Source organism: Monodon monoceros, unplaced genomic scaffold (genome assembly GCF_005190385.1).
Source record: "Monodon monoceros isolate NGI ecotype Baffin Bay Population unplaced genomic scaffold, NGI_Narwhal_1 Super_Scaffold_18, whole genome shotgun sequence".
NCBI lineage: Eukaryota > Metazoa > Chordata > Mammalia > Artiodactyla > Monodontidae > Monodon > Monodon monoceros.
The window spans coordinates 34,739,541-34,811,629 of NW_021703774.1; the positions used below are offsets into that span (position 1 = coordinate 34,739,541).

The 72,089-nt window shown below is 36.6% G+C and overlaps 1 protein-coding gene and 1 pseudogene across 1 annotated transcript; one reads left to right on the forward strand and one right to left on the reverse strand.

Annotated features, from left to right (window-relative positions):
* Positions 1 to 10,090: 10,090 nt before the first annotated feature.
* Positions 10,091 to 49,759, forward strand: LOC114897830 (membrane cofactor protein-like). The gene is made up of 8 exons (XM_029226900.1): positions 10,091 to 10,211; positions 19,267 to 19,455; positions 19,791 to 19,893; positions 32,526 to 32,611; positions 33,435 to 33,629; positions 39,479 to 39,655; positions 40,046 to 40,090; positions 49,671 to 49,759. Exons 1-8 carry the CDS (start codon positions 10,091 to 10,093, stop codon positions 49,757 to 49,759), a joined length of 1,005 nt encoding a protein of 334 aa, XP_029082733.1.
* LOC114898797 lies at positions 29,434 to 29,866 on the reverse strand (annotated as a pseudogene).
* Positions 49,760 to 72,089: the final 22,330 nt, after the last annotated feature.

The window sequence follows — 72,089 nt, forward strand, 5'->3', positions numbered from 1 at the left end:
TCAACTCTGGTATTCTAAAACTTAGTAATTCTTGACAATATAGTAACCTAGAGTGAACAATTTTGCATACTAAAAATCTATATATTTGTACTCAAGAACAGGATTTAACATAGCTTATTGACTTTCAGAAGCAATGCAAAATTGAGTAAGTGTACACAGATTTTTTTTTTTTCTAAGCTGCATTGCTTTCATCATTTCTGGGCTCATCCAGAAAAGGTTACCCTAGAATGAAGTGGTCAGCCTTTATAATCATAGCACTCCTGCCCTCCTGTGGACTGTTAGGGCATTTGACAACTATTTTCCTTAGTTGTTCAAACTTTGTCATTATTCAGATTTCAGTCATTGCTGATTCCCAGAAGCCATTTTTTAAATTTTATTTTAATTAACTAGCTATTTTCTGCTTGCCTTCTAGGAAATTAACTTTTGAAAAAGGGCTAACCTCAGTGTGGTCAATAAACTATTTTTCCTTCCCTCTGGCTTGTAAACCTGCAGAAAATGACCAAATTGCCTTAAGTATGGATCACATTGAGAAAGTTACCCACACTGATTCATGACTTGCTAGCCCAAAAAAACCTGTTTAGGGTAGTAAAACTCATATTAGCTGGGCAGCCACTTAGGTTTAAAACATGCACCACCCTTGCACAGCTTTTTAAAAATTGGAATATTGCATGTCACAGTGGCAAGCCTTATGTGGAACTATCAGAAAAATAAAACAGGACATCTGGCATCCATCCTGGCGCTTAGGGCTTGTGGCTTCATTGAGAATTCTGCATACTACTAACAATTAGATGAGCACTATTCATGGTGTTCAGGAAAATGATCAGTCTCTGATCATCCACTGCCACCTAAAAAGGGTCCAAAGGAAAATACTTCTTTCATCTGTATTTGATGAGAACTCAATTATTAGAGAATCCTTGGGTAGTATTCCATAGAACCATGCTTCTCAAATTTTTGTGTGCAAGTGAATCACATGATGATCTCGTTAAAGTGCAGATTCTGAATCAATAGGTCTCAGGTGGGGCCCAAGTTTCTGCATTTGTACTGCTGTTTGTGGAGGATGTATAACGGCCTCCAGAGATATCTGAGTCCTAATACCTGCAAACTGTAAATGTTGTCTTATAAGTAAAAGATGTTTGAAGATGAGATCTTGGATGGGGAGTTTATCACACCCCCCACCAGGTGGGGCCCTGAATGTAAGCACATTTAATCCTCACAAGAAGAAGGCAGAGGAAGACTTGACTACAGCAGAAGGCAATATGACCACTGATGCAACATGCTATGGTGTTGGTTTTGAGGAGGTAGGAAGGGGTCGCAGGCCAAAGAAGGCAGCTCTGGAAGCTGGAAAAAGCAAAGAAACTGATTCTCTGCCAGTACATCTGGAGGGAGCGTGGCCCCGCCTGTAATTTGATTTCAGAATCTGACCTCCAAAACTAAAAGAATACAGGTGTGTTGTTTTAGACAGTTATTGTGTGAAGGTTTCTGTCCCACCAAAATTCCTATTAAAATACTACCCCAGAGGTGATGGTATTAGCAGGTGGGCCCACTGGGAAGTGATTAGTTCCTGAGGGTGGAGGCTTCATGAATGGGATTAGTGTCCTTATTAAAAGAGACCCAATAAAATTTCCTCACCCCCTGCCATAGGAAGTTACAACTAGACGGCAATGTCTGCAAAACAGAAAGCTAGCTCTCCCCGACACCAAATCTGCCAGTGCCTTGATCTTGGTATTCCCAGCCTCCAAACTGTGAGAAATAAATCTGTTGTTTACAAACTGCCCTATTGTAGTATTTGTTATTACAGCCCAAAGCCACTAAGACAAACACCAAGTTTGCTGTAATTTGTGAAAGCAGCCACAGAAAAATTAATACAGAAGGGCTCTCAACCCTGACTGCACAGTAGAATCACCTGGGAAACATTCTAACAAAATAAACACACATCCAGACCCCATTCCTACAACAGTATAATGAGAACCTGTAGGCGTGGGTCCTGAAAATCACTATTCTAATGGAACCTTGGGTGAATGTAATCAAAAGGTGGGTGGAGCAGTGTCACATTAGAATAAACACAAAACATAGCTTTCCTTGTGTTCAAGGAAAACTCTTAAAACTGCCCCAAAATGTGGACACACTAGTCTGCTAGGTACTCCCATGAAACTCTACACAAGATTCTCAAAACGCAGGGCTGAGTCAACGTCTTACATGAAAACTTACCAGGTTCGAGATTAACACATTGTTTACCCCAAGCTGGTAAAAGACTTGACTTGTCTCATAGTTATTAAAATTCACCAGCACTTAGTTCCACAGATGGGAATTCTTTGCTGGTACAGCTTGCATGAGGCTAGAAGTGCCTTCAGTCCAACTCGCTCTCCACTAACACGCTTATAGTAAATGTGTGGCAAAACTCAGGGAAGCGGGACCCATGCCTGACAAAGCATTTTCTATCTGTGAGGAAAGTATGACCACGAAAACCTGACTCAAGATGTCTTCAAAAGAAACATTCTGCTTAGCTTGGATTAAAGTTTTACTGAGCTCTGCCCACCAGAGCAACAACCAACTCTACTCACCACCAGTCCCTCCCATCAAGAAGCTAGCACAAGCCTCTTAGATAGCCTCATCCACCAGAGGGCAGACAGCAGAAGGAAGAAGAACTACAACCCTGCAGGCTGTGGAACAAAAACCACATTCACAGAAAGATAGACAAGAGGAAAAGGCAGAGGGCTATGTACCAGATAAAAGAACAAGAAAAAACCCTAGAAAAACAACTACATGAAGTAGAGCTAGGCAACCTTCCAGAAAAATAATTCAGAATAATAATAGTGAACATGGTCCAGGACCTTCGAATAAGGATGGAGGCAAAGATCGAGAAGATGCAAGAAGTGTTTAAGAGAGATCTAGAAAAATTGAAGAACAAACAAACAGAAGTGAACAATACAAAAACTGAAATGAAAAATATACTAGAAAGAATCAATAGGAGAATAACTGAGGCAGAAGAACAAATAAGTGACTTGGAAGACAGAATGGTAGAATTCACTGCTGTGGAACAGAATAAAGAAAAAAGAATGAAAAGAAATGAAGACAGCCTAAGAAATCTCTGGGACAACATTAAATGCAACAACATTCACATTATAGGGGTCCCAGAAAGAGAAGAGAGAGAGAAAGGACCAGAGAAAATATTTGAAGAGATTATAGTCAAAAACTTCCCTAACATGGGAACGGAAATAGCCACTCATGTCTAGGAAGCACAGAGAGCCCAATACAGGATAAACCCAAGGAGAAACACACTGAGACACAGTATAATCAAATTGTTAAAAATTAAAGACAAAGAAAAATTATTTAAAGCAGCAAGGGAAAAATGACAAATAACATACAAGGGAACTCTCATAAGGATAACAGCTGATTTCTCAGCAGAAACTCTACAAGCCAGAAGGGAGTGGCATAACATATTTAATGTGATGAAAGGGAAGAACCTACAACCAAGATTATTCTACCCAGCAAGGATCTCATTCAGATTAGATAGAGAAATCAAAAGTTTTACAGACAAGCAAAAGCTAAGACAATTTAGCACCACCAAACCAACTCTAAAACAAATGTTAAAGGAACTTCTCTAAGTGGAAACACAAGAGAAGAAAAGGACCTACAAAAATAAACCAAAAACAATTGAGAAAATGGTAATAGGAGCATACACATCGATAATAACCTTAAACGAGAATGGATTAAATGCTCCAACCAAAAGACACAGACTCACTGAATGGATGCAAAAGCAAGACCCATACATATGCTGTCTACAAGAGACCTAGGGACACATACAGACTGAAAGTGAGGGGATGGAAAATGATATTCCATGCAAATGGAAATCAAAAGAAAGCTGGAGTAGCAATAATAATATCAGATAAAATAGACTTTAAAATAAAGAATGTTACAAGAGACAAGGAAGGACACTACATAATGATCAAGGCATCAATACAACAAGAAGAAATAACAATTATAAATATATATACACACAACATAGGAGCACCTCAATACATAAGGCAACTCCTAACAGCTATAAAAGAGGAAATCTACAGTAACACAATAATAGTGGGCGACTTTAACACCTCACTTACACCAATGGACAGATCATCTGAGCAGAAAATAAATAAGGAAACACAATCTTTAAATGACACAATAGACCAGAGAGATATAATTGATATTTATAGGACATTCCATCCAAAAACAGCAGATTATACTTTCTTCTCAAGTGTGCATGGAATATTCTCCAGGAAAGATCACATCTTGGGTAACAAATCAAGCCTCAGTAAATTTAAGAAAATTGAAATCATATCAAGCATCTTTTCTGACCACGATGCTATGAGATTAGAAATCAATTATAGGGAAAAAAACGTAAAAAGCACTAACACATGGAGGCTAAACAATACCTTACTAAATAACCAAGAGATCACTGAAGAAATCAAAAGGGAAATCAAAAAATACCTAGAGAGAAATGACAATGAAAATACGACAATCCAAAACCTATGGGATGCAGCAAAAGCAGTTCTAAGAGGGAAGTTTATAGCAATACAATCCTACCTTAAGAAACAGGAAACATATCAAATAAACAACCTAACCTTGCACCTAAAGCAATTAGAGAAAGCAGAACAAAAAAACCCCAAAGTTAGCAGAAGGAAAGAAATCATAAAGATCAGATCAGAAATAAATGAAAATGAAATGAAGGAAACGATAGCAAAGATCAATAAAACTAAAAGCTGGTTCTTTGAGAAGATAAACAAAATTGATAAACCATTAGCCAGACTCACCAAGAAAAAAAGGGAGAAGACTCAAATCAATAGAATTAGAAATGAAAAAGAGAAGTAACAACTGACACTGCAGAAATACAAAAGATCATGAGAGATTACGACAAGCAACTCTATGCCAATAAAATGGACAACCTGGAAGAAATGGACAAATTCTTAGAAAAGCACAACCTCCCAAGACTGAACTGTGAAGAAATAGAAAATATGAACAGACCAATCACAAGCGCTGAAATTGAAACTGTGATTTAAAATCTTCCAACAAACAAAAGCCCAGGACCAGATGGCTTCAAGGCGAATTCTATCAAACATTTAGAGAAGAGCTAACACCTATCGTTCTCAAACTCTTCCAAAATATAGCAGAGGGAGGAACACTCCCAAATTCATTCTACGAGGCCACCATCACCTTGATACGAAAACCAGACAAGGATGTCACAAAGAAAGAAAACTACAGGCCAATATCACTGATGAACATAGATGCAAAACTCCTCAACAAAATACTAGCAAACAGAATCCAACAGCAGATTAAAAGGATCACAAACCATGATCAAGTGGGGTTTATTCCAGGAATGCAAGGATTCTTCAATATACGCAAATCAATCAACATGATACACCATATTAACAAATTGAAGGAAAAAACCATATGATCATAATAGATGCAGAGGAAGCTTTCAACAAAATTCAACATCCATTTATGATAAAAACCCTGCAGAAAGTAGGCATAGAGGGAACTTTCCTCAACATAATAAAGGCCATATATGACAAGCCCACAGCAAACATCATCCTCAATGGTGAAAAACTGAAAGCATTTCCACTAAGATCAGGAACAAGACAAGGTTGCCCACTCTCACCACTCTTATTCAACATAGTTTTGGAAGTTTTAGCCACAGCAATCAGAGAAGAAAAGGAAATAAAAGGAATCCAAATCGGAAAAGAAGAAGTAAAGCTGTCACTGTTTGCAGATGACATGATACTATACATAGAGAATCCTAAAGATGCTACCAGAAAACTACTGGAGCTAATCAATGAATTTGGTAAAGTAGCAGGATACAAAATTAATGCACAGAAATCTCTGGCAATCCTATACACTAATGATAAAATATCTGAAAGTGAAATCAAGAAAACACTCCCATTTACCATTGCAACAAAAAGAATAAATATCTAGGAATAAACCTACCTAAAGAGACAAAAGACCTGTATGCAGAAAATTATAAGACACTGATGAAAGAAATTAAAGGTGATACAAATAGATGGAGAGATATACCATGTTCTTGGATTGGAAGAATCAACGTTGTGAAAATGACTATACTACCCAAAGCAATCTACAGATTCAATGCAATCCCTATCAAACATTTTTCACAGAACTAGAACAAAAAATTTCACAATTTGTATGGAAACACAAAAGACCCCGAGTAGCCAAAGCAATCTTGAGAACGAAAAATGGAGCTGGAGGAATCAGGCTCCATGACTTCAGACTATACTACAAAGCTACAGTAATCAAGACAGTATGGTACTGGCACAAAAACAGAAATATAGATCAATGGAACAGGATAGAAAGCCCAGAGATAAACCCACGCACATGTGGTCACCTTATCTTTGATGAAGGAGTCAGGAATGTACAGTGGAGAAAGGAGAGCCTCTTCAATAAGTGGTGCTAGGAAAACTGGACAGGTACATGTAAAAGAATTACATTAGAACACTCCCTAACACCATATACAAAAATAAACTCAAAATGGATTAAAGACCTAAATGTAAGGCCAGAAACTATCAAACTCTTAGAGGAAAGCATAGGCAGAACACTCTATGACATAAATCATAGCAAGATCCTTTCTGACCCACCTCCTGGAGAAATGGAAATAAAAACAAAAATAAACAAATGGAACCTAATGAAACTTCAAAGCTTTTGCACAGCAACAGAAACCATAAAGAAGACCAAAAGACAGCCCTCAGAATGGGAAAAATATTTGCAAATGAAGCAACTGACAAAGGGTTAATCTCCAATATTTACAAGCAGCTCATGCAGCTCAATAACAAAAAAACAAACAACCCCAATCCACAAATGGGCAGAAGACCTAAATAGACATTTCTCCAAAGAAGATATACAGATTGCTAACAAACACATGAAAGAATGCTCAACATCATTAGTCATTAGAGAAATGAAAATCAAAAATATAATTACTTTTTAAAGCCTTCAAAAGCCAAGAGTAAACAAAATGAATATGTGATCCTTCTGAGAAATGACCTCCTTTCTGTACTTGACTGTGTTCAGAATCCTTGTGTTGGGTGTGGCACCACAGTAATGCTCTTGAGGTAACAGCCAAGTAAGAAGGTTAACTGGCAGGTGCCTGCAGAGGTAGCAGAGCTCCCAGGACCAACATAAAAAAGGTGGTTAACTATCCTCTGTTTAGCCATTCTCTTTCAGGTTTTCACAAACACCTAACCTGTAAAGCACCATGACAGGGGAAAGTCTTTTCTGAGCGCAGTCACAGGCTCCTTCATGCTATTACCCCCACCTCTGAAAAGCAAAATGTAAATATACCAATTTAGGAGGCAAAGGATCTTCTAACATTGTTTTATTTGATGAAGTCCCCCTCAGTTTAATGACATCCACAGACACCTCCCTCCACCTTACCGCCATTCCTAAAGCTTACAGGAGAGCTACTACATAGCTCAAAACCTGGTCTACAAACAGTCATATTCTCCATTCTCTCCTTATTTCTTAATGGCTGTTTGACAAAATTTTTAGGGGCAGTTATAGGAACAACTAGTGTTTAAGCCCCTACTTCACTTAAAGCCTCAACTCTTCAGTTCTATTCCTCTCAGCACCTTAGGAAGTTCAAGGTCAATACTCTCCCTTTGAACTCAGTCACTAAAATGATCTCAAGGCTAAGGGTTAGACAGTAGATCCACTTCATAGGTCAGCTTGCCATGCCTGATTTAGGAAAGTTTTCCCTGCAGACAGTTGTAGCTCATTCTTTTCAGAGACAAATCCTGCTTGTTCCCAGTACCTAAAATTATTAAAATCAAAATATCTCAGAACCTTCCCAGCAATTGGTAAATCCACAATGGGAGAGCATTGGCAGAGACGTTAAATGCACTTGACAGCAACGCCCATTTGTTTCACTCAGTATTTAATGGGTATTTACTATGCACCTAGTATAGGTCTAGAACTGTCTCAGCACTGGAGATACAGCAAGAAAACTATCACTGCTTCCTGGAACTTGTCCAGAAAAATAGGGAACAAGGCTCAAAGCCTTTCAAATGGAGCCTCAGTTGGGTCAAATCAAAAGAAGTTAAAGAAATCTATGTGAAAGTCTTCAATTATACTTAGAATAATTTGCTGAACCTCAGGTGTAGAAATTTCATTGACTGTAATAAAGTTTCAATAAAACCGAACCCTTGAATTTAGCACCTGTAACTAGGAAACCAAAAACTACCGCTTATTTTGTACCTTTTAAATACTCTCATAAGAAAAAGAAAAGAAAAGAAAAAATTACTTTCAAGACTAAAAATAGGTGGGAAACTTTTTTTCAGCCTTATTGATATACAATTTACATAGAATATTGTGTACAGATGGTTGCAGAGAACAATAAATGAAATCTCTCTTTCACAAATAATTACCAACACTGAGCCACAGAACATTTCTATCACTCTTTCACAACTGTAAATATTAAATGACAATTCCCTCTCATTGTGTTTCCTTTCATTGTCTCCTTAATTATATCTCCTATAATTGTGTTATCGTGGAATGTCTGGATTTTATAACCCAAGATACTAAGGTATTCATTTTATACATTGTACCCACACTTTGGGTTTTATATGCTCTGCCAAGAATTCAAAAAACTGTGTTGGTCTGGGAAGAAGAAGAAATTCCATGGTTTGTTCATCCTAGAATATCTTTAGCACTTCTCAGATATAAAATTGTTTAAATGTATATAAAGCTTTGTAATTCCAGCTGATGCATTTGAGGTTTACAGGGAGGATCTCCATTTCCTCATCATCCTCTCATACCTTAACTCTGTGTGATACAGGTTCTGTCCCAGCCATTCTAGGAACAAAGCATTTGAAGCACAGGTTGGTTGTAAATAATTTATTTATTTACCTGATTTGAAATGTAACATAGGGTCAAATATAGAAAGCTGAAAAGCACAAAGAAAATGAAATATCCATACTCCTGTCAACTATTAGTAAATTTTTGCAGCTAATCTCTATTTATGTGTATCAATTACTACTTTTGTGTTCTTCTACAAGTCATACAGGTTTACTTATAGCTTTACAAATAAATCGTGTTCAGTCTTAATTTTCCAGCATTGTTTGCAAGATTGTTTCAACAGAAAAGTTCTCCCCCTTATGCACGTCACCTAACCAATTCTTACTCATCCCAACTCTAATGACATACATCGCTTCCATGAATATGGCAATTAATGCACCCTTGTCCTTACCTTTTATATGTATGTGTATTTCATCTTCAATAAGACACTTAGTTGCTCAAGGGCAAGGGCTCCATAGAGTTGAGGCCCAATAAGCTAATGGTCCGGTGTTAATAATTTACCTTCCCAGGGGTGCCCTCCTGGGAACACGGAAGAGACTAATTGACTTTAGCATTTGGGAGAGCAATAGCCAAACCTTTCCTAATTCTGAAATCTATCAGGCCATGAGAAGCTTCAGTAGCATACACTCAACCACGGAAACCTCAACTATGATCCCGAGTTATGACTGACTAATGCTAAAGACTGAGAAAGGGCCCAGAAGTCCGGACAGTTTGGAGTGCCCCAGGTCCAAACTGGAGTCATGAGGGATGTGGGCCCCACGGTGACCCACCTCCTGGGCTCTAGGTTTCTATTTTCAGGTCGATGCGCTTGATTCTTTAATCCAGCTTTCCGGAAAAGGGACAATGATGACTGCGCCAGCCCTGATTTCTTTCCACCGTTCCTGCGTAGGGTGGTAACAGTTTGTTCACGAGGAGGCGGTGAACCAGCCACTTCCCGCAAGCCGCCAGAGCTCTCCTTTAGGTCTGCAGACGGAGGAGTCAGAGACAGTCAGGGACCGAGCGGGAGTCTCAAAGCTGCCCGCGCACACACTGGTTAGACCCAAGCCAGGGCCACGCCCCGCCTGTCCGGGGGCCCCGCCTTGCATCCCGCCCATTGGCCTCGCCAGGCCTACACTTCCGTCCCTGGTGCAGCTCAGGCCACGCCCACCTGCGTGACCGCGCTTGACGCTTTGTGAGACTGGGGATTGTTGCGTCTGGTAACTGAAGTCAGATCTCTGCTGGGCTGGTCTCACGTTTCCCGCTGATCTCCCCGAAAATGATAGCGGCTTACGTATCGCACACAGCATCTCCCGGCCGCCCCGAGAGTCCCCTTTTTACTTGGTGCTTCGTTGGGATGATTTTCGTGGCCTTAGTTCTCCTGCTACCCATATTCTCCGGTAGGAGCCTGGAGAGAGTGTGCGTCCTGGCTGCGAACTAGAGCGGGTTGGGAAGCAGGCCGACTGGAACCGAGTGTGTGGGGAGCTTTGCTTTTTGTCTCGGGTCGGAGTCGCGGTGCTGGGTCCACCCGGGGTCATAAGGGGTTGGGATAGAAGGCGTGGCCACAGTGTCCCCGGGTCATGCCGTTCGGGGATCTAGGGGAGCGGGGACCACATAGTGCCTGAGGAGTAGGCTTGCTTGGTGGTGCGCACTGTGAAGTGGGGGTTGGTGGGCGCAGCTGGGGCTTACCAAGGGCCAAGCTGGGTCACTAGCAAAAGCTTGCAGGGTGTTTCTGGGACTGACTGCCATTTGGGGACAGGAGTGCTGACCTGGTGCTGCTGGTAACGGCTTGCTCTTGAGCGCCCAGGTGCCTGGGGATGTTACTAGGCTGTTGCTGTGCCTGTGGGGACGATTTCCCCTATGTTCTCTGGGCGGGGAGATACTTTGCAAGTGGGGTGTTTGTGCCCGGCTGGACTGGGCTGGGGGAGCCTGCGCAGGGTGTTCCCTGGTGTGTGCTCTGTAGAACTGGCCACCCAGTGCTGCCAAGTGTGGGACAAGTAAGCTACTGCTTGCTTTGTGTGCGGCTGGGAAGCTCATGTTGTGCATGTAGCAGTCAGGTCAGAGAAGGCGCTGGCCCCACCTTTAGTCCCCCTTTAGTGATGGAGGCTGTGTCTTAGGATCCTGGATGCAGCAGAACCCACCACCCCTGAGCCGCATGTGGTGATGCCAGTGATACTGGCAGCAGCAAGGCACCAACAACCACAGAGGCATAAGAATTGATAAGGTGGCCACTGAGCAACACCTCCGAAAGAGGCAGTGGAGGGTGAAAAGTGCCCACTTAACAACTCTTGCCAGAGGCAGCACAGGTAAGAGAAACCAAAGGCTTGTGCTATAGTGCCACCTGCTGGAAAACAAAAGAAAGACCTCTAATTTCTAACGTTGAATTATTAGAATCAAATAGGTAGGTGTTCACTACTTCAGAGGCACCGGCAGAGGAACCATGAAGCATCATTAAGCACCATCAAGCACCAAGAAGAACCACACTAACACTGTACCACAAAAAGAAAATGACAACTCCTAGAAACCAAACTTAAAGTCCCAGAATATTGTGATCTAACTCATAGAGGATTTAAAATAGCTGTCATGAAGAAACTCAGTGAGCCATAAGAAAACTCAGAAAGGCAGTTCAATGAACTCAGGAATAAAATTGATGAACAGAAGGAATACTTAACCAAACGGATTAAAACTCTAAAAAAGCCGAATTTAAGTTCTGGAGGTGAAGAACTCAATAAATGAGTTGAAGAATGCCTTAGAAAGCATGGAGATAGAGGAGACCATATAGAAGAGAGAATTAGTGAGCTCAAAGATAGAAATCTAAAATGATACAAGTAGGAGAGGAAAGAGAAATAAGATATTTTTAAAAATGAGAAAATTCTACGAAAGCTTTCCAACTTTCTTAGGTACAGCAACATTAGGGTCATGGGTATCCCAGAACAGAGGGATAGTGGGGGCAGAGAATTTACTTAAAGAAACAATAACAGAATTTCCCAAAACTAGGAAGGAACTGGATATAGAATTTCATGAAGCTAAGAGAACACCTAATTACCTCAAGAAAAAGGACCTTCTCCAAGATACATATTAAAATTGTCAAAAGTCAGTGACAAAGAGTTTTAAAAGAAGCCAGGGAAAAAGGATGGTAGCCTATAAAAGAACCCCCATTAGGCTACTAGCAGGTTTCTCAGCAGAAAGTCTTCAGGACAGTAAGGAGTGGAATGGAATTCTCAAAAATACTGAAAGATAAAAACTGTCACCCAAGAATACTCTATCCAGAAAAGTTATCATTCTGATATGAAGGAAAAATAAAAATTTTCCCAGACAAACAAAAGCTGAGGGAGTTCATCAACACTAGACCTACTTACAAGAAATGCTAAAAGGAGCTCTTCTAACAAAACATTTAAAATATTGGTTGGCACAGGGCTTCCCTGGTGGCGCAGTGGTTGAGAGTCCGCCTGCCGATGCAGGGGATGCGAGTTCATGACCCGGTCTGGGAAGATCCCACGTGCCGCGGAGCAGCTGGGCCCGTGAGCCATGGCTGCTGAGCCTGTGCGTCCGGAGCCTGTGCTCTGCAACGGGAGAGGCCACAACAGTGAGAGGCCCGCGTACCGCAAAAAGAAAGAAAGAAAAAATATATATATATCATATATATTATATTATGATATATATTAATATATAATAAATATAATATGTTATATATTATATTAATATATAATAATATATTTATTATATTGATATGCTAATATATTATATTATATGTATAATAATATATTATATGTATAATATATATTAATATTATATAATATATATATGTGGCTGTATACAAAATGGAAAGTTACTCAGCCATAAAAAAAATAATGAAATCTTGCCATTAGCAACATCATGAATGGAACTATAGGATATTATGCTAAGTGAAATAAGTCAAACAGAGAAAGACAATGTATGATTTCACTTCTATGTGCGTCTACAAAAGTAAAACATAAACAAACTTAAATAAACAGAAATAGAGTCATAGAGAACAAACAGTTTGTTTCGGGGGGGCGGGAGGTAGGAGAGAAATAGGTGAGAGAGATTAAGAGGTATAAACTTTCAGTTACAAAATAAATGAGTCACAGGTATAAAATGTGCAGTGTGGGGAATACAGTCAAATTATGTAATATCTTTGTATGGTGACAAATTGTAACTACACTTTGTGATGATCATTTTGAAACGTATGGAAATATCAAATCACTGTGTTGTGTAACAGGAAATAGCATAGTGTTGTAGGTCAATTATACTTTAAAAACAAACCTATAGAAAAAGAGATTAGATTTGTGGTCATCAGAGATGGAGGGTGAGGAAATGGAGAATTAGATGAAGGTAGACATAAAGTACAAGCTTCCAGTTAAAAGATAAATAAGTACTAGGTGTGTAGTGTACAACATGATAAATATAATTAGCAATCTGTCCCTTATATATAACAGCAGTCAAGAGAGTATATCCTGAGTTCTCATCACAAGGAAAACATTTTTTAAATTATTTATTTAATTTTGTATCTGTATAAGGTGATGAGTGTTCACCAAACCTATTGTGGTAATCATTTCATGATGTATGTAAGTCAAATCACTATGCTGTACAACTTAAACTTATACAGTGCTGTATGTCGATTATATCTCAATGAAACTGGATTTTTTTTTTTTTTCTTTTGCGGTACGCGGGCCTCTCACTGTTGTGGCCTCTCCCGTTGCGGAGCACAGGCTCCGGACGCGCAGGCTCAGCGGCCACGGCTCACGGGCGTAGCCGCTCCGCGGCATGTGAGATCCTCCCGGACCGGGGCACGAACCCGTGTTCCCTGCATCGGCAGGTGGACTCTTAACCACTGCGCCACCAGGGAAGCCCTGGAATTTTTTTTAAAAAAGTACCTGCCTAGAGCCTCGGTCGTAAGTATCGTGTCAGTATTCCTCTGGTGGCAATGTGGAAATGAACTGAATGAAAGGTGGAGAGACCGGTAAGGAGACCTACTCAGAAACTTATATATGGCTTATAAATGAGTGGGAATTGAGAAATAAAATTGATAGGTTAGATGCAAGAGTCTGCCTTTGAGAAAGGAAAGAAAGTTTTAAAATAGGTAACACGAATGACCCCTGTCATGGCAGACCCACCTCTGAGCATTCAAACTCCTCGGTATATATTTTTATTGTCTTTCTGCCTCATTTCACCTAGTTACCATCATACTTTTATACATATTAACGTTCCAAGGAAGTAAGTTAACCATGTAGAGGGGTGAATTCAAAGTACCTTATCTGGCATTTTCCGTAAACATGAAGACTTTCTCCCAAGCCTGTGCCTAGGCCTACCTACAAAGAAAGGCAAACTGAGAGAAAGTAAAAAATAATAATGTATTATTTCTGAAGACAATGTATTGCTTGGCATTTAGTATTCTTCCTTTGCAACTGATGTTCCTTTACATCTGCAATCCAGTTTCATCTTCCCCACCAACTAGAACTGTGTTTACGCGGCACATTTTCCAAGTCTGATAAAAAGATGTTCAGTGTTGTAGGATACAGATGTTCTTGCTTACAAGCATTGTACCAGCCTTTTAAAAAGTTAATTTGTACAAGCATGGACATTAGTTTCAATAAATTTTTGTTTTGATATTCATTTAAAAAATAGTTTGTATAGACAGTGAGAGAGGGGGTGGGATGGTCAGGTTTCATTGAGGTTCCACTTTTGGTCAGAGATCATGATTTTCAGAAGGTACCACCTGGTCAAGGATGTGGGTGTGTGCTTGACTCAGAAAGTTACTTTTAATTTTTGCAAGCAGGTAAAGAGTGCTTGCGTAATTTTTGTTAAGTGTACAGAAAGTGAACAGTTCTCTTCGTCCATAGTAGAGACTATTTCATTTTCCTGAAACTCATCTGGAAAATTGGGGAATTTTCTGAATTCAGCCTGTCATATTATATAATGGCATCTATTGTTAAAGTATAGCATTGCAGCCTAATAATAATTATATTGTAAAATATCTAGAAAAAACTTAGTCAAAATACTATTTTTCTGAAGCTGGGAATGTTTAGTTTGAAAATCTTCACAGGAAAAAAGACTTCAGTAATCTGAGTAAGAGAAGAAATTCTATGATTAAAAACATATGATATTGGACCTGATTATTACAGTGTATAGAGCTTGTAATCAACTGGTTGCCAAAGCAAACATTCTAAACTGCACATAGTTGAAAGCATGTCTTTCATGATGCATGCTAGTGGGAAGAAATAATTCAAGTTAGTTGAATGGATTAAACCATTCAATTGACATTTCCATATGGAGCACTGTATGTGAGAGTCATATCAGGAATTCTTTCTTCATGATACCCTTTCGAGATAGTTACTGAAATTGAATGCATAAGACAAAGGACACTTGTATAATTTAATTATGGGCATGCTGTTAACTTGATTATTTTCTTGGTTCCAGGAAATTCTAGAATGATGTTATACATTTGTATGTAGAATGGAGTTATATAGCATTTCTAGCCCAATTTTTTCCTATTGTAAAATGAAAATGTATGGCTCAGAGTGTTCAGTAAATTTAATGTTATTAATAAAATTCAACTCTATAAAAACCTTTAAACAATGTTTTTAATAACTACATCTTTTTGTTTGCCTTTTACTTTTGTTTTGTTGTGGGCAGTTGATTGAGGAGCATTCATATATCAAGATCAGCATAGAGGAAATTTTGAAAACATTTTGCCAGTAGGTGGATATCAGGACATGGTGTAAATGAAATGTTGGACAGAGCATCAAGAGAGTTTAGAATTTAGAATATGATGTAAAAGGGGGGTAACATTTCACTTGTTTAGAGTTCTCTCTCTCTCTCTCTCTCTTTTTGTTTTACAATGTTGTGTTAGTCTCTGCTGTACAGCAAAGTGAAGTAGAGTTCCTTGTGCTATATGGCGGGTTCTCATTAGTTATCTATTTTACACATATTAGTGTATATATGTCAATCCCAATTTCCCAATTCATCCCAGCCCCCACTTCCCCCCTTGGTATCCATACTTTTGTTCTCTACATTGGTGTCTCTATTTCTGCATTGCAAACCGGTTCATCTGTACCATTTTTTTCTAGAATCCACATATATGCGTTAATATATGATATTTGTTTTTCTGTTTCTGACTTACTTCACTCTGTATGACAGTCTCTAGGTCCATCCACGTCTCTACAAATGACCCAATTTCATTCCTTTATATGGCTGAGTAATATTCCATTGTATGTATGTACCACATCTTTTATTTTTTATTTATTTATTTAAAAAAATTTTTTTAACATCTTTCTTAGAGTATAATTGCTTTACAGTGATGTGTCAGTTTCTGCTTTATAACAAAGTGAATCAGTTATACATATACATATGTCTCCATATCTCTTCCCTCTTGTATCTCCCTCCCTCCCACCCTCCCTATCCCACCCCTCTAGGTGGTCACAAAGCACTGAGCTGATCTCCCTGTGCTATGCGGCTGCTTCCCACTAGCTATCTGTTTTACGTTTGGTAGTGTATATATGTCCATGTCACTTTCTCACTTTGTCCCAGCTTACCCTTCCCCCTCCCCGTATCCTCAAGTCCATTCTCTAGTAGGTCTGCATCTTTATTCCCGTCTTGCCCCTAGGTTCTTCTGACCATTTTCTTTTTTTTTTTTTTTAGATTCCATATATATGTGTTAGCATATGGTATTTGTTTTTCTCTTTCTGACTTACTTCAGTCTGTATGAGAGTCTCTAGGTCCATCCACCTCACTACAAATAACTCAGTTTCATTCCCTTTTATGGCTGAGTAATATTCCATTGTATATATGTGCCACATCTTCTTTATCCATTCATCTGTTGATGGACACTTAGGTTACTTCCATGTCCTGGCTATTGTAAATAGAGCTGCAATGAACATTTTGTACCACATCTTCTTTATCCATTTATCTGTCAATGGACAGTTAGGTTGTTTCCATGACCGGGCTATTGAATATAGTGCTGCAATGAACATTGGGGTGCATGTGTCTTCTTGAATTATGGTATTCTCTGGGTATATGCAGTAGTGGGATTGGTGGGTCATATGGTAATTCTATTTTTAGTTTTTTAAGGAACCTCCATACTGTTCTCCATAGTGGCTGTATCAATTTACATTCCCACCAACAGTGCAAGAGGGTTCCCTTTTCTCCACACCCTCTCCAGCATTTATTGTTTGTAGATTTTTTGATGATGGCCATTCTGACTGGTGTGAGGTGATACCTCATTGTAGTTTTGATTTGCATTTCTCTAATGATTAGTGATGTTGAGCATCCTTTCATGTGTTTGTTGACAATCCGTATATCTTCTTTGGAGAAATGCCTATCTAACTCTTCTGACCATTTTTGGATTGGATTGTTTGTTTTTTTGATATTGAGCTGCATGAGCTACTTGTATATTTTGGAGATTAACCCTTTGTCAGTTGCTTTGTTTGCAAATATTTTCTCCCATTCTGAGGGTTGTCTTTTCATCTTGTTTATGGTTTCCTTTGCTGTGCAAAAGATTTTAAGTTTCATTAGGTCCCATTTGTTTATTTTTATTTTTATTTCCATTTCTCTAGGAGGTGGGTCAAAAAGGATCTTGCTGTGATTTATGTCATAGAGTGTTCTGCCTATGTTTTCCTCTAAGAGTTTGGTAGTGTCTGGTCTTACATTTAGGTCTTTAATCCATTTTGAGTTTATTTTTGTGTATGGTGTTAGGGAGTGTTCTAATTTCATTCTTTTACATGTAGCTGTCCAGTTTTCCCAGCATCAGTTATTGAAGAGGCTGTCTTTTCTCCATTGTATATTCTTGCCTCCTTCTTCTCATTGTAGTTTTGATTTGCATTCCTCTAATAATTAGTGATATTGAGCAACTTTTCATGTGCTTCTTGGCCATCTGTATGTCTTCTTTGGAGAATGTCTATTTAGGTCTTCTGCTCATTTTTGGATTCATTTTTTTGTTTTTTTAATATTGAGCTGCATGAGCTGTTTGTATATTTTGGAGATCAATCCTTTGTTGATTGGTTTGCAAATATTTTCTCCCATTCTGAGGGTTGTCTTTTCGTCTTGCTTATGGTTTCCTTTGCTGTGCAAAAGCTTTTAAGTTTCATTAGGTCCCATTTGTTTATTTTTGTTTTTATTTCCATTACTCTAGGAGGTGGGTCAAAAAAGATGTAACTGTGATTTTTGTCAAAGAGTGTTCTTCCTATGTTTTCCTCTAAGAGTTTTATAGTGTCTGGCCTTACATTTAGGTCTTTAATCCATTTTGAGGTTTTTTGTGTGTGTGTGCTGTTAGGGAGCATTCTAATTTTATTATTTTACATGTAGAGTTCTCTCAATGTGAAGACTGAGATCCAGGGAGTAAGAAAGAAAAGATTCCTCAAGTATCAAAATAGGTCTATCTCCCTTCTCCTTAGGTCCTTAACCTTATAGGAGATGCCTCTGCATTATTTTAGCCCTGTAGGACTTTACTTTATTTGTCTCCATTATAGTATTGAATTTTCTATCAGATTTATAAGATTTTCAAGTGCACAGACAATTAAAAGGAAGAGAACTTGCTGAAGCAGGAATGACATTTCCTAGGGAATAACCCCCACAAACAAAGGCCAGAAGTAAAAAATTCTAAAAGCATAACAACATAGCAGCTTTACTGTCAGGATATATTGTATAAACAACCCAACGGCTACTACAGGGAACTTCTAAGGGAATGCATGATCCAGTAATCAGTGAAGGGAGATTAAATTATGTTTACAGTAATGTCCAAGAAACCAATTTTTTATGTAAGCCTATTCAAAGTAATAAAATTTAGTAATTAAAGGGCGTCCATTTATTTATAAAATGCTCAATTCACTAATATGAAACAAATAAAAGGAAGTCATATTTTTAAATATTTTAATCCGTATTTATTTTTATCTATGAAATCCACAATGCTTATTTGATATTTACCTCTTACCATAGCATTTCTTGAGCACCCAGTGTGTAGAGAGTGTAGTACAAAAAGAAGGCATATGATCCCAGCCCTCTATGACCTTGCATTCTGAGAGGAAACTGAGCCTGAAGTGACAAGTGCTTGTGTTTCAAACTGCAGAAGAGTAATCTGAGCAGAGTGCTATATACTATAGAAAAGAGGAGAGGTGAGTTTTGGATTTGGAAAGAAGTGGGGAAGGATACATACATATAAATATATTTTAAAACCAAAAGCACTGTTATCTCTTCAATTTAGTGTTGAATGAAAGTTCACCTTATTTCTCAACAAACCAAAAGCTAATAGATTGTTATTTAAAGTAAGCAAGGAACATCCTTTGCTACTACTACCACTTGGGTAAAAGCATGGGACAGTCATTTAAAATCTTGCCAAGAATCTATTTATTCCGTATTACTTACCTGATGTCAGGCCACAGTCCCTGGCTGATGAAGGAGATAAAGTACTTTATTTTCATGTTCTTATTCTCTCCGACTTAGATGCCTGTGGTGATCCACCGAGATTTGAAACTATGAGGCTCCAGCATGCCCCAAAACCCAATTATAGTCCTGGGGAAACTATACACTATAAATGTCGCCTAGGTTTCCAGCCCATGGCTCCTCCTCTTCCCACCTCTGCTGTTTGTCAGGATGATAATACATGGTCACCTCTCCAGGAGGCCTGTACAAGTAAGTAAACAAAAAAAAATTGTTTTATGTTTCTGGAAATTTTCACACATTTTAGCATGCATATTCCACTAGTGCGATGATGGTTTTCTCATGTGAATATAGGTTTTAGATTGCAATGCATTTTTTCAGGCTTTGAGAAATCCCCAAGGAATCTTTTTCTTGGCAATTGGTTGCCTGGGTAAATATGAATCATATTTGGCCATATAATAAGGAAAAAATAACAAATGAACAATAAGATTCCCATGAATTCTAACAAGAAATGTAGAATTTTGAATTTGATTTAAGTCTATTTTTGAAATTGGTATAAACCAACATATTTGAATATTTTCTTTTAGGAAAATTGTGTCCTAATCTAGGAGATCCTGTAAATGGCCAAGTTAACTATGTAAATGGAAGTACTATGTTTGGTTCACAAGCTCACTATGTTTGTAATGAGGGGTAAGTAAGATACTCCTTAGAGGAAATTAGGTTAAATGTTACTAATTCCATTTTTGTTTTGCTCCTCTTCTTAAGCATTCCTATAAATTTGATTTCATTTTGCTTTCTATGTGACAAGTTGTACTTATAGCCAAGCAACTCTTGTTTTTATGAAGACTTAAAAGATGTATAATTAGAAAGAAGTTTAAATTGAAGCAAAGTAAAACTGTGTAACTTACTATATGTAATAATAAGCCTATTGTATGTATTTAAGATGTAGTAATCATGGTAACTTTATTCTTGAAAATAAAGAGTACCCTGTTTAAAATTGTCAGTTCTCAGAGTTTAAGTAGGGCTTATGGAAATAGGAGGTAGAATTGCCAACCAAAGTTACTCATCTTGAGATAATCTGTAGTTTTACAAGATCCAAATTGATCTGCCTAACCTGGACGATAATGTTGATCATGATCTCTTAGTTAGAAAAACTTATTTTTAAGACTGCTGCAAGGGAGTGAAGCATCTCAAAAAGAGGTACTGAGCCTTTAATAATAACTTTTGTTCTACAGAGCTCCTTTAAAAGTATATATTGGGGATACTGGGCATTTATTTTAAAATATGAATTTATAGGGTAAATATAATACACTGTGGAAATGCAATGGGTTTTCTTAATATTAACTTTAATCATATTTTGCTGAATTCATTTAATAGTTCTAATATTTTTTTGTATGGGTGGAATATTTAGGGTGTTATACATATACAATCGTATCATCTGCAAACAAGGATAAGTTTACTTCTTTCTTTCCAATTTGGATGCCTTTTATTTATTTTTCTTGCTTAATTGCTCTGCCTAGAACTTCCAGTACTATATTGAATTGAAATGGTAAAAGTGAGCCTCCTTGCCTTTTCTCATCTTAGAGGAAAATCTTTCATATTTTCTCCATTGAGTATGATGTTTGCATTGTGTTTTTCATGTATGGCATTTATTATCTTGAGGCAGTTTCCATCCGCTCCTTGTTTGTTGAGTATTTTTTATCATGAAAGATGTTGAATTTTTCAAATGCTTTTTCTTCTCCAATTGAGATGATCATGTGGCTTTTTCCCTTCATTCTGTTGACATGGCATATTACATTGATTGATTTTCATGTGTTGAGCCATCCTAGCATTCTAGGAATAATTTCCATTTGGTCATGGTTTTCAATCCTTTTTATATGCTGATGAATTGTTTGCTAGTATAATGTTGAGGATTTTTGCATCAGTGTTTATAAAGGATATTGTTCTGTAGCTTCCTTTCTTGTAATGTCTTTATCTAGCTTTGGTGTCATGGTTACACTGGTCTCATAGCGTAAGTTCAGAAGACTTCCTTCCTCTTCAATTTTTTGGAAAAGGTTGAGAAGGATTGGTATTACTTCTCTTTTAAATGTTTGGCAGAATTAACAAGTGAAAACATCAGGTCTAGGACTCTCCTTTATTGGGAGATTTTTGACTACTGATTCAATCTCCTTAGTAGTCAGTCAATTCAGATATTCTATATTTTTAATAATTAAGTCTTGGTAGGTTTTGTGTTTATAGGAATTTGTCCATTATATCTAGGCTATCCATTTGTTGGCATAAAATTATTCATAGAACTCTCATAATATTCTTTTTCCTGTAGAACTAAGTGATAATATCCCCACTTTCATTTCTGATTTTAGTAATTTGGATCTTTCTTTTTTCTTAGTCCATCTAGCTAAGGGTTTGTTAATTTTCTTGCTCCTTTTTTTTAAAATTAATTTTTATTGGAGTATAGTTGCTTCACAATGTTGTGTTAGTTTCTGCTATACGCAAAGTGAATCAGCTATACGTATACATATATCCCCTCTTTGCATTTCCTTCCCATTTAGGTCACCATGGAGCATTGAGTAGAGTTCGCTGTTCTATACAGTAGGTCCTCACTAGTTATCTATTTTATACATAGTAGCGTATATATGTCAATCCCAATCTGCAATTCACCACACCCCCTCCCCGGCTCTTGCTCTTTTTGAAAACGAACTTTTGGTTTCATTGATGTTCTCTATGAATTTCTCTTCTCTATTTTTTATCTCTGCTTTAATCTTTATTACTTACTTACTTCTGCTAGTTTTGGGTTTAGTTCTTCTTTCTCTAGATCCTTAAGTTGTAACATTAGGTTGTTTATTTTAGAGCTCTCTTCTAACTTCTAATGGAAGAATAATTTACCTACAAATTAAATTAGTTCCAAGTGCATCACATAGGGATTTGATATTCCCATACATTTCAAGATAATTACCATGGTAAGTCTAGTTACCATCCTCACCATACAAAGTTATTACAATTTATTGACTATTTTCTCCATGCTGTACATTTCATCCTTGTAACATTTCTTTTGTAACTGGAGGTTTGTACCTCTTAATCTCCTTCACCTATTTCACTTCTCCTCCCTCTGGCAACCACCTTTTTGTTCTCTGTAACTGGAGTCTGTTTCTGTTTTGTTATGTTTCTTCATTTGCTTTATGTTTAAATTGCACATATAGGTGAAATCATGCAATATTTGTATTTCTCTGTCTGACTTATCTCACTTAGCATAATACTCTCTAGGCCCATCCACATTGTTGCTAATGGCATGATTTCCCTGTTTTCATGGCTGAATTCTATTCCATTTTTTTGTGTGTGTACATACATACATCTAATTTGACAACTTAAAACTTCATATATACATGAATTCATATATACATGAAATTCATATATTAATTAGGTATATATTTAATACAGTCATTCTATTTAAGGGCAGATAGTTTGCTACCATATCTTGGCTATTTTCAATAATGCTGCAATGAACATAGGGGTGCATATACTTTTTCGAATTAATGATTTTCTTATCTTCATAAAAATACTCAGAAGTGGAATTGATGGATCATATCGTAGTTATATTTTTATCTTCTTGAGGAGCCTCCACACTGTTTTCCAAAATGGCTATACCAATTTACATGACGTTCCTTTTTCTCCACTTCCTCACCAACACTTGTTATTTGTTTTCTTTTGATCACAGCCATTCTGATAAGTGTGGGGTGATTACTCATCATGCTTTTGATTTGCATTTCCTTGATGATTAGATGTTAAGCATCTTTTTATATGTCTAGTGGCCACCTGTATGTCTTCCTTGGAAAAATGTCTGTTCAAGTCCTCTGCCCATTTTTAATTTTTTTAAAATTTTGAGTTGTATGAGTTCTTTGTGTATTTTGAGTATTAACATTCTATCAGATAAAACATTTGCAAATATCTTCTCACATTTCATTTTGTTGATAGTTTTCTTTGCTGTGTGAACAGTGTTTAGTTTGATGTAGTTCCATTTGTTTATTTTTTGTTTTTGTTTCCCTTACAGAGGGGACAGATCTGAAAAAATATTTTTAAGACTGATATCAAAGAGCATACTAGCTATGCTTTCTTCTAGAAGTTTTATGGTTTCAGGTCCTACATTTAAGTCTTTAATCCATTTTTACTTTATTTTTGTATGTGGTTTGAGAAAGTAGTCTAGTTTGATTCTTTTGCATGTATCCATTTTTCCCAACACCATTTATTCAAGAGACTGTCTTTCCCCCATTGCATATTCTTGTCTCCTTTGCCATAGATTAATTGACCATATAAGCATGGGTATATTTCTGGTCAATCTATTCTGTTTCATTAATCCATGTGTCTGTTTATGTATCACATTGTTTTGGTTACCGTAGCTTTGTAGTACACTTTGAAATAAGGGGATGTGATAACTCCAGCTTTGTTGTTCCTCAAGATTGTTTGGTTATATGGGGTCTATTGTGTTTCCATAAAAATTTTAGAATTATTTGTTCTAGTTCTGTGAAAAATGCCTTGGTATTTTGATAGGGATTGCATTGAACCTGAAGATTGTCTTGCGGAATATGGTTGTTTTAACAATATTAACTCTTCCAATCCATGAGCATGGTATATCTTTCCATTTTCTTCTGTCACCTTCAATTTCTTTCATTGCGTCTTACAGTTTTCCAAGTAGAGGTCTTTTACCTCCTTGGTTAAGTTTATTCCTAGGTACTTTATTCTTTTGATGCAGTCACAAATGGGATTGTTTTATTAATTTATCTGACTGCTAGTTTGTTTTTAGTGTATAGAAACACAACAGACTTCTGTACATTAACTTTTTCTTTTTTAATCTATTTTGAATTTCAAATAACATCCTACAGCTTGGCTTGGGTTGTTATTCTTTTTTTTTAATTAATTAATTTATTTATTTATGGCTGTGTTGGGTCTTCGTTTCTGTGCGAGGGCTTTCTCTAGTTGTGGCAAGTGGGGGCCACTCTTTTTTGTGTGTGTGTGTGTGGTATGCGGGCCTCTCACTGTTGCGGCCTCTCCCATTGCGGAGCACAAGCTCCGGACGCGCAGGCTCAGCGGCCATGGCTCACGGGCCCAGCCGCTCTGCGGCATGTGGGATCTTCCCAGACCAGGGCTCAAACCCGTGTCCCCTGCATTGGCAGGCAGATTCTCAACCACTGTGCCACCAGGGAAGCCCTGTACATTAACTTTTTATCCTTCAACTTTACTTAATTGATTATTTAGTTCTAATAGTTTTTGGTGGCATCGTTAGGATTTTCTGTATATAGTAGCAAATCATCAGCAGACAGTAACAGTTTTACTTCCTCCTTTCCAATTTGGATTCCTAACATGTATTTTTCTTGTTTGATGCCTGTGGCTAGGGCTTCCAATACCATGTTGAATAAAAGTGGTGAGAGTGGGCATCCTTGTCCTGTTCCTGATCTCAGAGGAAATGCTTTCTGCTTGTTACCACTGAGTATGTTATTTGTGGGCTTGTCATATATGGCCTATATTATATTGAGGTATGTTCCCTCTATATGCACTATGTTGAGAGGTTTTTTTAATCATAAATGGATGTTAAATTTGTTAAAAAGCTTTCTGCATCTGTGAGATAATCTATGATTTTTATTCTTCAATGTGTTAATGTGTTATATCACACTGATTGATGATATTGAACCATCCATACATCCCTGAGATAAATCCCACTTGATCATGGTGTATGATCCTTTTAAAGTAGTTTTGAATTTGTTTGCTAATATTTTATTAAGCATTTTTGCAGCTATGTTCATCAAGGATATTAGTCTATAATTTTCTTTTGTTGTGGTGTCTTTGTCTAGTTTTAGTATCAGGGTGATCCTGGCCTTTTAGAATGCATTCGAAAGTGTTCCTTCCATTTATATTTTTTGAAATAGCTTGAGAAGGATAGGTGTTAACATTTTTAATGAGGTATAATTGATTTACAATATTATATTAGTTTCAGGTGTACAACGTAGTGATTCAAAACTTTTATAGATTATAATCCATTTATAGTTATCATAAAATATTGGCAATATTCCCTGTGCTATACAATGTATTTTGAGAAAGATAAGTATCAACTCTTCTCTAAATGTTTGCTAGAACTCACCTGTGTGACTTTAGTTTGTTGAGAGTTTTTGTATTAGTGAGTTAATTTCATTACTGGTAATTGGTCAGTTAATATTTTCTATTTCTTCCTTGTTCAGTCTTAGGAGATTGTGCATTTTTAGGAATTTGTGCATTTCTTCTGGGTTGTTCATTTTATTGCCATATAGTTGTTCATAGTAAACTTTTATCATCATTTGTGTTTCTGTGGTGTTGGTTGTATGTTCTTCATTTTGATTTCTGATTTTATTGATTTAGGCCCTCTTTTTTTCTTGATGAGTCTGGTTATAACTTGTTTATCTTTCAAAGTATCAGGTCTTCATTTCACTGATCTTTTCTAATTTTTTTTCTCTCCATTTCATTTATTTCTGCCTTGATCTTTATGATTTCTTTCCTTCTACTAGCTTTGGGTTTTGTTTGTTCTTCTTTTCCTACTTCCTTTAGGTGTAAGGTTAGGTTGTTTAATAGAGATTTTTCTTGTTTCCTGAGGTAAGTTTATATTGTTATAAACTACCCTCTTAGAACTGCTTTTGCTGCATCCCATAGATTTTGGATCATTGTGTTTTCATTTTCATTTGCAGTGTTTTTTTTTTTTAATTCTTCTTTGATTACATCAGTGATCCATTGGTTATTTAGTAGCATAACATTTAACCTTCACATGTTACTGTTAATACTTGACTTCTAGTCTCATGTCTTTGTGGTCAGAAAACATGCTTGATATGATTTCAATTTTCTTAAATTCACCAAGGCTTGTTTTGTGGCCTAGAATGTGATCTATCTTGGAGGAAGTTCCATGTGCCTTTGAAAAAAATGTATAATACATTATTCTGCTTTGGATGTAATGTTCCACACATATCTATTATGTCCATCCAATCTAATGTATCATTTAAAGCCAGTGTTTCCTTATTGATTTCCTGTCTGTATGATCTGTCCATTGATGTAAGTGGGGTGTTAAAGTCCCCTACTATTATTGTGTTGCTGTTAATTTCTCCCTTTATATCCGTTAAATTTTCCTTATATATTTAGGTGGTCGTATATTGGGTGCATATATATTTAAAATTGCTATATCTTCTTCTTGGACTGATCCCTTGATCTTTATGTAGTGTACTTCTTTGCCTCTTTGTTTTAGCGGTCTTTGTTTTAAATTATTTTGTCTGATATAAGTATTTGTATCCTGGCTTTCTTTTGATTTCCATTTACCTAATTCTCTGTGTTTATTTCTATATACTAGCTAGTTCAGTTATGTTTCTCAATATTGGAGAAGTGGTCTTATATAGGAAATGTCTTACATGGCCCAGCAACATATTCCCCTCTGTTTACTATACCTATATGCTCTAGTGTTGTTCCTTATGTGGGTTGCATAGGCTCTTTTGTTGTGGCAGGGTCAACTACTGGGGAACACTGATAGGCAGTGCTGGCTCCAAGGCTGGTTGGCTGCCAGGCCATGCCTCATGCAGAAACTGATGGACCACTAATGGGTGGGGCTGCATCTTGGTGCAGCTATCTGCATGACTAAGGGTGTCCTAGGGCTGGTATCGACCTGCTAGTGTGCAAGACTAGGTCCCAGGGTGTCTGGCTCCTCAGCCCAGTGCATCCTAGGGCTGATGCCAGCTAACTGGTGAGTGGATAAGCCCCCAACCCTAATAAGCTAGGGAGACATTCCCAAAATGGCAGTTTTGCAAGCACCACTGTCCTCATGGTAGAATGCCCTCCCAAATGACTGTCACTAGTCTCTGTGTTCCCAGGAGGAGACCAGTTGCCTCCTTCCTCTTTGGGAGGCTCTCCAAGATCAACGAGTGGGTCTGACCCAGGCTCCTTTCAAATTACTGCCTCTGGCTTGGGTTTCAGAGTGTGTAATGTTTTGCATTTTTTATTGTAAGCATCTATGGCTTTAAAGTTCCCCCTCAGCACTGCTTTTGCTGAATTCCATAAGTTTTGGTATGTTAAGTTTTCATTTCCATTCATGTCAAAATGTTTTCTAAGTGCCGTTTTGATTTCTTCTTTGACTCATTGGTTGCTTAAAAGCAATTTAATTTTCAATTTTAATTTTCACTATTTTGAGAATTTTCCAATTTCCCTTTTGATTTTGATTTTTAAGTTTGTCCTGTTGTGGTCAAAGAACATATTTTGTATATCTCTCTTTTTAAATCTATTGATTAATTAATACTTAATTTTTAGACTGACCAAATTAATTAATCTAGCATATTAATACATAATAATTACGTATTATTTATTATGTCATTATGTTATGAAGAATATTAATTTGTGTTTTTCATCTGTGACTTAACATATGGTCTCACCTGGAAAATGTCCCATGTGCACTTGAGAAGACTGTATTCTGTTGTTAGGTAGAATGCTCTGTATATATCTGTGAGATCTAGTTGGTATTGTATTGTTGAAGTCCTCTACTTCCTTACTTATTTTCTATCTAGTTGTTCAACCCATTATAATGAGTGGGGTATTGAAATCTCCAACTATTATTGTATAAATGCCTATTATGTAGAAATGTGTGCTTTTCTCTTCAGTTCTCTCATTTTTTCTTCATATATTCAGGTGGCCTCTCATTAGATGCATAAATGTTTATAATTGTTATATCTTTTTCCAGTACTTAACCCTTTTTCATATATAATGTCCTTCTTTGTCTCTTGTACACTTTTGGTTTAAAGTCTATTTTGTCTGAATTAGTATAGTCATTCCTGCTCTCTTTTGGTTACTATTAGCATGGAGTATCTTTTTCCACCCTTTCACTTTCAACCCACCTGTGTCTGTGGATGTCATGTCAGTCTCTTGTAAACAGCATATAGTGGGATCATGTGTTTTTATGCATTCTGTCAATTTCTGTCTTTTGATTAAGAATTTAATCCATTTACATTAATATAACTACTGACAGGAGGTACTTATTTCTGTCATTGTGCCATTTGTTTTCTCTATGCCTTAGAGCTTTTTTCTCCCTCATTTCCTGTATTACTGTTTTCTTTTGTGTTTAGTAGATTTTTATAGTGATATGTATAAATTCCTGTATCATTTCCTTTTGTATCATTACATTCTGTAGCTATTTTGTTTGTGGTTACCATGGGGATTACATTTAACATCCTATAGTTATAAAACTCCAATTTGAACTTATACCAAATTAACTACAAAAACTGTAACTGCAAACCGCCTTTACAGCGATGCTAGCTTTCATAATTGTCCACACATTTACTTTTAGTGAGATCTTTATTTTTCCACACAGAGCTGAGTTACTGTCTAGTGTCCTTTTATTTCACCTTGCAGGACTCCTTTGAGTATTTCTTGCAGTTGAGGTCTAGTGGTCCCAAACTCTCTTGGCTTTTATTTCTGAAAAGGTCCTAATTTCTCCCTCAATTTTGAAGCACAGTTTTGCTGGATAGAGGATTTTGTTTGATAGGGTGTTTTTTTATTTTAGCACTTTGAGTATATCTGCCCACTGTCTTGGGGACTCTGAGTTCCTAATGAGAAATCTAATAATCTTATTTAGGATCCCCTGTATGTGATGATTTTCTCTCTCTCTCTCGTGGCTTTCAGTATTCTCTCTTTGTCTTTTGAAAGTTTGATTATTATGTGTCTTAGTGTGGGTCTCTTTGAGTTCATCTTAGAGTTCATTGAGCTTTTGGCTTATTTATTTCACATATTTCATGAAATTTGGTAGTTTTCAGCCATTATTTTTTCAAATATTCTCTCTGCTCTTTTCTCTATATCTTCTCCTTCCGAGAGTCCCACAGTGTATATGTTGGTATGCCTGTTGGTGTCCCACAGATCCCATAGGCTCTGTTCATTTTTCTTCTTTTTTCTTTCTGTTCCTCAGAGTCAATAATTTCCATTGTCCTGTATTCAAGTTCTCTGATTCTTTCTTCCTTCTGCTCAAATATGCCTTTATTTCCTCCAGGGAATTTTTAATTTCCATTATTGTACTTTTCAACTCCAGAATTTCCTTTAGGGTTTTTTCTAGGTTTTCTTTCTCTTAATTGAGATTTACATGTTTTACACATATTTTCTTGACTTTCTAGATTTCTTCCTTTAGTTCTTTAAACATCTTTAAGGCAGTCATTTTTTCTTTCAAATTTTATTGAGGCCCAAGGCCTATGGGGCTTAGGCAGGAAGCCTCCCTGCAGGCAAAGGAGAAGCCAGTGGAGAGGCATTATTTGACCTTTTCTGGAGGCACAGGTTGTTGGTGTAGCCACATTTCTTCTTGTGGCAGTTGGCAGCATGGAGATGCAGGTGAGCATAACTCTTGTGGCAGATCATTTTGTAGCAATGTATTTTGGGGCAAGCTTGTGGAGGGAAGGCTCAATGATGCCACCCCACAGTCAAAGTACCAAGTGCAAGGTGGATTCTTTCTGGATATTGTAGTCTGAGAGAGTATGGTCATCCCCCAGCTATTTGCCTGCAAAAATTCAATGATGTTGGGGAAGCAAGATGTCCTCCTTGTCTTGGATTTTAGCTTTGACGTTTTCAGTGGTGACACTGGGCCTGACCTTGAGAGTGATGTTCTTGCTTGCAGGGTCTTCATAAAGATCTTCATCTCTATGCCTTTCACTCAGCCCCCTCACTGAAAAAAGATCAGGCAGCAGAACGGGCATTTATCGATTTACCACTAAGAGTACCTTCACGAGACAGTTATTTTAAAGTCTTTGTCTAGTAGATCTGCCATCAGTTCTCTTTCAAGGACAATTTCTGTTGATTTATTTCTTCCTTTGAATGGCCCATACTCTCCTGTTTCTTTGTATGCCTTGTGACTTTTTTTTTTTTACTGAACTGAACATTTGAATCTAATAATTTGGTAACCCTGGAAATTAGATTTCCCCGCTTCCCTAGAGCTTGCTCTTTTATGTTATTTTTTATTGTTGTATGGCGTCTCTGTGTTGAAGATCAGCCTGATGTATAAACTGAAGATTATCTCAGGTCTTTCCTGAGCCTTTCCCTGGGCGTGCACAACCACTTTCTGATTTCTCCTAAATTTGCGGTTGCTTTTGAATGTTCTAGTGTTTAATGTCTAGCTTCTGAAAGGGGAAAAAGCCAAAAATGAAGTGGGGAACAAAGCACACTGGATATTTAAGTCCCCTGAAAGTTACTTCAGCCAGGGTGGAAGGGGCTTGCAAGAGTGAGGGTATGTGTGACAACAATGGCTTGCCACCTCTTTGACTGATTCTGTGATCAGAAGCAGCAATCAGTGATAAGAACATAGATCTTCATATTTGGAGGACAGGTTCCTTTTTGACCACCCAGGCTCCCACAGGCTGCTTGTAGGCTGCTCTGGGAACACATGCACAGATCCTTGCCATATTGCTGTGAATGGGGGTGAGTAGTTGCCACTGTGCTAAGAACAGAAGTTGACCATAATAAGTCAATTTAACCTGTTCAAGTCTTCACCTGGAAATTGCAAATCATCAACAGAATGCAGAATTCCAAAATAGTAACATCAGGCAGACTGTACCAGTGCAATTGTTGTCAAGGTGGGGAGACAGAGTCCTGTGCCTCTTAACTTGCCATCATCCCAGAAACACACATTATAATCTAGAATCAATGAGTGAGCCTTGGGGGAAAAGTCAGCTGGAAGCAGGTACAGTATTTTTTAACTTGATCAATTAAAAATAATGGAACATTCAGTGAATATTTATATAGAGAGAGCCTGCTAGGTACTTTGAGGGATACCAAAAGTTCAAGACATAGACTCTTCTTAAAGAAGTTGTATCCTTCTTGAGAAATACAAGAGAGGCGTCAAAGCAAAATAGTAAATGAGAAGAAGTATCAAATAGATAGAGTCACTCACAATCATTACAATGAGAGTTCAGAAGGAGGAGAGTGTATTGTGAATTTAAATCATCAGAGAAAATTTCATCAAGTAGGAGTATTCCTGAGCTACTCCTAGGAAGGTATAGGCATACCTTGGACATAGTGCAGGTTCAATTCCAGACCACTGCAATAAAGCAAGTCAAATGAATTTTTAAAATATGTTTACACTATACCATAGTCTACTAAGTGTGCAATAGAATTATGTCTAAAAAATGTACATATGTTAATTTAAAAATACCTTATTGCCAAAAAATGTTAACCATAATCTGAACCTTCAGCGAGTCATAGTAGTAACATTAAAAATCATTGATCACAGATGACTGTAACAAATATAATAATAGTAATAAAGTTGAAATATGTGATATTTACCAAGATGTGACAAGAGATACAAAGTGAACAAACACTGTTGGAAAAATGACACAAATAGACTTGCTCGATTCAAGGTTGTCATACACCTTCAATTTGTTAAAAACTCAGTAAAGTGAAGAGCAATAAGCTGAGATATGCCTGTATTTTGATCTGAAGAATATTAATAAGAGTTACGACTTACCTAGTACCTAGAATACTAATAAGAGTTACAACTTACCTAGTACCTTGTGCCAGATGCTAGCTCATCCAGTCCTCAAAACAATCCCATGAGGGATTATCCCCTATTATCCCCCTTTTCATAGATGAGGAAACTGAGCAAGAGAAACTTGCTTAAGGGGATTGCCCAAGCTCAAATAAGAAGTCAGTCTTAGAGCTGGAACTTGAAGCCAGGCAAAAGCAGGGAGACACTGTAGGAGATGTGACTCTTTAAGAAGGATCCACTGAATAATAGCAAAATTCTTCTTTTCAAGTGTACATGGGACATTCTCTAATATCATATTTTAGGCAATAATTTTAAACACATTTCCAAAAAACTGAAACTATTACCAGTATATTACCTGATCACAATGGAATGAATGTATTCATAGAAATCAAAACAAGGTATATGTAAAATCCCCAAATATTTGAAAACTATGAAAGACACTTCTAAGTAACCCATGAGTCAAAAAAGCAGTCACAAGCTCTAGGGCCTGATCTCTCTTCTCAGTCCTTACTGAGGAGAATGGTGTGAGCAAAAGTGTAGAAGTGAATGTGTGATACATTTGCCAGAGATAGCAAAGGGGTTACACTGACAGGCATGATAGTAATTTAGACATTTTGCTGTAGGCCAATGTCAGTGTATGTCCACATGCAGAAACTCTTTATTTGATTGTGTTGCAGATTTAGCACATCCATTATATTTTAAGAAACTTCTCTCTCAAATTACTATAGTACAGAAAAACAACCATATAATTTTTTTTCATTATTATGCACATCTTGTAATTGCTAAAGAACATAATAACTTTTCTTTTCTCATTTAGTTTTTACATGATTGGATCAAGAATTCTATATTGTGAAATTTCTGGAAATAATGTGATATGGGATGATAATCCCCCATTATGTGAAAGTAAGTATATTCTCTCTTTAGAACATAGAGCAGCAGTTCTCAAACTTTTTGGCCTGGGGACCCCTTTATGCTTTTAAATTAACACAGACACTGAAGAGCTTCTCTTTATATGGGTTATGTCTTAATATTTATTATATTGGAATTAAAACAGAAAAGTTTTAAAAATAATTAGTAAATCATTTTTAAGAAGAGTAACCTCAATACATGTTAATATATGCAACATATTTTTATGAAAAATCAAGTTTCCAAAACATAGTGAGAATAGTGGCATTGTTTTACACTTTTGAAAATTACTTTAATATCTCACTTAAAGGAAGAGATCTGGATTCAGTCAGTTGCAAAATCACACCCTTTGAAGCCTCTGGAAAATTTCACTGTATGCTCATAAGGATGAAAGTGAAAACTGACAGTAATACTCAGTATTAATGTGAACAACCAATTTGTGAATGGAGATATTTATAAATCATAAAGCATTTCTCAACTAGCACTGAGTTATATTTTTAATCACAAGTATATTTTAGCATTAAATTGTCAGCCTCTTTCATGATGATGAGAACAAAACTTAGCAGATAAATAATATGTATTTCATATCTTATACAGATACTTCAGAAAACAAGTTTTATTCTAAAAGTTAATTTCTACATTAATGGTTTGAATTTGGGAAAATACATTTTCACATAGAGACTTTCTTCTAAATGGGTATTGGATTCACAACTATATTAATCATATGTTAATGAATTCTTTGAAGGCAGTTCATAGGACTTTGCTAATGCTGTCCTAATCTTTTACCTTTACTTCATGTCCTTTTTTCCCCCTTTTTAAGGGATTTTGTGTGCAACACCTAGAAACATAACAAATGGAAGAATCACCAATTACAAGGACGAATATGAATATAATGAAATAGTAACTTATAGTTGTAATCCTTCAGATGGACCAGATGAATATTCACTTGTTGGAGAGAGTGTGCTTGTTTGTGTTGATAGTGACAGATGGAGTAGTGACTCTCCTCAGTGTAAAGGTAATAATATTTCCATTTACTTCCTCCTGCATTTGTAAATACTGTGGAGACACTTCATAAATACTTTTACCTACAAGTAAACAAAACAGCCATATGTACTTGCTCCTCCTACTAAACTGACTTCTAATTAATTTAATATTGGTCAAACCAAATTAGAAGATAGTTCTAGTTGTACAGTTCCCCATACGTCAGTCCACATGTCCTTGGCATTCCAATTTATACATCATGAACTACTGTGTATATGCATGAGTTAGGACTGTTTATTTGTTTGCTTGTTTGTAAGCATCAGAAAACTCAACACACACTGGCTTAAAAAATAAGAAAGTTTTACTTGTATTATATGACATCTGAGAGTTCTGGCTGCAGGAAATGGTAAAAGACTAACCCTCTCACCAATAAGATTGTTAAACTATGGCCAAAACTTATTTAACTAACAATGTTTAATGACTACAGAAGCAGGGAGACACTGGAGGGGATGTGACTCTTCAAGAAGGATCCACTGAATAATAGCAAAATATTTCTTCTTTTCAAGTGTACATGGGACATTCTCTAATATCATATTTTAGGCAATAATTTTTAACACACTTCCAAAAAACTGAAACTATTACCAGTATATTACCTGATCACAATGGAATGAATGTATTCATAGAAATCAAAACAAGGTATATGTAAAATCCCCAAATATTTGAAAACGATGAAAGACACTTCTAAGTAACCCATGAGTCAAAGAAGCAGTCACAAGGGAAATTAGAAAGTGTTTTGAACTGAATAAACATGAAAAAACAGCATATCAATATATCAAAAGTTGTGGGATACTGAAAAAGTATTGTTCAGAAGGATATTTATAGTATGAGATACTTATGTTAGAAAAACAGAAAAGTCTCAACTCAATCATCTAAGTTTCTACCATAAGAAACTAAAAAAGAAGAGCAAATTAAACCCAAAACAAGAAAACACAAGGAAATAATAAACTTAGCAATCAATGAAACTGAAAAGAGAAAATAAACAGAGATAATCAAAGAAGTCAGCACGTGGTTCTTGAGAAAATTGATAAAATAGATAAACCTATAGACAGTCTGACAGGAAAAAAGAAGATACAAATTACCAATACAGAGAGTGAGAAAGGGGACATCATGAAATATCCTGCGGACATTTGAAAGATAATGAGGGAATAAAATGAACCACTCTATGCCTATAAATTTGACAAATTAATCGTTCTCACAAAGAGTACTGCAGACCCCATGTCCTCAATGGGGAATTCTACCAAATATTTAAGGAATAAATAATAGCAGCTCTATACCAAGCCTTAATTAAACACAACAGGAGGGAATACTTCTCAACTCATTTCATGAGGACAGCATTGCTCTGATGCCAAAACCAGACAGATGTACGACATAGTGATTCAGCATTTACATACATAAAAAGATGATCACCATGATGTCTAGTTCCCATTTGTCACGTTTAAAGTTATTACAGAATTATTAACTATATTCTCTATATCATAACTTCATGACTTATTTATTTTATAACTAGAAGTTTGTGCCTTTTAATCCACTTCACTTATTTTGCCCATCCTCCCAGCCACCTCTTCTCTGCCAATCACCAGTTTCTTCTCTGTATCCATGAATCTGTTTCTGTTTTGTTTTATTAGTTCATTTGTTTTGTTTTGTAGATCCCACATATAAGTGAAGGCATATGGTATTTGTGTTTCTCTGACTGATTTATTTTACTTTGCATAATACCCTCTAGGTCCATTGATGTCTCAAATGGCAAAATTTCATTCTTTTTATGGCTGGGTAATATTCCATTGTATATATACCACATCTTCTTTATCCATTATTCTATCAGTAGACACTTACGTTGCTTCCATATCTTAACTATTGTAAAAAATGCTGTAATGAAAAAAGGGCTGCATAAACCTTTTTGAATTAGTGTTTTGTTTTCTTTAATTTAATACCCAGAGGTAAAATTTCTAGGTCATATGGTAGTTCTATTTTCTCCCAGTCTATGGCTCATTTTATTCTTTCCTATATAGTGTCTTTTGAAGCAAAAGTTAACTGTTGTTTAAATGTTTGGTAAAATTCACCTGTGAACCCGTGTGGTCCTGGATTTTGTTTGTTGGGAGTTATTTGATTACTGATTCAATTTCATTACTGGTAATTGGTCTATTCAGATTTTCTATTTCTTCTTGACTCAGTATTAGGAGATTGTATGTTTCTAGGAATTTATCCATTTCTTCCAGGTTTTCCAATTTTAGGTGTATAATTGTTCATAGTATTCTCTTATGATCCTTTGTATTTCTGTGATATTGGTTGTAACTTCTCTATTATTTCCACTTTTATTTATTTTGATACTTTCTTTTCTTTCCTGATGAGTGTGGCTATAGGTTTGTCAATCTTTTTTTAATCTTTTCAAAGAATCAACTCTTAGTTTCATTGTTCTTTTCTATTGTTTTTACTCTCAATTTCATTTATTTCAACTTTGTTCTTTATTATTTTCTTCCTTCTACAAACTTTTGGGGAGTTTTTTGTTCCTTGTTTTTTTCTATAGGTGTAGATTTAGTTGTTTACTTGAGAGTTTTCTTGTTCTTGTGGTAGGCCTGTATTGCTATAAACTTATCTCTTAGAATGTTTTTTCCTGCGTTGCATAGATTTGGAATGCACTGTTTCCATTTTCATTAGTATTAAGATATTTTTTATTTCCTTTTGTTTTTTCATTGACCCAATGATTGTTTAGTAGCATGCTGTTTAGTCTTCATGTGTTGGTTTTTTTCCAGTTTTCTTCTCGTAGTTGATTTGTAGTTTCATACCATTGTGATTGGAAAAGATGCTTGATCATAGCTTTAAATGTAAAACCTAAACTATAAGACTTACTAGAAGACATAGAAAATATTTGTGACTTAGCAAAGATTTCTTCAAAAACCTTAAAAGCATTATCCTTTAAAGAAAAAAAAATTAACTAGACTTCTTAAAAACTAAGAACTTCTGCTCACAAACACACTGTTTTAAGAAAGAAGAAAGAGCCATAGACTGGGAGAAAATATTTGCCAAGGACATTCTGAATGGATTTCTACCTATGATATATAAAGAACTCTCAAAACACAATAAGAAGAAAACAACCCAATTTACAAAAAAGAGGGCAACATATTTGAATAGACTTGTTTCACCAAAGAAGATATGTGGATGCCACAAAGCACATGAAATGTTGATCAATATCATTAGTAATAACAGAAATGTAATTTAACAACACAATACGATATCACTAAACATCTATTAGAATGACTGAAATTAAAAAGAAAAATGAGCAATACCATGTTTTGATGCAGATATGAAGTATTTGGAACTCTGATACACTGCTGATAAGAATGCAAAGTGGTATGACCATTTTGGAACACAATTTGGCAATTTCTTATACAGTTAAGCATACACTTAATGTACAACTCTGCAATCCCAGTAAAATGAAAACATGTACACATAGAAACCTGCATGAGAATATTCATAGCATGCTTAGTTGTAATCATCCCATACTGGAAGCAACCCATATGTCCTTGAACTGGTGAATGGAGGAACAGCCTTGGTACGTCCATACAATATAATAATACTCTGCAATAAAAGGGAGTATGCTTCTAATCCATGCAAAAACAGAAATGAATCTCAGGAATGAATGCATTGTACTAAGTGAAATAAGCCATACTCAGAGGAAGTGATCTCATTATGACATTCTGGAAAAGCAACACTGTACGGATAGAAAATTGATCAATGGTAGGCTGGGTGAGGAAGACAGTTAGAGGTATGGGGAGGGTTGATTACAAAGTAGCATGAGGAAATTTGGGGAGGTTATGGAAACATTCTATGTTTTTATTGTGATACATAAATTATTTGTATGTATTAAACATCATACACCTGTACACTTAAAAGTGTTTAACTATATGTAAATATTATCAAGCAAACCTAAATTAAAGAAAATCATTAGTGCAATTATCAGCAGTTTAGCATAACAGAGAAAATAACAGTGAACCTGAAGTCAAGACAATACAAACCCAACATGATTTTAAAAGAAATATTAAATGAGAGAGAGGAGAGAAACTTATACACCTGTGGGAGAATAGCAACCAGTAAACATACATGTAATTGGAGTTTCAGAAAGAAAGAACAGTATAGACTATTATTTGGGGTTTTTTTGTTGTTGTTGGAGTATTTTTGCTTTTCCATGTTGTGATAGTTTCTGCTGTACAGCAAAGTGAATCAGTTATACATATACATATATCCACTCTTCTTTAGATTTCCTTCACATTTAGGTCTCCACAGATCACTGAGTAGAGTTCCGTGTGTTATACAGCAGGTGACCTATTTTATACATAGTAGTGCATATATGTCAATTCCAATCTCCCAATTCATCCCACCCACCGCTTCCTCCCTTGGTAACCACAAGTTTGTTCTCTACATCTGTGACTCTATTTCTGCTTTGCAAATAAGTTCATCTGGACAATTATTTGAATTTGATCTAAAACAACAACCCCAGAGGTCCAGGAAATTCAGTGACCCTAGCAGGATAAATAAATTTGAAAATTTACCAAGAAACCCCCACTAAACTAAAAACAAAAGAAAAGGCAGCCAGTGAGAGGGGAAAAGAACATATTACATTCTTTCTTCCTCACCCCAAAGGAAGAATGACAGCTGACTTCTCTTAAGGAATTGTGGAGATGAGAAGACAATCATTTCTGCTAATGTGCTGGAAGAAAAATAAAGCACTTATCCTAGAATTCCCTGTCAAGGAGAAATCTTTCAAAACTGAAGGTCAAGTAAACAAAAACAGTTTCAGATAAACAAAAGCTAAGAGAATTTGTCATTAGCCAACGTGAACTACAAGAATTGATAAGTTCTTCTGACTGAACAAAAATGATATCTGATGGAAATTCAGATCCACAGGAAAAGAGAAACCCTCCTTCTGGTTTAAAAAGCTATATATTATCTGGCCCTCAATTATTGCTCAGATTTAATCTCATAAGATGTTCTCTTGAACTCACTGCCCAGCCCAGCGTATTTTGTTTTCTTTTGTTTTTTCCAAATTCTGCAAAACCCATTAGTAGATCCTGAAGTCAATCTAGAGGGTCTGTCATGTAATTTACTTCTGAAGATGTAGAGTAGAATGGGAAATACCAGAGTACACTGGTGTGAGGGCTAAGTATTAACTTTTAACATTATCTCAGGCCTGTGTGCTTGTATACTGGTTTACAACTTAAAATGTGTTTCTTGATCTCTGGGTTGCAGTCCAAAATGTTTGGAAAACACTCCCCTAACTCCACTGACCTTTGTATTTCTTGAACATCCAAGTTCCTGTGTGTTGTTGCCACCTGAGAACTTTCTTTTTCATATATTTTCATGGCTTGCTTCTTTACAACTTTTAAATATTAGCTCAAGTATTACCTTCTCAAAAAAGTCTATGCTATCTTTCTAAAAGAGCAAGGTCCTGTAATTAGTGTCAGCATGACCTTAAAAAAAATCCTAGAGCTAAAGAGTATCAAAAGTCACTTTTGAACTTACCCTGAATTTGTATCTGATAGTGAGGCCTTTCACAAAACTTGTCAGTACTGGGAAAAAATGTAGAAAAGCCAATAAAGTATAATAATAGTCTGTTATTGGTAGAAAAACATTATTAGATTTCTCTAAATCTGTTTTTCTGGAATTCAAATGAACAAATACAGTCTTTTTTTTTTTTTTTTTGCAATTAACATCTTGCCTTTCACCTTTTGCTTCTTTCTTCCCACTGGAAATTATTACTTTGCACTAGATTTATGTTCCTCTGTGAAAGCAGCTTTCCATTAATTCTGGAATTTCTCCACTTTTCAGTGGTCAAATGTGAATATCCAGTTGTCGAACATGGAAAGATGGTATTTAGAAAAAAATTTTACTACAAATCTCAAGTTGCGTTTGAATGTAACCAAGGTTTTTACCTTCATGGCAGCAACACAATTGTCTGTGGTGCAAACAGTACTTGGGAGCCCAAGATCCCAATGTGTACTAAAGGTACAAATTGTGTCTTTCTCCTTTTGGGGTTTTTTAAAATATTTCTTTGACAATAAATTTCAATTTACAGAAAAATTGAAACAATTTTAGTACTTATACCTGTCTTGGATTCATTTCCATGATAGATGCATGACTTCTAATTCACAAACAAATCTGCTGTTTTGATTTTTCTCCTTTTATAGGATGTTAGCATGTTATGTACATCACACAGGTGTATAAATTTCTCATGTATAGCATTCTTACATGTAAAATGGATAGCAAACATTTTTCAGTGTAAATTAAAGCATGTAAATTTTTACCTAAATAAGTACAAAAAGCGTAATCCATATAAATGAATAGAAAGCTATAAATCCCAAGTAATTAAATGAGTTTATATTTTTTGTTTTCCAGAGCCAACTACTGCCACTACGAAGCCTCTAACTTCCAGTGCCTCAGGTTTCATAAAGTCCTGCTTATATATTTCAATATCCTTTAAATTCCTTGTGATTTTTCATACTCCTTTAAATGTCTGGTGATTTACACTCACTATCATTTTTAGTAAAAAAAAAAGGAGGAAGAACACATTTATAGCCATTGTAGTTGTCATACTTAGTGAGTCTAAAATTATTTGCCATAGTTCACAGAGATAAACAGGTGTGTAAACTTGGTCAAGTTATACAAACTTGTTTACTTACATGTATAATGATTTAATGCCTCCCTCACTGTGCGATAGTAGTTACACTGAAATACATTTAAAGCACTTAGTACAGTGCTTGCCATCTAGAAAGCCCTTAAAAGTAGTTCATCTGATTTACAGTTTCAATGGAATTAGTATTAGTGTAGAGGAAGGTCCATGGCTTCCGTTTTTTAACATGTATGTTTTCTGAGTCATCAACATTGCTATTTTTATTCAATTTAAAGAGAACTGTTGACACATTTACAGGGTATAATCCAGGTCCAGGACTATGTTTCATTTTCCTGACAACAACCAGTTTGATTCTTTTTATATAGTGCACTTTTTTTTAAACATCTTATTGGAGTATAATTGCTTTCCAATGTTGTATTAGCTGCTGTTCTATAACAAAGTGAATCAGATATATGTATACATATATCCCCATATCTCCTACCTCTTGCATCTCCCTGAGAACCTCCCTATCCCACCCCTCTAGGTGGACAAAAAGCACCGAGCTGATCTCCCTGTGCTATGTGGCTGCTTCCCACTAGCTATCTATTTTACATTTCGTAGTGTATATATGTCCATGCCACACTCTCACTTCGTCCCAGCGTACCCTTCCCCTTACCCGTGTCCTCAAGTCCATTCTCTACATCTGCGTCTTTATTCCTGTCCTGCCCCAAAGTTCTTCAGAACATTATTTTTGTTGTTTTAGATTCCATATATATGTGTTAGCATATGGTATTTGTTTTTCTCTTTCTGACTTACTTCACTCTGTATGACAGAATCTAGGTCCATCCACCTCACTACAAATAACTCAATTTCATTTCTTTTTTTTTAGCATCTTTCTTGCAGTATAATTGCTTTACAATAGTGTGTTAGTTTCTGCTTTACAACAAAGTGAATCACCTATACATATACATGTATCCACATATCACCTCCCTCTTACATCTCCCTCCCACCCTCCTTATCCCACCCCTCTAGGTGGTCACAAAGCACCAAGCTGATCTCCCTGTGCTATGCGGCTGCTTCCCACTAGCTATCTATTTTACATTTGGTAGTGTATATATGTCCGTGCCACTCTCTCACTTTGTCGCAGCTTACCCTTCCCCCTCCCGGTGTCCTCAAGTCCATTCTCTACGTCTGGTCTTTATTCCTGTCCTACCCCTAGGTTCTTCAGAACCTTTTTTTTTTTTGATTCCATATATAGGTGTAAGCACACGGTATTTGTTTTTCTCTTTCTGACTTACTTCTGTATGACAGACTCTAGGTCCAACCACGTCTCTACAAATGACCCAATTTTGTTCCTTTTTATGGCTGAGTAATATTCTATTGTGTATATTTACCACATCTTCTTTATCTGTTCATCTGCCGAAGGGCATTTAGGTTGCTTCGATGTCCTGGCTATTATAAATAGTGCTGCAGTGAACATTGTGGTACATGACTCTTTTTGAATTATGGTTTTCTCAGGGTATATGCCCAAGTAGTGGGATTGCTGGGTCATATGGTAGTTCTAATTTTAGTTTTTTAAGGAAGCTCCATACTGTTCTCCATAGTGGCTGTATCAATTTACATTCCCACCAACAGTGCAAGGGGGTTCCCTTTTCTCCACACCCTCTCCAGCATTTATTGTTTGTAGATTTTCTGATGATGGCCACTCTGATGGGTGTGAGGTGATATCTCATTGTAGTTTTGATTTGCATTTCTCTAATAATTAGCGATGTTGAGCATCTTTTCATGTGCCTCTGTATCTCTTCTTTGGAGAAATGTCTATTTAAGTCTCCAGCCCGTTTTTTTTTTTTTTTTTTTGTGGTACGCGGGCCTCTCACTGTTGTGGCTTCTCCCATTGTGGAGCACAGGCTCCAGACGCACAGACTCACTGGCCATGGCTCATGGGCCCAGCCACTTCACCATGTGGGATCTTCCTGGACCAGGGCACGAACCCATGTCCCCTGCATCGGCAGGTGGACTCTCAACCACTGCGCCACCAGGGAAGCCCTCCTGCCCAGTTTTTGATGGGGTTGTTTGATTTTTTGATATTGAGTTTCATGAGCTGTATGTATGTTTTGGAGATTAATCCCTTGTAAGTTGCTGCATTTGCAAATATTTTCTCCCATTGTGAGGGTTGTCTTTTCATCTTGTTTATGGTTTCCTTTGTTGTGCAAAAGCTTTGAAGTTTCATTAGGTCCCATTTGTTTGTTTTTCGTTTTATTTTCAATACCGTAGGTAGTGGGTCAAGAAAAATCTTGCTGTGATTTATGTCAAAGAGTGTTCTGCCTATGTTTTCCTCTAAGAGTTTTATAGTGTCCGGTCCTACATTTAGGTCTTTAATCCATTTTGAACTCTTTTTTGTGTTTGGTGTTAGGGAGTGTTCTGATTTCATTCTTTTACATGTAGCTGTCCACTTTTCCTAGCAACACTAATTGAAGAGGCTTTCTATTCTCCATTGTATAGACTTGCCTCCATTATCAAAGATAAGGTGACCATATGTGCATGGGTTTATCTCTGGGCTTTCTATCCTGTTCCATTGATCTATATTTCTGTTTTTGTGCCAGTACCATACTGTCTTGATTACTGTAGCTTTGTAGTATAGTCTGAAGTCAGGGAGCCTGATTCCTTCAGCTCCATTTTTCTTTCTCAATATTGCTTTGGTCTATCTTTGATAGGTCTTTTGTGTTTCCATAGAAATTGTGAAATTTTTTGTTCTAGCTCTGTGAAAAATGACATTGGTCATTTGATAAGGATTGCATTGAATCTGTAGATTGCTTTGGGTAGTATAGTCATTTTCACAATATTGATTCTTCCAATCCAAGAACATGGTATATCTCTCCATCTGTTTGTATCATCTTTAATTTCATTCATCAGTTCTTATAGTTTTCTGCATACACGTCTTTTGTCTCCTTAGGTAGGTTTATTCCTAGGTATTTTATTCTTTTTGTTTCAGTGGTAAATGGGAGTGTTTCCTTATTTACTCATTCAGATATTTTATCATTAGTGTATAGGAATGCCAGAGATTTCTGTGGATTAATTTTGTATCCTGCAACTTTACCAAATTCATTGATTAGCTCTAGTAATTTTCTGGTGGCATCTTTACACATCTCTATGTATAGTATCATGTCATCTGCAAACAGTGAGAGTTTTATTTCTTCTTTTCCAATTTGGATTCCTGTTATTTCTTTTTTTCTCTGACTGCTGTGGCTAAAACTTCCAAAACTATGTTGAACAAGAGTGGCAACAGTGGGCGACACTGTCTTTCTTCTGATCTTAGTGGAAATGGTTTCAGTTTTTCACCATTGAAAATGATGTTGACTGTGGGTTTGTCATATATGGCCTTTATGATGTTGAGGTAAGTTCCCTCTATGCCTACTTTCTGGGGGGGGTTATCATAAATGGGTGTTGAATTATATTTTGTAGAAAGCTTTTTCTGCATTTATTGAGATGATCTTATGGTTTTTCTCCTTCAATTTGTTAATATGGTTTATCACATTGATAGATTTGTGTATATTGAAGAATCCTTGCATTCCTGGGATAAACCCCACTTGATCATGGTGTATGATGCTTTTAATGTGCTGTTAGATTCTGTTTGCCAGTATTTTGTTGAGTATTTTTGCATCTATGTTCATCAGTGATATTGGTCTGTAGTTTTCCTTTTTTGTGACATCTTTGTCTGGTTTTGTTATCCGGGTGATGGTGGCCTCGAAGAATGAGTTTGGGAGTGTTCCTCCCTCTGCTATAGTTTGGAAGTGTTTGAGAAGGATAGGTGTTAGCTCTTCTCTAAATGTTTGATAGAATTCGTCTTTGAAGCCATCTGGTCCTGGGCTTTTGTTTGTTGGAAGATTTTCAATCACAATTTCAATTTCAGGGTTTATGATTGGTCTGTTTATATTTTCTATTTCTTCACAGTTCAGTCTTGGGAGGTTGTGCTTTTCTAAGAATTTGTCCATTTCTTCCAGGTTGTCCTTTTTATTGGCATATAGTTGCTTGTAATAATCTCTCATGATCCTTTGTATTTCTGCAGTGCCAGCTGTTACTTCACCTTTTTCATTTCTAATTCTAGTAATTTGAGTCTTCTCTCTTTTTTCTTGATGAGTCTGGCTAATGGTTTATCAATTTTGTTTATCTTCTCAAAGAACCAGCTTTTAGTTTTATTGATCTTTGCTATCATTTCCTTCATTTCTTTTTCATTTATTTCTTATCTGATCTTTATGATTTATTTCCTTTTGCTAACTTCGGGGTTTTTTGTTCTTCTTTCTCTAATTGCTTTAGGTGTAAGGTTAGGTTATTTATTTGAGAAGTTCCTCCTTTCTTGAGTTAGGATTGCATTGCTATAAACTTCCCTCTTAGAATTGCTTTAGCTGCATCCCATATGTTTTGGGTCATCGTTTATTCATTGTCCTTTGTTTCTAAGTATTTTTTGATTTCCTCTTTGAATTCTTCAGTGATCTCTTGGTTATTTAGTAGTATATTGTTTAGCCTCCATGTGTTTGTATTTTTTACAGAATTTTTCTGTAATTGACATCTAGTCTCATAGTGTTGTGGTCAGAAAAGATACTTGATAAAATTTCAATTTTCTTAACTTTACCAAGGCTTGATTTGTGACCCAAGATATGATCTATCTTGGAGAATGTTCCAAGCGCACTTGAGAAGAACGTGTATTCTGTTATTTTTGGATGGAATGTCCTATAAATATCAATTATGTCCATCTTCTTTAATGTCTCATTTAAAGCTTGTGTTTCCTTATTTATTTTCATTTCAGATATCTCTCCATTAGTGAAAGTGGGCTGGTAATGTCCCCTACTATGATTGTGTTAATGTCAATTTCCCCTTTTATGGCTGTTAGCATTTGCCTTATGTATTGAGGTGCTCCTATGTTGGGTGCATAAATATTTAGAATTGTGATATCTTCTTCTTGGATCAGTCCCTTAATCGTTATGTAGTGTCCTTCTTTGTCTCTTGTAATAGTCTTTATTTAAAAGTCTATTTTGTCTGATATGAGAATTGCTACTCCAGCTTTCTTGTGATTTCCATTTGCATGGAATATCTGTTTCCATCCCCTCACTTTCAGTCTGTATGTGTCCTAGGTGTGAAGTGGGTCTCTTGTAGATAGCATATGTATGGGTCTTGTTTTTATATCCATTCAGCCAGTCTATGTCTTTTGGTTGGAGCCTTTAATCCATTTACATTTAAGGTAATTATTGATATGTTGTTCCTATTACCATTTTCTTAATTGTTTTGGGTTTGTTATTGTGGGTCTTTTAATCTCTTGTGTTTGCTGCCTAGAGAAGTTCCTTTAGCATTTGTTGTAAAGCTGGTTTGGTGGAGCTGAATTCTCTTAGCTTTTGCTTGTCTGAAAAAGTTTTAATTTCTCTGTCGAATCTGAATGAGATCCTTGCTGGGTAGAGTAATCTTGGTTGTAGGTTTTTCCCTTTCATCACTTTAAATATATCCTGCCTCCCCCTTCTGGCTTGTAGAGTTTCTGGTGAAAGATCAACTGTTAACCTTATGGGGATTCCCTTGTATGTTATTTGTTGCTTTTCCCTGCTGCTTTTAATATTTTTTCTTTGTATTTAATATTTGATTTTTTTTTTTTTTGAGGTATGCGGGCCTCTCACTGTTGTTGCCTCCCCCGTTGCGGAGCCCAGGCTCCAGAAGTGCAGGCTCAGCGGCCATGGCTCACAGGCCTAGCTGCTCTGTGGCATGTGGGATCTTCCCAGACTGGGGCACGAACCCGTGTCCCCTGCATCGGCAGGCAGACTCTCAACCACTGCGCCACCAGGGAAGCCCTAATATTTGGTATTTTGATTAATATGTGTCTTGGCATGTTTCTCCTTGGGACTCTCTGTGCTTCCTGGACTTGATTGACTATTTCCTTTCCCATATTAGGGAAGTTTTCAACTATAATCTCTTCAAATATTTTCTCAGTCCCTTTTTTTGTTTTTCCTCTTCTTCTTCTGGGACCCCTATAATATGAATGTTGGTGCATTTAATGTTGTCCCAGAGGTCTCTGAGACTATCCTCAATTCTTTTCATTCTTTTTTTCTTTATTCGGCTCTGCAGTAGTTATTTCCACTATTTTATCTTCCAGGTCAATTATCTGTTCCTCTGCCTCAGTTATTCTGCTATTGATTCCTTCTAGAGAAGAATTTTTAATTTCATTTATTGTGTTGTTCATCGTTGTTTTTTTGCTCTTTAGTTCTTCCAGGTCCTTGTTTAATGTTTCTTATATTTTCTCCATTCTATTTCCAAGATTTTGGATCATCTTTACTATCAATACTCTGAATTCTTTTCCAGGTAGACTGCCTATTTCCTCTCCATTTGTTTGGTCTGGTGGGTTTTTACCTTGCTCCTTCATGTGCTGTGTGTTTCTCTGTCTTCTCATTTTCCTTAACTTACTGTGTTTGGGGTCTCTTTTTCGCACACTGCAGGTTCATAGTTTCCGTTGTTTTTGGTGTCTGCCCTCAGTGGCTAAGGCTGGTTCAGTAGGTTGTGTAGGCTTCCTGGTGTAGGGAACTGGTGCCCATGTTCTGGTCAGTGAGGCTGGATCTTGTCTTTCAGATGGGCAGGACCACGTCCCCTTGTGTGTTTTGGGGGGTCTGTGACCTTATGATTTTAGGCAGCCTCTCTGCTAATGGGTGGGGTTGTGCTCCTGTCTTGGTAGTTGTTTGGCCTAGGGTGTCCAGCACTTTAGCTTGCTAGTCGTTGAGTAGAGCTGGGTCTTAGCATTGACGTGGAGATCTCTGGGAGAGCTTTTGCTGTTTGATATTACATGGGGCTGGGAGATCTCTGGTGGACCAATGTCTGGAACTTTTCTCCCCCATTTCAGAGGCTCAGGCGTGACACCTGGCTGGAGCACCACCACCCTTTCAGCCACATGGCTCAGAAGAAAAGGGAGAAAAAAGAAAAAGAAAGAAAGTTAAAAAATAAAATTTAATTAAATTAATAAAGTATTGAAATTAAAATATTATTAAAAATTAAAAAAAGAGCTTCCCTGGTGGCGCAGTCGTTGAGAGTCTGCCTGCCGATGCAGGGGACACGGGTTCGTGACCTGGTCCAGGAAGATCCCGCATGCCGCGGAGCAGCTAGGCCCATGAGCCATGGCCGCTGAGCCTGCGCATCCGGAGCCTGTGCTCCACAACGGGAGAGGCCACAACAGTGAGAGGCCTGCGTACTGAAAAAAAAAAAAAAAAAGTAATTTAGAAAAGAAAAAGAAGGAAAGTAGAGGGCAACCAAACCAAAAAGGAAATCCACCAATGAAAACAAGTGCTAAAAACTATACTTAAAAAAAAAAATGGACAGAGAGAACCCTAGGACAAATGGTAAAAGAAAAGCTATACAGACAAAATCACACAAAGAAGCATACACATACACACTCACAAAAAGAGAAAAAGGAAAAAAGAAAAGAACATATATATACTTATATATATATATATATATTATATATATATATATATATATATAGAGAGAGAGAGAGAGAGAGAGAAAGAAGGAAGAGAGCAACCAAATCAATAGACAAATCTACCAATGATAATAAGCTCTAAATGCTAAACTAAAATAACCATGAAACCAGAAACAAATTAGATGCAGAAAGCAAACCCCAAGTCTATAGTTGCTCCCAAATCCACTGCCTCAATTTTGGGATGATTCGTTGTCTATTCAGGTTTTCCAGAGATGCAGGGTACATCAAGTTGATTGTGGAGACTTAATCCACTGCTCCTAAGGCTGCTGGGAGAAATTTCCCTTTCTCTTCTTTGTTCTCACAGGTCCTGGGGTTCAGCTTTGTATTTGGCCCCACCTCTGTGTGTAGGTCACCTGAGGGCATCTGTTCCCTTTTGGGAAGTCTGAGGTCTTCTGCCAGCATTCAGTAGGTGTAGGAGTTGTTCCACATGCAGATGTATTTTTGATTTATTTGTGGGGAGGAAAGTGATCTCCACGTCTTACTCCTCCACCATCTTGGAGGTCCCCTCTATATAGTACACTTTTAACTGAGAAATTTCTGGTAGCTCCAGAATGAGACTGGTATTTCTACTCCCCACATCCAACCCCACCACCTCATACAGTTATTATTTTTCTCTTTACTGTGTGTTTTGTTTTTGTTTTTAGGCAACAGAAAATAAGTGTTATAATAACTGAAAGGCAGGAAAAGTCCTTACTTATTGAAATGAAATGGAGGATTTCTGGCAGAGACTTCTGCTCATCTGCTCTGATCATCTGCTCTTGAGAGACTATTTTGTTATGGTGGAAGGAATTATCTTCCTGATTTCAGAGCTCCTATCTCTGGCTTCTTCTCTTTAGTTACAGCAGAAGCAAGAGACAAGAGGAAGAGAGGGGAGAACATTAGCCTGGGCAGACTGCACTCAGGGTCCCAGTGTGGCTCTGCTTACTCAAGTAACGTCATTTCTATAGGTTCCAGTTTCCCATTGTTTAATGACTCAAACAAATGTCAGTTACTGGCTTCTAAATTGTTTGTTTCTTATTGTCCTAATATTTTAAAATATTGAGCAGGAATTATTCATGCTAACATGGTAATTAGAACACATTATTATAATTCCTGTAAACCTGGTACCCAGTAGCCTCCTTGAGTACCTTGGTGAGTGCTATGAAGTTCTGTGGGGAAAGAGATATTTTTTGGTGGATAACATATAAAGATTGCATATGAAATCTATATTCATTGACCCATCCATCTTTTCTCACATGGTCCTAGTGGGACTATGCTCTGTGGTATACTATGTTGATATGATCATAGGCATTTCATAAAGGATTTATAAAACACTGACACAGTCTGGTGTTTGAAAGAAGAGAGAATTGTGAGGACAAGTTTATAAAGAAGATAAATTACATGGATCATTATTTACATATCAAAAATCAAAATTCCTCATGAGACTGTCTTTTTTATCATCAATTAGAGAAGGACTATGAAAAAAATCATTAGCAACACATAATAGTGATAAGGTAGATCTGATTATGCAAATAGGAAAAAATGTGGGCAAAATACTAAGTGGATAAGAAAGGGTACAAATTTTGTAATATGATACTATGTGAATGGTATTTTTTTTAAGATTTGTATATTTATTCTGAACACACGATTTGTGTGATTTATTATTTGTTAACTTCTAGGATTTCCATTATATAATACAAAGCTATAGTGAACATTCTTTTGCATACATTCTTATGTACTTGTGTAAATATGTATTTAAGTTAACGTCCCAGTAGTAGAATAGCAAATTTGGAAAGTATATATATTTTTCATTTTGAGAAGTAATTCATTTTGAAAAATAATCTTTTTTCAAAAATAAAAAAATCAAAATTAATTCTATAATTTTGTATTGATGAGACTGGTGAATTGAATCAAATTTATTTTTCCAGGTCCTCATCCAACTACAACTCCAGAGTCAAGTCATACAGGTTCAGTACCTCTTTATCCTACTTACATTGTTTCAAACTTAATAAAGTGATGGGTGAAAAATGATGTCATGTACTAATTTGCATTTTTAAATTATCAATGAAGCTGAATTTTTTTGGTCTCCTTTCACTTATTTTGGTCCGTTGTTCATTTTCCTATGTGGTTTCTGAAATATTTTTCTTGTTGACTTATCAGAACTCAAGATAAGTTAAAGCCCTTTAAACATGAAGTGGAATTTTCTTCTAAGTTTTTTCTTTGCCTTATTTTACTAGTCAGGTTTCTTTTAAGATTTTATGCTATTGAATATAGATTGCTTTTTATAACTTTTAATTATATAAGTAGTATACTAATATAAATTTGTAAAATTTCAAACATTACAAAAGCATACAGAGTAAAAGATTAGTTTTCCACCTCTTTCTCTGGTCTATTACCTAAATTAATCTCTTTATAGTTTAAGGTGTCTTTTTAATCTATTTCTACACATCAACATTCTTATTTGTGTAGGTATACATATTTTGGCTTTTTCTTAACCAAAAATGGCATCATGCTGTTCATATTTTTCTGAAACTTGCACTTTTTCCACTTATTGCCTTGAACTGGAGCTGTAGTTAAATTTATTCCCATCTTTTTAAATGATGGTTTTAATATGTACTATATTTCATTTAACCATTCTCTCAGTGGTCATTTATATGTGCAGAATTTTTACATTCATAGGTAGTTGAATGTGTTGATCTTTTTCCTAATGGCTATGAGTGTTGTGTCTTTCTTATAAAAGCTTCAGGAGTTCTCCATGCTGAAATCATATAAACATTTCCATCATGTCTCCATTTTGAAATTATATAAACATTTCTACCATGTGATTGTGTGATTGCATTAAATCACTGATTCATCTCACATTCTTTATGGTATATGAAATGAGATTGGGTTCCTCCCCACTCCACCTACCTTCATCCAATGGCGAAGTAGCACCATTTGTTGAATAAGTTGTCTTCTCTCCAACTGTGTTGAAGTGCCAGTTTTTATTACACATTAAATTCATAGGTGTTCTAGTCTTCTTTCTGTTCCCTTGAATTCTGTGCATTCCTGTGCCAGCACCAAGTTGATGTTTTGATTGCAGTACTATGATATGTTTTAGTATCTGGCAGAACACTTCCTTTTCAGCTGCTCAGGCTACTCTCTATGTTAATTTTTCTAGATCAACTTCTATTTTATTTTACTGACAGTTTTAACTATTTTAATTGTATATTTCATTGGCATTAAGTGTATTCACATTTTTGTGCAACCACTACTACTACCTAGCTCCAAAATTTTTTCAGCATCTCAAAATGAAACATTATACCTATTAAACAATAACGCTTCAGTCTCCCGCCCCCCAGCCCTGTTAGCCATTATCTATTTTCTATGTCTATGAATTTGACTATTCCAAGTACCTCATAGACTAGGATTCACTACTGGCTTATTTCACTTAGCATAATGTGTTCTGGCTTATTTCACTTAGCATAATGTTTTCAAGGTTCATCCACCTTGTAACATGTATCAGAACTTTATTCCTTTTATGGCTTAAAAATATTCCATTCTATATACCACATTTCTTTTATTCATGCATTTGTTGAAAGTTTCTTGGTTTGGTTCCACCTTTTGGCTATTCTGAATAATGCTGCTCTGAAATTGGCATTCAAGTATCTGAGTCCCTATCTTCAATTTTGGTGGTTATATACATAGGAATAGAATTGCTGGGTTATAGAGTAGCTCTATGTTTATGTTTTTGAGGAACAACCATAGTGTCTTCCACAGCAGGTGCACCATTTTACATCCCCTCCAGTGATGCACAAAGATTCCAAATTCTCAACCTTTTTGCCAGCACTTGTTGTTTTCTGATTTTTGATAAAATCCATACCAATATATATGAAGTAGTACCTCATTGTGGTTTTTATTTGAATATCTAAAATTATTAATGATTGATCATCTTTTCATGTGCTTATTGGTCTTTTGTATATCTTCTTTAGAGAAATAACCATTCAAGTCCTTTGCCCATTTTTGAATTTTTAAAAAATTTTTTGTTCATAATATATCTTGAATATTAATCCCTTATCAGATATATAATTTGCAGATGCTTCCTCCCATTCTGTGTATTGCCTCTTCACTCTGATGACAGTATCCCTTGTGAAACAAAAGTTTTTAATATTGATGTATCTATTTGTTTTTTGTTGCATATGCTTTTGGTGTCACATCCAAGAAATCATTGCCAGATCCAAATTCATGAAGCTGTCCTCCATGTTTTCTTCTAAGCGTTTTACAGTTTTAGCTCTTAAGTTTCTAGTTCATTTTTGTTCCTTTCTTCTTTTGCTCTCTTCCCTTATGATTTGATGATTAGCTTTAGTGTTATGTTGGATTCCTTTCTCTTTCTCGTATATGTATCTATTACAGAGTTTTGTGGTTCTCATGAGGTTTATATATAGCAATCTATACATATACATGATTATTTTAAGTTGTTAATCTCTTAAGTTTGAACGCATTCTAACAACCCTGTATTTTTATTCCATCCCACCACATTTAATGTTTTTAACCATCATATTTTACATCTTTTTTGTTTTGTTCATCCTTTAACTACTTATTGTGGTTATAGATGGTTTTACTACTAGTAGGGCTAGTACTATTTGGTAGAGCTGGGATCTGAGGAAGCAGGCTGTGGGTCTCAGGGCAAGTGTTGGCCTACTGGTACGTGGGGCCAGGGCTTGGGAGATCCTGGGGCTGGTGTCAGCCTGCTGGTGTTGTTTTGCCAAAAGCCTTACTTTCAGTTTCAAAGTTCATAGGATTCGCTGGCAAAATAACCACTCTACACTCAGTAAACAAGAATTTAGAGAGAGTTTATTGAATTAACAAATATTACAGTATACTAATTAAGAAAATAATAGTAAAACTAAGAAAAAATCGTAAATACCGAGGTTTATACATCACTGAATTGGGGAGACATCTATATCCAGATCCAAGCAGCGCTGGGAAGTCCCTTGAACAGCAATCTGGAGTCCAAATTGGGAAGGTCCCAGGCGGTGCGTCCACTCCACGGGTGAGACTTCAGTTTGCCACTTGAAGGAGCCCAGCTTTTAGCACCAGGCCGCAGGCTGATAGCAATCAGCCTACATGCAAGTTTGCAGCTCTGGTTCTTGTCATAAATGCCTTGGTCTTAACTTGTAAGTCTTGGAATGTTCTTGATCCCCAGGGGCTGGCCAGACCCTCAAGGTGCAAGAAGCCCCATGACTTACTCTCTATCTTATCTAGTGGTTTACAATGTGTGCAGGCGCCACCCCTGCTGGCCTGGGTGTAGCTCAGCAGTTTGGCATGCAGCCAACTTTAGCGTCATTGTCTGGTCAGAGAGAGGCCTTGTTCCACCTCTGAAACCTGAACAAGACTACTTTACTAGCTTCCCCAACAGGTGGGCAGGGTTTTTTCCTAACTTGGCTAACTGTAGTGTCCAGGGTGTCCCGGAGCTGGTGTTGGCCCACTGGTGTGTGGGGTCTGATCTTGGGGAAGCTGGCTTAGGGGCCCAATGTTCCTGAAGCTGAAATCAGACTGCTGGTGGGTGAGGCTAGGGCCCATGGGCTTCTGGGGATGGTGCTGGCCCACTAGTGAGCAGAGCCAGGTGCCAGGGTCTCGTTGCAGTATATTGAGCCAGGTCCTGGGCCCTCTGCTGGGCAGGGATGGGTCCCAGGCAGCTGAAGGATCAGGGGTCCTAAGGCAGACAGCCTCCTTGTGGGTGGGGCTATGTCTTCACTCCAATAACTGCTTGGCCTGGAGTGTCCCAGAACTTGTGCCCACCTGCTGGGGGGCAGGGTCATATCATGGTTCTAATAAGCTAGAGGGAGGATTCCAAAATGGCGTTTGCCAGCACCAGAGTCTGTGGTATGAGCTCCCAACAATGGCTGCTGCCACCATCTGTGTCCCCAGGGTGAGTTCCAGTTGCCTTCTGCCTCTCCAAGATCAGCAGGGGATCTGACCCAAGCTCCTTTCAAATTACTGCTTCTGCCCTGGGTCTCAAAAGTGTGAGACATTTTGTTTTCGTCCTTTAAGAGTGGAGTCTCTATTTCCTACAACTCCTTGGATCTCCCAAAAGTAAGCCACACTGGCTTTCAAAGCTGAATATTCTGGGGGCTTGTCTTCCTGGTGCAGGACCCCTAGGCTGAAGAATCTGATGTGAAGCTCAGACCCCTCCTTCCTTGGAGACAACCTCTGCAATTATAATGATCCTCCTAGTTTGTGGGTCACCTACCCAGAGGTAGGGGTCTTGTTTATACCATGTCTTTGATCCTCTTTCCTGTCTCATGTTGGTTTCTTCTTTATATCCTTGGTTGTAGAAGATCATTTCTGCTAGTCTTCAGGTCATTCTCATCCATAGTTGTTCTGTAAACAGTTGTAATGCTCATTTGCCTGAGGAAGGAGGGGAACTCAGAGTCTTCCTACTCCACTGTCTTGGCAACTTCCCTAGCTCTTAAGTTTAGTTCTTTGATCTTTTTAAATTAATTTTTGTATATATTATAAGGTAGGTGTCAAAATTCATTCTTTTGCATGTGGATATCCAGTTATCCAAGAACCATGTGTTGAAAAGATTGCCCTTTCCCCATTAAATGTTCTTAGCACCCTTGTGAACAATCATTTGACCATATAAGTGAAAGGTTATTTCTGAGCTCTCTGGTTTTTATTTTAATTGAAGTATAGTTGTTTTACAATATTATATTAGTTTCAGGTGTACAACATAGTGATTTGATATTTTTAAAGATTATACCCAATTTAAAGTTATTACAAAATAATAGCTATATTTCCCTGTGCTGTACAATATATCCTTGTTGCTTCTGGGCTCTCTATTCTATTCTATTGGTCTCTGTGTCTGTCTCTATGCTAATACCACTATGTTTTGATTATTGTAGCTTTTTAGTAAGTTTTGGAATTGGGAAACGTGAGTCCTCCCAACTTTGCATTTCTTTATCAAGATTTTCCTGTCTACTTCTACTCCCTTGAGATTCCATATGAAGTTTAGGTTTAATTTGTCTATTTATGCAAAATGCATTTTTATATGGTCAAAGGGTTGCATTTAATCTGTAGATTGCTTTGTGTGGTATTAACACCTTAACAATATTAAGTCTTCCAATCCATGAACGCAGGATGTGCTTTCACTTTTTAATGTCTTCAATTTCTTTAAGCAATGCTTTGTAGTTTTCAGTGTACAAGTCTTTCACCTCCTTCGTTATGTTTATTCCTAAGTATTTTATTCTCTTTGATGCTACTGTAAGAGGAGTTGCTTTTTTTAAATTAATTTTCTTTTTAGACTGTTCGTTGGTAGTGTATAGAAATGCAACTGATTTTTCTTTGTTGATTTTGTAGCCTCCAACTTTGTTGAATTAATTTATTACTTCTAACAGGTTTGTGTGTGTGTGTATGTGCGTGTGTATATAATCTTTAGTTTTCCACTTAAAAGATTATGTGATCTGGAACAGAGATCATTTTATTTCTTCTTTCCCAGTTTAGATGCTTTTTATTTCTTTTTCTTGTCTAATTGCTCTGACTAGGCAAGAAAAAGAAATTAAAAAATTTTTTATGTTGATAGAAGTGGCAAATGGGAGCATCCTGAATTGTTCCTGACTTAAAAAAAAAATTCAGTTTTTCACTATTGAGTGTGATGTTAGCTATTGGTTTTTCATAAATGACCTTTATGATGTTGAATTTCATTCTATTGCAGCTCAACTTTTACATGATATTTAAGCCATCTTATGCCTTTTAATTTTAAGTAAAATCACATTGAATCCATAGGCTAATTTTGACATTATACTGATGATAAATTTGTTTGCTGTACCACAGAATATTGTCCCAAGAAATGTTAATGGACAGGAAGAAGAATATTTTGACATTGAATATAAATTTATGATTTTTATGACACTACTTTTTAAGCATTAATATAATTCATGTAGGAAAAATTAAATTATCAGGGATTTTGCGCAAAGGCAAAAATTCAAAACCTATAAATTTATAGGTCTTTAAGCTTTATTATTTTCTTCTTCTACCTTTTTTTCTTGTTTCCATTTTTTTTCTTTTTTCAGCATATCCCAGTCCAAGTGATGAGTTACAGCCTGAACATTTTGAGGATTTAGGTATTATTTTGGTTATAAACAACACTGCATTATGAAACCCTAGAGTTCTACATGGAACTATTTCAATTATCTGTAATTAGAGAAGAAAAAACATGTCACAAATTGGTGATAACTGACATTTGTAGTTTTTTTAATAGTGCAGATCCCATGACAAATATAAGTGGTAGTGTATGTAAACATGGAGATAACACAGTTTTCAAGAACTGCCCCAACTTAGGATTCCTAGTGGGGTGAGGTAATTTTCTTAAATGCTATAGTCATGTGTAGGTTAAAATATATAAAATGTAACCTGCTTCCCATGTGATAGTGTTATTTTGTGATGGAGATTTGTAGATAAATTTTCTTCCTTGTGTATACCTTGTATACACAAGCCTTACATGCAATTAGTTGGGTTAGTTTTTTGGTTTTTTTTTTTGCGGTACGCGGGCCTCTCACTGTTGTGGCCTCTCCCGTTGCGAGCACAGGCTCCGGACGCGCAGGCCCAGCGGCCATGGCTCACGGGCCCAGCCGCTCCGCGGCACGTGGGATCTTCCCGGACCGGGGCACAAACCCGTGTCCCCTGCATCGGCAGGCGGACTCTCAATCACTGCACCACCAGGGAGGCCCGGGTTAGTTTTTTTTTATAACAGGCGGGGGTAGCACACTTTATGTTGCCTTGCGTGGTTCACACAACATATGTTTAAAAAAACTTGGTGAAGTATAGTTGTGACATTTAAATGAAATATAATTATTTCTTGATAAGAAAATGAAGAAAAATTGTTATTACTTTAGACTAGTAAAGTTAATCTTTTTATAAAATGTACTTTAGGCTTATGTTTTCCCTCTGAAAACTGGTCAAATTGCCACTGTGTCAAGTGAATCCAGTAATTTGGTAGTATTATTTATTGCTCTCTGGATAGTCAAAAATGCATGTTTACGTTTCTGTGCATAGTTTTCATCCATGTGCCCTGGTGTTTCATTTATAGTATTAGAGAAAATCTCTTTGTAATTAGGACCGTGTCTTAATTTGGGGGACAGGGAAATAAGGAGGGGTGATGATAGATAAAGCATTGTTTGTGAAGACTGAAAATAACATTTGTGTGATAAATTAATAGAACTTTATTATAATTTATTCAACAATCACACTTTTGGGGGAAAAGTATAAGTTAAATTCCTAACAAAATCATAAGAAATAGACTGAATACTGAGCTATAATGGGACAATATGTTTTAAAAAAATTCTCTTCTAATCTAGTGAATTCTAATTGTCCTAACTACCTTTACTAAATAACCTGGTATGGTAGCTACAGCACACAATGATAATAAGTAAGCTTCATGTTAAGAATTTCACAAGGTGGATCCTAACTCTGGAATCTATTTTGAAGGGTTCTTTAGTCAAAATGACCTGGATGCACTAGCAGTCAAGCTAAAACTAGATTGATAATTCTTTTTCTTTGCTATAATTATAGCTGATCTGATCAAATTAAAATGCAACAGCTACTTGGAGACTCCTATGTGCTCAATTATCTTCAAACTTTTCATTTTTCACAGATGGAACACTCATTGTTGCAATTGTTCTTTCTGTATGTAAGTATTGCAAACTTTGATACCACTTAAATCAAGATATTACTCTGAAGAAGTGCATTAATTTTTTTTAGTGATTTTTCAGTTTCTTTAGGTTTTATAGTGTGAAATTAAGTAAACCAGTTTAGGAAAACATGAGCTTTTATATAATATACTACCCTGTGTTGGTGATTGTATATTCTCTTATATTCTATATGTCCACTTACTAAAAAACCCTATATAATACATGTTGTTTCAAGATGCTTAGCCATACGAGTTTGCATCCCAAGTATGTTTTGGATAATTTTTTAAATTAATCAAGGACTCCTCTGCCTTACTGTGAACTGTTTAAGTGATTCCAGGGAATTGGATTTAGACAGTGAAGAGACCAGATAGAATAAAAATCTGTATGTGCTTAAATAAAATAACATTTTCTGACCTTGGAAATCTAACCAACACTTATTTCTTCTGCTAGATTTTGAATCTTGGCATTGATTTTTCAGTTACATGTCATTTTTTTCCTGGTTTCTTGTAGTTGCTGCCGTTGCAATAGTTGGTGCCTACCTGTGCAAATTTTCCACGAGGTGGAGAGAGAGGGTACATTAAGGCATGTTTCTTTAATTTATTGGTCCTTCTCACTCTTAACATAGTTTTATGCAGTTTTGTTTGTACTCTATATTACATGCCAACGTTTTAAAAAAATGTGCCTGCATGTGTATGCCATTTGGATTGCATTTCTTTACTAAAAATATGTTCAGCTTCTTTTAATATCAACAAGAGTAATCTGTGCAGGTTGCTTCATATATTATGATGTAAGAAAAATTTCTGTGGGATTTGAAGTTTAAGTGCTGCAGCAAATCATGGACTGTTATGGGGCCTTCCCTACCCTAGATGTACCCTACTGCCTAGCTTGAACTAATAGCTGAGATTAAATTTAAAACCGTTCACTTTTAACTTTGAAAGCTGTAGTCACTGAAATTTTTATGGTGAAAGTTTCATTTGTCTGAATAACTTAGGTACTTGTAAGAAGCTGCATAGGTGTCTACTTCAAGTACCCAGTTTGATTTCTTTTCATTTAGAGTTGTTATTTACACAAGTAAAACTGGGGAATTAAAAGCAATGCTATTTGATTTCTCTTTTATGTTCTCTTAATTTACTACGTGGCAGTAAAACTGATGGGGTTAAACTAAGTTGCTGAGAGGGGTAAGATTTACAAGGCACCTCATTAATTTTGTCTTTTTATCTATATAAATGGAAAAAAGGAAGGGGGCTTAGATTTTTTTTAAGTACAAATATTTATGTTCTAAGGAGAATAGGGTTTTCTAATCAAGCTTAAATTTTAATGAAATAATTTACAACTTAATGAAAGACTTAGAATAAATCATGGAGCATAGACTAAGATTAGGTACTTTGAAATTTCTGATTTTTAGTGATTTTTCCCCCCTTTAATTCTTTGGAAATAGTTTTGAAATCAAACTAATACTTTTAAGACTTTTGGAATTCCTGGTTTATTTGTGGTTTTAACATCTAATTTTTATATTAAAGACTGGGCTTGGACTATGTAGTAAAAATACCTTCTTCACTCATATAGAGCTCAAACGCTCAAACTTTTTAAATGTTACTTGGTTATCTTTTTAAAATACCCACAATGCATTCATTTGAATCTTAAACTTTATATTTATAGAACATATAATATACACATTTGACTTCTCTATCAGCAGTACATTTTTTAAAATTATGTATACACAACAGTCTGAATAGAAAATTCTATCGGTGAAATATTTTTAAAGGTTCAAAAGCCTTGTGTAGAAATAACCTCTAAAGAAGCGAAACAAAATAGCTTTCTGATCCTCACTCTCCTTTGCTTAAAACATCCGTACACCAAAATACTTAAAGGTTCTCGAACAAGTATTAACCAAACTGTCTCTACATACCAGTTAATGAGTCTTTTAAAGCCAAACAATTATCTGAGCATCACACCACAGGTTAAAGTTTCAGTAGCGTTAGAGATATGAGATCCCATTTCTAATGAGTTCCCAAGAGATGATGCTGTTGGGCCTGGACTACACTTTCAGAAACCGGGGTGTAGACTATTACTGATATGCCCATGCTCTGTAATTTTGAAGAAACACCATCAAGCTTATTGGGAAATGTTTCACCTGTTTAAGATAATTGGATTTTTAAAAGACTGCTCATCTATGTGTAAACTTTTCAAAAGAATGTGGGGTAATAACCTAGCTTTAGTTTGCTTTTCTTTTAAAAAGGCAAATATTTTTATTATATTCGTTGCACTGTTTAATGTCATGTTTCCCCCCCAAATTGCTTTTGTTGTTCATTTAAATTATGATGTAAAATGGTCACAAGGTTAAAGTACTCTACTATAGTTTCCTGTTTCTTAGGTCTCAACTAAGAATAGAATAGGATCCCAGTTGGTCTGATGGCTCCATCTACACCCTCCTTCCTTTTTCCTTTCAACCTCCTTTCTTAACTACAATACTTTCCAGACTTGGAATCCATAGCCTTCGCCCTTTCTTTTGCTATTGCATGAGTACTGTTTTGCATATCCTGACTGTGTGGTTCCAAAAACCAGATGCCCTTTGTTTACATAATGTTTTCACTTACTTGCAGTGATTTTCTTTCACAAATGAATGATTTTCTTTACTCCAGTTAAATTATCACTGGATAAGTGAGAGTTTGCTAAATTCATTAGAATTATTCCATAATTTATATATTTTATAAACTGGGACAAAGTATTTTTTCTTTTTTCCATTAAGGATATTTATTTGTTATAAAAAAATTTTAAATATTAAAATTTATTTTATTGAAATATAGTTGATTTACAATGTTTCATTAATTTCTGCTGTACAGCAAAGTGATTCACTTATACACATATATACATTCTTTTTCATATTCTTTTCCAGTATGGTTTATTGCAGGATATTGAGTATAGTTACTTGTGCTATACAGTAGAACCTTTTTGTTTATCCATCCTATATATAATAGTTTACATCTGCTAATCCCAAATTCCCAATCCATCCCACCTCCACCTCCCTCCCTCTTGGCAACCACAAGTCTGTTCTCAATGTCTCTGAGTCAGTTTCTGTTTCATAAATAAGCTCATTTGTGTCATATTTTAGATTCCACATATAAGTGATATCATATGATATTTGTCTTTCTCTTTCTGACTTACTTAAATTAGCATGATAATCTCTAGGTCCATCCATGTTGTTGAAAATGACATTATTTCATGTTTTTTTTATGTCTGAGTAGTATTCCATTGTATACATATACAGTATCTTCTTTATCCATTCCTCTGTCAATGGATATTTCGGTTGCTAACATGTCCTGGCTATTGTGAATAGTGCTGCTACGAACATAGTGGTGCATGTATGGTTTTGATTTATTGTTTTATCCGGATATATGCCCAAGAGTGGGATTACTGGATCATAGGATAACTCTATTTTTAGTTTTTTGAGGAACCTCCATACTGTCTTCCATAGTGGCTGCCCAATTTACATTCCCACCACAGTGTAGCAGGGTTCCCTTTTCTCCACACCCTCTCCAGCATTTGTTATTTGTAGACTTTTTAATGGTGACCATTCTGACTGGTGTGTGGTAGTACCTCACTGGAGTTTTTATTTGCATTTCTCTGATAATTAGCAATGTTGAGCATCTTTTCATGTGCTTGCTGGTCATCTTTATGTCTTCTTTGAAGAAATGTCTATTTAGGTCTTCTGCCCATTTTTCGATTGTGTTTTTTTTCTTTTTGTTATTGACTTGTATGAGCTGTTTGTATATATTGGAAATTAAGCCCTTTTTGGTCACATCATTTGCAAATATTTCCTCCCAGTCTGTAGGTTGTCTTTTTGTTTTGTTTATGGTTCCTTTGTTGTGCAAAAGCTTGTAATTTTGATTAGGTCCCATTTGTTTATTTTTGTTTTTATTTCTATTGCCTTGGGAGACTGGCCTAAGAAAACATTTGTACAATTTATGTCAGAGAACGTTTTGCCTATATTCTCCTCTAGGAGTTTTAGGTGTCATGTCTTATGGTTAAGTCGTTAAGCCATTTTTGAGTTTATTTTTGTGTATGGTGTGAGGGTTTGTTCTAACTTCATTGATTTAAATGCAGCTGTCCAACTTTCCCAAAACCACTTGCAGAAGAGACTGCCTTCTCTCCATTGTATATTTTTGTCTCGTTCATTGAAAATTAATTGACCGTAGATATGTGGATTTATTTCTGGGCTCTGTTCTGTTCTATTGATCCATATGTCTGTTTTTGTGCTAATACGATGCTGTTTTGATTACTATAACTTTGTAGTATTGTCTGAAGTATGAGAGGGTTATGCCTGCAGCTTTGTTCTTTTTCCTCAGGATTGCTTTGGAAATTCTGGGTCTTTTATGTTTCCATACAAATTTTAGGATTATTTGTTCTAGTTCTGTGAAAAATGTCATGGGTAATATGATAGGGATCATATTAAATCTGTAGATTGCTTTGGCTAGTATGAGCATTTTAACAATAATAATTCTTCCAATCCAAGGGCATGGGATATCTTTCCATTTCTGTGAATCATCTTCAGTTTCCTTTATTAACGTTTTATAGTTCTCAGCATATAAGTATTTCACCTCCTTGGTCTGGTTCATTCCTCAGTATTTTATTCTATATGTTGATGTGATTTTAAAAGGGACTGCTTTTTACATTCCCTTTCTGGTATTTCATTGTTAGTGTAAAGAATTCAACTGATTTCTGTATGTTAATCTTGTATCCTGCTACCTTGCTGAATTGTTTATCAGTTCTAGTAGTTTTTGTGTAGAATCTTTAGGATTTTCTATATGTAATATCATGTCATCTTCATATAATGACAATTTTACCTCTTCCCTTCCAATTTGGATACATTTTATTCCTTTTTCTTGTCTGATTGCTGTGGCTAAATCTTCCAATACTATGTTGAATAGAAGTAGTGTGAGTGGGCATCCTTGTCTTGTTCCAGATTTGGGCAGCAAGCCTTTCAGCTTTTCATCATTAAGTATTATATTGGCTGTGGCTTTGTCATAAATAGCTTTTATTACATTAATATATGTTCCCTCTATACCCACTTTGGTAAGAGTTTTTATCATGAATCGATGTTGAATTTTATTAAATGCTTTTTCTGCATCTATTGAGATGATCATGTGTATTTTGTCTTTTCTTTTGTTGATGTGGTATATCACATTGATTGATTTGCATATGTTGAACCATCCTTGCGACCCTGGGATGAATCCAACTTGGTTTTACTGTATCATCCTTTTTATGTGTTGTTGGATTCAGTTTGCTAATATTTTGTTGAGAATTTTTGCATCTATAGTCATCAAAGATATTGACCTGTAATTTTCTTTTTTGGTAGTGTCTTTGTCTGGTTTTGGTATCAGGGTGATGGTGGCTTCATAGAATGTCTTTGGAAGTATTCCCTCCTCTTCAATCTTCTGAAAGAGGTTGAGAAGGATTGATACAAGTTCTTCTTTGTATGTTTGGTAGAATTTCCCTGTGAAGCATTTGGTCCTGGACTTGTTTGTAGGCAGTTGTTTTTTTTTTGTTTTTTTTTTAACATATTCTATTTGATTTCTAGTGATCGGCCTGTTCAAGTTACCTATTTCTTCTTTTTTTTTTTTTTTTGCGGTACGCGGGCCTTTCACTGTTGTGGCCTCTCCCATTGCAGAGCACAGGCTCTGGACGCACAGGCTCAGTGGCCATGGCTCACGGGACCAGCTGTTCCATGGCATGTGGGATCTTCCCAGACCGGGGCATGAACCCGTGTCCCCTGCAATGGCAGGTGGACTCTCAACCACTGTGCCACCAGGGAAGCCCTACCTATTTCTTCTTAATTCCGTTTTGTTGGGCTCTATATTTCTAGAAACTTGTCCATTTCTTCTAGGTTGTCAAGTTAGTTGGCATATAATTATTCATAGTATTCTCTTACGGTTTTTTGTATTTCTGTGGTATCAGTTGTTATTTCTCCCATTTCATTTCTTCTTATTTTTTTTTTTTATTTGGGTCTTCTCTTTCCTTCTTGGTGAGCCTGGCCAGAGGTTTGTGGATTTTGTTTACCCTTTCAAAGAACCAGCTCTTTGTTGGTTTTTATCTATTTTTTTAATCTCTATTTTATTTATTTCCTTTTTGATCTTTATTATTTCCTTCCTTCTGCTGATTTTATCTTTTGTTTGTTCTTCTTTTTCTAATAGTTTTAAGTGGTAGATTAGATTGTTTATTTGAGGTTTTTCTTGTTTTTTGAGGAAGGCCTGTATTGCTGTGAACTTCCCTCTAGGAACTTCTTTTGCTATATTCCATAGATTTTGTGTGGTTGTGTTTTCATTCTCATTTGTCTCAAGGTATTTTTTAATTTTCTCTTTGATTTCATCATTGACCCATTTGTTTTTTAGTAGAATGTTATTTAGTCTCCATGTAATCATTTTTTTCTCATTTCTTTTTCTGTGGTTGATTTCTAGTTTCATGCCACTGTGCTTAGAAGATGGGCTTGAAATAATTTCTAGATTCTTAAATTTGTTGAGGCTTGTTTTGTGCCCTAGGATGTGGTCAATCCTAGAGAATGTTCCATGTGCACTTGAAAAGACTGGGTGTTCTGGTTTTTTTGGTCTTAAAATTTTTCTGGTCTTAAAATTATCAATTAAATCTAACTGTTTATTATATCATTTAGGATCTCTGTTGCCTTATTGATTTTCTGTCTAGAAGATCTGCCCATTGATGTGAGTGGGGTGATAAAGTCTCCCATTATTATTGTATTCCTATCAACTTTTCCCTTTATGTCTGTTAGTATTTGTTTTATGTATTTGGGTGCTCCTATACTGGGTGTGTATACACTGACGAGTGTAATATCCTCTTCTTGCATTGTTCATTTTATCATTATATAGTGCCTTTCTTTATCTTTCCTTATGGCCTTTGTTTTAATGTCTATTTTGTCTGATATGCATATTGTGATCCCCACTTTCTTGTCATTTCCGTTTGCATAAAATATCTTTTTTCATCCCATCACTTTCAATCTATGTGTGTACTTTGCCCTAAAGTGGGTCTGTTGTAGGCAGCCTATGGTAAGCTCTCATTTTTTCAACCAACCTCCCACTCTATGGATTTTCAAGTTGATTTTTTATTTCTTCTTTGTTCCTTTCTTTTTCTTTTTGTTTTTCCTGTTGTGGTTTGATGATTTTCTTTTGTATTATGCTTGCGTACTCTTCTTTTTGGTTCTTGTGAATCTATTGTATGTTTTTGGTTTGTGGTTACCCTATTTTTCAAGTATGTTAACCCCTTCCTATATCTACTTGCTTTAGACTGGTAGTCATATAGACTCAAACACATTCTGAAAAAAACCCCTACATTTTCTTACTCTCCTTCCCCACATTTTCTGATTTTGATGTCCTCTTTTACATCTTCATGTTTATGTTTTTGCTGTTCATTGTGGTTGTCATCGTTTTCACAAAAAATTTTTTTTTAAATACTGGCTTATTTAAGTGATTACTGGCTTATTTAAGTGATTTACTTTCCAGTTGTGATTTTTTTTTCTATAGATTCTTGCTTCTTTTCTATTTAGGGAAGACCTGTAAATATTTCTTTTAGGATAGGTTTAATATTGCTGTATTCTTTTATTTTTTGCTTGTCTAAGAAATTCTTTATCTCTCCTATTCTAAATGGTAATCTTGCTGGGTAGAGTATCCTAGGTTGTAGATTTTTCCCTTTCAGGGTTTTGAATATATCTTGTCACTCCCTTCTGGCCTGCAACATTTCTGTAGAGAAATCAGCTGATACCCTTATGAGGGTTCCCTTGCAATTAACTCTTTAACTTAATTAACTCTTGCTGCCTTAAAAGCCTCTCTTTGTCTTTAACTTTTGCCATTTTAATTATAACATGTCTTGGTGTACGTTTGTTTGGGTTCATCTTGTTTGGGACACTTCATGCTTCCTATACCTGGACATCTGTTTGCTTATTTAGGTTCAGGAAGTTTTCAGCCATAATTTCTTCAAATACATTTTCAATCCCCCTTTTCTCTTTCTTCTCCTTCTGGAATCCTTATTATGCATACATTGGAAGCTTTATATTACTGCATAGTTCTCTTATATTGCTTTCATTTTTTTCATTTGGCTTTCTGTCTGCCATTCTGATTGGGTGATTTCCATTATTCTATCTTCCAGATCACTTATTCATTCTTCTGCATTATTCAATCTCCTGTTTATTGCCTTTAGCTCAGCTGTCATCTCAGCAAAGGAGTTTTCTAATTTTTCTTGGCTCTTCTTTATAGTTTCTAGTTCTTTTTATAGTAATCTACATTTCTATAATAGCCTTTCTTAATTCCTTCAGTATTTTCATTATTTCTTTTTCAACTCAGTGTCTGTTAGTCTGAAGAAGTCTGTTTCATTGTTTGTTCTTTCAGGTGAAATTTCTTGATCATTTAATTGGGAGTAGTTCCTCTGCTTCATTTTACTTAAGCTTCTCTTACTCTATGAGTTTGGCAGAAACAATTATCTACTATGGTCTTGGAGGGCTATTTTTATGTGGGAACATCCCTGTGTAGCCTGCATGTGTTTAATATTTTTGGTGCAAGGGCTGTTTTTATTATGGATAATTGCTGCCTCTTTTCTCAGTGTGTGCTGGCCATTATCCCCTTGATAGGGGGTATGACTTGTGTTGTGGTGACCAGAGCCTGTACTGGATATTGAGCAGGGCCTTGTCCTTGTTCTGTGGTTGTCACAGCCCTGTCAGGGGCAGGGTCTGCTCCCTAGTTGTTGGACTAGAAGTCCCCAGATCTGTTTCTGAGCTGTGGTGTAAAGTAGGTGGGATTGGGGAGCTCCCACTGGGAGAGGAGCCACTGAGTATTCTTCCACCAGGGCTGTCCACTGAGGAGTGCGCTCTGTGTTGCCACCTGTCACCTGTTGTGTGGGCTTACAAAGTACACTGTCATTGACACTGCCCTAAACCCTGCATTAACCATGGGCATGCCGGCAATCAGCCCTGGCGTCCCTCAGGTGCTGTTTCCACAAAGCCACCAGCGCAGATCAGTAGGCGCAAATCCACTGAAGTCAGGTACCAGTACCACAGTAGTCATGAAACTGGACCCATCATGGGAGCTAAAGAAACAACCCAGACTCTGGCCTGGCCCAGTCTCCACATGCACACACTCAAAGCCCACAGCTGGTAAGGCTAGACCTGTCCCAGCTATGAAAGTACCTGTTGTTCACTCAGATGTCCTACAGGTGCTGAGTTTACAAAGCCGGTGGTGGTGGCATAGATCAGCAGATCACACAGCCATTGAGAGAGGGCTCAGATTTCAGCTCTGCTTCCAAAGTCATGCAGCCCCTGAGGATCAACTCTGATTTCAGCCCCACCTCTGCATGTGGGCAACTTACTGCTGCTTGAGCACCTGAAAGTTCATAGATGTGGTACCCAGCCAGCTACGAGCTCACTGAGAAAGGTTGCTATGGTGGGCCCTGCCCTTCCCTTCGTTTGCACTCATTAGCATTGAGGTTTCAACGCCAGCAGAACACCCACTCTGAGCATAACAAGATTCAGGCTGTTATGCGGACCCTTCCCCTCCCTTCATGTGACTTTTAACAATGGCACTTAGCTTCTATGGCAGGCATGGGTTTCTTCTGTATACACCCGCAGGTTGTGGTCATACCACACTTCATCCCCTTCAGACTGTCTCTGCACAACCAACCTCAGTCCTCCCCCTGGCTCTGTCCTCTAAAGCCGAGTTTCAGCACCCAGGTCCCATGCGAACCAGTGGATGCACATCTCAGGCTGGGGAGTGCAGGGTGGTGGCATGGACCATCTGTGCAGGTCTCTCTCTGTTCTGCCTGCTGCAAACTGGTTGGTGCCCTCTCCTCCAAGTGTTTGAAGCTCCCTTTCTGTCCCAGCCAATCTCCCCACCAGTGAGGGAGCTTCCCAGGGTGCAGAAACCTTTCCTCTTTCAAAGCTCCCTCCCAGGGGTGCAGGTCCCCTTCCGCTTCCTTTTCTTTCTTTCATTCTACATAGTTATGTGGAGATCTTCTTTGCACTTTTAAGTGTCTGAGATTTTCTTCCAGCGTTTTAAGTAGGTATTCTGGGAAAATTGTTCCACATGTAGATGTATCTGATGTATTTGAGGGAGGAGGTGAGCTCCACATCCTTCTATTCCACCGTCTTGATTGGAACCCCTTATTTGTTATAACTTAAAACTACTTTAATGTTATATTAATAATGACTGATCCAGAAACCTTGTAATTTTTAAGCTGTCTGTTGCAATAAATCTTTTAAAATTTGTTTTGGATTTAATAAATCCAGTTCAGGTACTCGGAGTATAAGCCATGCAGCAAAAACTTGAAGGATCAAATTAATTGGAACATTTTTCTACCTGGCACATTCTTCTTGAGCATTCAACAAACTCTTCAAAAAAAATTTAAACAGAAACTAGTAAGCAACAAAGATTTTTTGATTAGTTGAGAGAGCACATGTACAAAATTTAGATCTATTCCAGGAAAATGAAAAGTTATATAATAAGTTATACAGAGATCTTCCCTCAGGTGAAGGCAATTGTGCCACAAGAAGAAACTGTCCTCAATGCAAAAGATCCATCTGAAAATGTATGATGTCATAAAATTGATTTCTGAGACAATATTACATGGAATTAATACATGGTCTGTGTATTGCCTCAAATTCCAGGGTGCTAGAGACCAGGACCATTTCTCCTCATACAATCTTATTCTGTGAAAGAGAGTTTACATTATTCACTTCAGGCTAAGAGGTTTCAGACGTAAACAGATTGCACACAAATTTAGAATCTGTATATCTGCTGGATGATCTGTAAGACTTCAAAGGTAAAGTAGCTCCTTGCACCAAATTCCTGTTTCAAGTTCCTAATGAGAATCAGGAGAGCCATAATTTATGAACCTAATTGTCAACTTTACTTCCCTTCTCCTCCATCATTGATTTTATCCCATTTTTATGCCACTCTTGCTTCCTTTTGGTTTGATGTCACTATTTTATTCATCCCTGTTCCCTTCCTTTGTTCAGCACATACCTAACTGGTGAATGCCACGGACAAGTAAATTTTATTTCTCTCTGAGAAAAGATGAGAGAAAGGTTTGCTTTTATCATTAAAAGGTATCTGCTTTCTGTTGCATTTCTCTTCAGAGATGTCCTTTTCTGAAATATTTTCCTTCTGAAAAATATTCAATGAATATTTAGATATTAGTAATCTGAGCTAAGATAAGTGGGCAGTAGACATCCAAGAGGACACTTGGATTCCTGTTCCCTTTGCTATAGATTATTGATGTTTCCCCCTACCTTCCCTGTTTTAATGTAAAATAATGTGCATTGACAGCCTCTTGCTTTGATACAGGTGCCAACAGAGTAACGTCCCCCATGTCCTTTGATCGGACTGTCTAGCTCCTCTACCTTCTAGCAGCTATGAATCCAAAACATGGGGGAATGTTTTAGCCCAATGAGAAATAATCACAGAATCTGTTCATTTTAAGTTCAGAGAGGAAAATTGTTCTTTGATACAGCCAAAATACATTTTACTGAAATTTTTAAAGAAATTCACTTTCACCTTGTAAATATTAAGTCTGTAAAGGCATTTATCTGTTTCCCTGACCAGGATATTTTTAGCATATAAAAGAGAAACCACCAACAACAAAAAATCCTCAGATTTTGGAAAATCATGAAGTACATTGCCTTAAGCCATTTAACACCCTCTACCTTCTGTCTCTGAATGAAATGAATTGGAAGTTCATCTTTTGTGCCAGAATGTGTGTCTGCAAAGCTGGGAAGAGGAGATATGTTTCCCACCACTTATAATGTGAGGCGCTACCCTAGGTTACAGTCACGAGTTCGGGAGCAGATTCTACAAAGGCCAGTAAGAAGGGCAATTTCTTAGTAAAAGCAAAGTGGTGACTTTGATCACAGGGGCAAAGGGGAAGACAAAACATACCAACTAGAATGGCACTGTGGGCCTACCCAACCCTATGTATCTCCTTGGCTCTCTTAGGATTCCTTTGAGTCTAAAGCCAACCAGGAAAGTAGTTTTCAGATGGGCCGTGAGCTTCAAGTTGTCTGTAAATACTTGAAGTTAACTTAGTGAATGCTGAAGGTAATATCACATAGATGTAATTAATAATTCACTTTCACATTTTAATCATCTTCAAATAACTTTGTTTTTATATCAAATGAGTTGTTTCCTTAAGTTTATATTAAAGCTTATTTATCTTTGTCAAACATTGGATTTCTATTTAAAACTCTACTTAAAGAAAAGCGTTTCACTACTACAGAAAAAAAAGTATTGCTCCAAAAAATAGAAAAATATAGTGGTCTTGGAGGATTCAGTGACAGGCCTAAATATTGAATCACTTTCTGCAGTATTCTTGAGGAAACTGCTATATAACAAGTATTGTGCTGTGACAGTGCTGGTTCATAATGATGCCTCCCCTACCAAGAGAAATATTAATCTCCAAGATTAACACGGTTAGCTCTTACGTGGGGTAGGTACCCCAAAGTGTTTGCTGGGGCAGGCGTACTGTAAACAAACGACTGGTCCATATTTGGTTGTAGTCTGTCTGTTGCAATCAGTTTCCTAAGCAGGGACTGGAACTGCATTTTCCAGCTCCAGAGTCAGTAGCTCTGAGTGGCTGACAAGGACATCAAAAGGGGATCATGCTAAGTAAGATGAGCTTGAGTGCACACTACACACCAGATTCAATGCCTTAGTGCAAAGAAATGTACAATCCATGGATACTGGATTAAGTAAAAATATTAAAGCTAATTTTCCTGCTTCTTTTCCTTTTGTTGATGTGGCTTCTAGAAAATTCAAAATTACCTGTGTGACTTGCATTATATTTCTATGGACAACGCTGGACTTGAGTAATAGATTTTAGAAAGCTGCCTGTTGTTACAAAAAAAGTATGATGTGAGTTTCAGTTACTTAGGAGATTCTAACCAGAGCACATGATTTCCTTGACAGTGGGGGGTAAATGAGGCATTACTTAACTTGAAGACTCTTGGAATCATTACCTTTTTAAAGGTTTCATCTCAGAGTCACATTTTAAATTGCAATATTAGGAAGACGTGTGTTTCTCTCTGGTCTTTCTCATTGGCCCTAAATTAAGGGAATATTTACTAAGTATATGTGACTGCTCTATTTCTTGTTTTGGAGGTTATCATAAATACAACACAAGGATAGAAAAAGGTTTCTGGAGTGAGACTGGTTGAGCATTTGAAATTACTTTAAAAGGGTCCTTTGTTTCCTAGTTCAGTGACTCTTACTACTATAAATGCAGTTTTTTTAATTGTCCATTTTCTAACTGGGCTCCTGGAATTTAATTTATGTACTTAATTATGTTCATCTCTGATGCTATCTTTTTACCTTACCTTGTAGGGAAACAGAGGTTAGCGCTGCATCCACCGCTTACCAGAATAAATCACCCACTCCAGCAGAGCAGACACACTAAATGGTTTCCATAAATCCATGTATCTGTTTATCTTTGATTCTGTTAAAATGTTAAGATCTACAGTAAATTTGTACAGCTACTATGAAAAACAGTATGGAAGTTCCTCAAAATATTAAAAATAGATCCACCTTATGATCCAGCAGTTCCATCTGGGTATATATTTGAAGGAAACGAAACCACCATGTGGAAGAGATAACTGCACCTCCCTGTGTACTGCAGCATTATTTAAAATCACCAAGGCAAGGAAACAAACTAAGTGTCCATTGATGGATGAATGGACAAAGAAGATATGGTTTATATAAACAGTGCAATACTATTCAGCCATGAAAAATAAGGAAATCCTGCCATTTGTGACAACACTAACGGACCTTGAGGGCATTACGCTAAGTGAGTAAGTCACCCAGAAAGATACAAATATTGTATGATCTCATTTATATGTGGAATCCAAAAATCCACATTCATAGAAAAAGAAAGCAGATTTTTGGTTGCAAGAGGTGGGAGTTGGGAGGTGGTAGAGGAATTGGGTGAAAGGAGTGAAAAGGTACAAAATTCCAGATATAAGATAAACAAGTACTAGGATATAATGTAAAGCTTGGTGACTATAATTAGTAATGCTGTATTGTATACAGTTGACACTCTGTATCCAACGGCTCTGCATCAGCATCCTTGGATACAGAGGGCCAGCGGTGTTATGCCATATTATATAAGAGACTTGAGCATTTGGATTTTTAATTGCAGGGGAAGGAGGTGGGGATTGGGAACCAATCCTCCTCAAGTATCTGACTGCATTGGCAATTTGTTAAGGGAGTAGGTCTTAAAAGTTCTGATCACAAGGAAGAAAAAAAAATTTTTGGTGACTATGTGAGGTAATAGATGTTAAAAAAATGTATCATTTCACAATGTATACATTAGCAAATTATGCTGTACACCTTAAACTTATTCAGTGTTATACAGGCATAACTAGTTGTCTTGCTCCTCACTTTGTTGCACTTTGCAGATACTGCATTTTTTACAAATTGAAGGTTTGTGGCAACCCTGCATCAAGCAAGTCTATTGGTGCCATTGTTCCAACAGCATTTGTTCATTTCAGGTCTCTTTGTCACATTTTGGTAATTCTTGCGATAATTCAAACTTTTAAAATTATTATTCCATTCATTATGGTGATCTGTGTTCAGTTATCCTTGATGTCACTACTATGCCTCACTGAAGGCTCAGGTGATGTTTAGCATTTTAGCA

Coding starts and splice junctions, on each gene's coding strand:
- LOC114897830 (XM_029226900.1), top strand. CDS start 10,091: ATGATAGCGGCTTACGTATCGCACACAGCATCTCCCGGCCGCCCCGAG. Junction 19,894..32,525: donor CACTATGTTTGTAATGAGGG/GTAAGTAAGATA, acceptor TTTCTCATTTAG/TTTTTACATGATTGGATCAA. Junction 32,612..33,434: donor TAATCCCCCATTATGTGAAA/GTAAGTATATTC, acceptor CCCCTTTTTAAG/GGATTTTGTGTGCAACACCT.